The sequence below is a fragment of the Akebia trifoliata genome, chromosome 8, assembly GCF_017979445.1.
Source record: "Akebia trifoliata isolate Shusen 1 chromosome 8, ASM1797944v1, whole genome shotgun sequence".
Taxonomy (NCBI): domain Eukaryota; kingdom Viridiplantae; phylum Streptophyta; class Magnoliopsida; order Ranunculales; family Lardizabalaceae; genus Akebia; species Akebia trifoliata.
In genome coordinates, this window is record NC_141382.1 from 37,828,272 (window position 1) to 37,900,360 (window position 72,089).

Below are 72,089 nucleotides of genomic sequence, written 5' to 3' on the forward strand. Positions count from 1 at the left end.
CAATACAAACATAATAAATGCATTTATTAATGATATAAAAATATATTTATTGTGTAAAAGATTAAGTTGCTTTTGTATTTTCACTAAAAGACAAAATGAAAAAGAGTATTATTTGAAAAAAAAAGTATTGGACAATACTAACGTCTCCAATAATACGCCTTCTCATTTCGTCTTTTAGTGAAAAAATACATGTTAGTCTTTTGTACAATAAATGCTTGTTTACTTAATAGATGCTATGAGCATTTAAGTATTTTGAATTAAAAGTCTTTATTGTAGTAAATGCTTTGACAATCAATGCCAACATAATAAATGTATTTATTAATGACATAATAAGTGTACTTATTATTTAAAAGACCAATTATATTTTTCATTAAAAGACAAAATAAGGAAGGGTATAATTGACAATACTAACGTCCCCATGAGATATATATATATATATATATATATATATATATATATATATATATATATATATATATATATATAGGGTCCCTTTCAGCAACAAACATTTTGGCAAACATTTTGGCAAAACATTTTTCAAAACATGGGTTAGAGGTTTTGGAATGGGCTGATTTTTGGTGAGGATGATCTCTACGGTGAGGAGATCATCCTCACCAAAAATCAGCTCATTCCAAAACTTCTAGCCCCATGTTTACAAGTTGAAAAATCGTGGACCGTCCATTTTTTGTAAATCATTTTTGATGGGTTAGAAGTTTTGGAATGGGCTGATTTTTGGTGATGATGATCTCCTCACTGTAGAGATCATCCTCACCAAAAATCAGCTCATTCCAAAACCTCTAACCCATATTTTGAAAAATGTTTTGCCAAAATGTTTGTCAAAATGTTTGTTGCTGAACATTTCCCATATATATATATATATATTTTCGTAAGCAACATCTTGTCATATATGACAAATTTTTTTTGGAATGGGCTGATTTTTTGTGAGGATGATCTATACGATGAGTAGATCATCCTCACAAAAACTTAACTGATTCTAAAACTTTTAACTTATGAAAAGTGGTTACAAACTTACGGTTAAAATTAACAATCCACGATTATTTAACTTATAAACTGGGGCTACAATTTCAGAATGGGCTGATTTTTTTGCAAGGGTGATCCCCTCACCATAAAGCTTATCCTCACAAAAAATCAGTCCATTCCGAATTTTTTTGCCCACATAAGACAAAACACGTGTTTAGAACGTTGTCTATAATGTTGTCTACGTGACATGTGGCTTTAATTAACTTAAGGTTAATCATGGTTAACAAGATAAATTGTGGGAATTAACCATGTTATCATTCTACCTCATTGTAACTAATTCCTAAAAAATAGGGAGAGAGAAAGAGGTTGTTTTTGGGTACTTCCCAAGTGAGAATCGAAGTGTAAGTCTAGGCTTACTAATTTAGTAAGATTTTAAATCTTATGAATTTCGTTGAGATCACCTTGTAGAATCCAAAAACATGATCAAATGCAATGGGGATGTAGAAGTTAAAAATCTATGAGCTTAAAAAATAATTAAAAAAAAAGAAGTTACTTTTCAACAATTAAATTTAAATTTTAGGAGTTAGTAGCCATTCACAAAAAGTAATTTCTTAATTATTATTATTTTGGACTTAAGCTATTTCATGAAATCTAAAGGGCTGTGGTGTTGAATTTCCAATTTGATAACCCATTTGAGCTAAACGACCGTCACTAAGATTTGAAATCTTATTTAGTAAGGAAAGTGTTCCTAAAATTTAAACTATGCGAAACACACCGAAATACAAAAGGTAATATATTATATTTTGCAAACACATTTCTTACTAACATAGTAAGATTTTATACCTTACAAATGATCTATTTGCTCAAATGGATTACCACATCAGCAATCCGACATGTAGCCCTCTAAATTTCATTAAAAAACTTTTATCAAAAAAAAAAAAATTCAATAAAAATCTCTTTTGAGCTTCATCCACGGTTTTGAAAATGGATAACTACCAAACTTTCACTTAACTCCCAACTTACAAATTAAAATTCAACAGTGAAAAATAATTTTAATATTTAACTTTGAATATTGAATTTTAATTTTCAAAGTTCATAGAATATTTTCCTCTACAACTGGAAGCATTGGATCATGGGTTTGGATGCCACAAGATAAGCCAGGGACCCTAAGTAAAGGGGAAATCCTTACTAACTTAGTCAAACACTTATATTTTTTCTCATGAAATTCAGGATCCATGGATCACACGTCCCTTGTGTATTAAACATAATCCACAATTTACAATATTACCCTCATTAGACTTGACGTGGCACACACTAAGAATAATGTAACGTGAATTACTTATAGAAAAAATTATGAATCAAATCCTATCTATTCCGTAATTAACTGAAATCTGGTTCTACCTCAAGTTAACTCAATTATCCACGTAACACATTTTCATTGGTGTGGTCCAGGAAACCGTCTGATCCCTTGGTCCAAGTTACCGGGACTCATATATATATACATAGTCGTGCTAGAGTGACCTCAGCGGGAGACATCTTAACATGGTGCATGTGCATACCCGTAGATGCATTTTCTCCAAGATACGAGTAAAACCCATCTATGAACATGTGCGCACCACCACATCAAGATGTCCCCGTGTGTCCCCCACTAAGGTTACTCCAGCATTAATCTATATGTATATATACACATGGGTGTCATTGGGAGGCCCTAAAGTGAGCCAAACATTGTGCCGAACATTTTTTCAATGTATGGGTTAGAAGTTTCAGAATGGACTGATTTTTTGTGAGGACAATTTGTACGACGAGGAGATCATCCTCACAAAAAATCAGCCCATTTCGAAACTTCTAACCCCATCAAATGTGATTTACAAAAATCAGACGGTTCACGATTCTTCAACTTTTAAGCTAGGGTTAGAAGTTTTAGAATAATCTATACGGTGAAGAAATCATCCTCATCAAAAATCAGCTCATTCTGAAACTTCTAACCCCTATTTTGAAAAATATTTGAAACAATGTCTGATTACTTTAGGGCCTTCAAATCTGAAATTTCTAAATCCATCATAAGTGGTTTACAAATTATTGGTAAAATATCAACGGTCCACACAAAAAATCAGTTCAATCTGAAACTTCTAACCCATATTTTGAAAAATGATTGTTTTTTACATATGTCCCTTGAATGCTTCCCTATATATGTATATGACGGTCAAATGTGATGGTGGTGGTGGGGACGACGAGGGTATTGATTTGAGATTGGGACACCATTTCCAATGGCAAAACCAATTAAACACGTGAAAAATGATTTTTCACCCTATTCTTCATGTGCAGTCACATACACCCTCAGTTAAAAACACTGTAAAATAACATGTAAACATTTTCTTTTTTACCATGTTCCTGTGAACATAGTTCCATTCTTTTCCTAAGATAAAAACTTAATTTGATAATTTCTTCCCTTAAGAATGCATTTATTTTTCCGAAACAATCGTCTACTTTATTATTTCCCATTAATTTGTTGTTTCATACTCGCATTATCAATGTTATTTTACATTATCATGCGTAGCTCAAGAAACACCTTCCAAGTTAACTAAAACACTGCAAGTTGTTACCGCACCCTATGTTTCACATGTTAGATCCTTGAAACGTATGGTATAAAATTGGACTTGACTAAACTCCATTGCTAATTGGGTCAAGACAACTCAGTTGAGTCCAATAAATATATATTCAATCAGTAAATATTCAAAAAGAAAAATTAAGAATAATATTTATTTTTTTTACTTTCTTAAAAAAAATCTAATACAACAACATAACTTGGTTGGAGCTTCCGTCATGTCTCGATGCATTTCCAAGTTGAATCCAAGACTAGGAAAGATACAATTAGAAATTATCCTATTTGAAAAATATCGAAGCAGCTCTGAAGAGAATTGTTTGAATGGTTTGTATTAGCACGCTCAACGAATGCTGATTATAGCACCAATTATAAGGAATGTACAAGTTGAAGGTTGAACATTGATTAGGATAGTGAAAGCAGATATGAATGCACTTTCAATGACAAAATACATGAATTTGGATAGAATCGAATGGTGAAACAACATTCATTTTACTGATCGCAAAATCTTTGGGTAAGGCTTTGCAGATGATGATTTGCAATCACCGGTGCATCATTTAGGATTTAGTATTGTTTTCTTAATTTGGTTAGACGAGCATCACCATCTAATTGAGATAGTAGTCTTTCATTTTTGTAGGCATGGCTGCCATTTGAAATTGACACGGGAACACACACATATAACTTAATAAAGAGAAGTGAAATCAAGTATACACAACACGGAAGTTTGTTGTCGAATGATTTTATAACCTTTTTTTGAAAGAATTGCATTCACTGTAGTCTCAGGTACGGTGTGCGCATTAAATTGCAATGCCATGTAGCCTCCTCTCAGTTGGAAACCTAATAACAAAAGGGATCAAAAGAAAAAAAAAAAAAAAAAAAGAAAAAAGAAAAAAAAAACAGAAAGATAGAAAAAGATACACTTCAGGGTGAGAGATCTATTTAGCTTTACAAACAGAATGGAAAAAAAAGTGATAATGGCATGTAGAATGGTTAGAACCTTATGGGCTTGCAAGGAAAAATAAAAGAAAATTGTTCTCAGGTCTCTGATCTATATAATAGTTGAAGCCTGGCAGCGGTCATCGGCTTCCAAAGCGTATGTTCAACTTCTTAGGTTATGACAGTTGCATTCTCTTAACCAGCAAGAGTTTCTCCTCTGCAATGTACAAGTGTATTATTGGAATTATGGTTCTGTAAACCTCAAAGGACAACAAGAAAAATAAATAAACAAATTTACAACCCCAAAGAGGGAGTGGTCTAACTTTCCACACATTAACACATCTATTGGTTAGGCTCCTATTAAATGGAAGCAGAACCACCAAATCTTGAGTTCCTCTCTCAAAAGGGGAGACCTGGGGGACCTCGAAAGCATGGTTGTGTGTTACAACCCCAAAGAAGTAAAGGTTTAAACTTTCCACACCATTAACGTCCAGGTGCTTTTGATGTATTGGTTAGTTTCCTATCAGTCTGCTAAAGCCCATAACAAAAACAATCCCAATATCCAGAATTGCCTCTATCTCACACTAGTTAGGTGTTTTCAACTGCATTAAGGCAAATTTTTTTTTCTTCTTTTGTTTCATTCGACTACATTTAAACTTACACTTAAGCTGGCTTCTTTTAAGTTCTCCAGTGACTCTGCTAGCTCAACTTGTTTTGATGTCGTTGCCTGCAGTGCCTACAAAAGTAAATCAGATTTAAGTTCTGAAAGAACAAATTAACAGCAATTATTGATATCTCTGACCAATGTGTAAATCGTAAAACAAACTAATTGAAAACGGGGGAAATGCCATACTTCCTTTGTTTTCCGTAAGTCGTATTCCATGGATTTAATACGACTCAATGACTCAAGAAGCATGTTGTCTTTCTCTGGAGGAATTCTCATGGGCTTACTGGTCAGTTCAGCAACCAGTGCATCTAATCTCTGCAGCCTCTCCAAACATGGATTGACGAGGTCCTCTGCAGCCTCTGAAACAAGTTGGTTTTGAGAACTTGTATCTGCCAAATTTCGATTGCGTTGAGTTTCCACCGGTTGTTCCACATGATGCACTGTGGCCATTCTCCCCAACCCACGAAGAACAAGAAGTAAAACCGCCAATATTTGATGTGCAAAGAGAGCAAATAATTTTGTTAAGTGAGGAATAAGCTTCCTCGGCTGCCTTCTTTGGATAACGGTATCAATTGGACCATCTGTTACAAAAGTCAAAATCTTAGATACGTGTGATAAGGCTTTGCACAAGAAGCAAACATTTTGAACTCATAAGGAATGTGAGAATCATTTCCATTGAATATCCAAGAAAAAATGATAATTTATCTGGCAATATGTCTGGTTCAAAATAGATTTGAGTCTAAGCTTGAAAGACTGCTTTGGGGAAAATCTTAGACAAACGTCGAGATCAATCAGTACAGAAAGCCATATCTCAACTATTTTGGGTTGGCTCCATTACCCTAGATCGGAAAGCTTTGCCAATTCATAATCCGAAGATGTTCCAAGTCCCCATAATTTACTATGATTGCTCAAAAGAAAAAAACGTTTTCTTAAACCCATTAGTCCCAATAAGATGGATGAAAGTGTAATGCAATTTGGTCTGTCATAAAATTCTTTCAAGGAGAAACAATTCCAAGGCCATCAGCTCTCCAGTTGAAGCAGTATTCTCTTCTTTGTAATTTTCCTAGAATGAAATAGTTAGAATTGTAAATCTGTATATGTTTTACTTACACATATGTTACTTGCTAGTCCATGTCTTTGGGGAGATACATGATCAATTTGCAAAGGGAATCTACACTGCCACTTGTCGTAAATGTGCAGTTATGAAAAATTTATCCTTCTTTGGACCAGCAAATTATTTATTTTGTTGAAAATGTTTTTCAACATATTATTTTTTTCTGAATAGGGTGATGTTGAGTAACATTTAATTTATGCTTTGATACAATTCTCTTGTCACATATATTCATATCTGACCTATAAATATGTACAAGGATGCAAAATTTCATAGTGAAGATCTCTTGAGTGTAAAATATAGGGGAATAATTTATACACGGTGTATTATTCTTCTGTATACAAGGGCCAAAACAATATCCTCTCTAATATTTTCTTTCATCGGTGAACAGAAGTGGTAGTCAATACACCTAAGTGACAGGGGATCCATCAGGTGAGCCGACATGTGGTTGATAATTTATTTAGTTTTTTTATCCAACACCTAGTTAATAGATAGAATTAGCAACATATGTAACATTTTCAATTTAATGGTGTCTCCTCTTTTGACTAGGGTAAATATTGTTGACGAGAAACATCTGTGAATGTCAGTCAGTGAAATTTTCAAATTTCCATAAAAACATACAATTGAGGTGAGTTAGGAGGACCTATGTTCTAAACTTGCTAACAAATCCATCTTAAGAGGAAAGAATAATTTCTTGTTATGTGCACAACTTTCTAGTTTCATCCATAACGAGCTAATGATTCCAAATAATTTTATAACGGTAAAATAAGACTCACCAAATTTCAAACTCACCCAAATTAAGAGATTAAAAACACAGAGAAGTAAGTTGCAAAACTTGTGGGAGTTCAGCCTCTATTGTGACCTATGGGTTCCACTCATCCCCTTTCTACGAGGGTAAAGACATGGCAAAGCACTGTGCATCAACCCCCCCACCCACACACACACACACACAGTTTTAATAAAGACATGATATCCACATTGATCAAATTGAACCAAGTCTATGGCTTGACTAGTGCAACACCTAAACACTATTCCATGAGTAAATTTGAGGATCTATTTGTCGTTCTTATAAATTTATATGGCATGGCTTCATAATTCCGCAAAGTGAGAATCTTATCATGAAGGCAAAAAAAAGCTTGACTAAATGCCAGGTGATCACATACCTGTAGAATCAACATCTTCAGCTCTTGTGGCAACACCAGCTGGTTCAACCATGCTGCAAGAGGTTCCACAGTCCACCAAGATTTCCTGAGAAAGCTATAGCATAAAACAAGAACAAGTTGAATTTTTTTCTATTTTTTAGCAAATATTTTGCACGTCGTTATGCAGGAATAATTCACATACATGCAAAATGACACTGACAAATGCACCCACCATCCAAGGACAACTAAGTTTTGCCTACAACTTGAAGGTTCCAATTAGCTAAGAGGTAAAGGCTTGAGAAGAGTTGATCCATGACCTAGGTTCAAATCCCATTGAACCCATCTTCAACTCTATTAACCACTAATCAGTTGCTTGCTTAGCAGAAACAAAAAAAAGTTGTGCCTACAATTTTAGTTTTCACATGCCACCTCATGAGCCAGATACTAAATGTAATACAACAAGGTAAGGATGACACAACAGTTCTTTCAATCAATGAAACAACATCATGAATGTTTAGAAAAAATGTCAAACTATTCATAGTTCCAAGTTCCAACTCTATTTATCCAGAGATATTTTGGAACTATTATTTGACCAATTTAGCAAAACGCAGCACATCTGCGTATTTCATGATGAAATTGAGTGTTTAACCTATCACTTTTTTCTGGATCGATAAAGAAAACCTGTCTGCCACCATTTATGCATTTTATTACGCAAATAAAATCCAGTTATACATATTTATCCAACAATTTTAACAGTAAACATTTATTCAATGAGCTCAACTCACAACACAATCCAACAAAGACACTAATTGAAGGCTCTCAAGTGCGAGCCACAGGAAATAACAAGCGTCACATCACAAGTTGTCCCTTCGATTTTATATATCATCTTTCCTCTTCTCTTCATTTTACAATAATACCCCTCCAACAATATTGTCTTCCCCTCCCCCCCCCCCCCCCCCCCTTCCTTTTCCAATAATACCCCCTCCAACTGTATTGCCTTTCCTCTTCTATCCTCATCAACCCTAAAAAGGATGTTGTGCTGATAAGGACGGGCAAACTCTAGTATATATATATAACTTAAAACATAAACACAAGGTTTTTACTGAGAGGTGGCACACTTGACTTGTAATCATGAAGTTAAAACTTAATCTTGATCAGATAGTCCAGTGCCAATGCCAAGCTACCAAGGATGATCTTGATGATTTGGACCCAAGTCAACGGGTCAAAACCATAAACAAAATTTTCAAGTTAAGATTGAGTTAGGGTTGAAACAAGGATGAGTCAGAACAAAAGTTGATTCAAAGCCAAATTGGGATAGTGTCAAAGTCTAGGCAAATGGATCCCTAGTCACTTTATAATTATGACTTGGCTTTCGGCAATAACAAGTTGATTCAGGTGAGTCGACTCAATATTAGAGGAACTAATGGTTATTCTTGATCAGATAGTCCATGACCTATACAAACCTAGCGCTTTGATATCATGTTGACAACCATTTACCCCAAAAGACCGATCTGATAGGGAAGAAACAACTATGAATATAAGAGGGTCATGGGTTGAAATAGGGCACGATATGTGAGCACGTAACACCTGGGAGCAGAGGCGGATAACACAACACTCAACAAAAAGTTAATTCCTAGAGTGACTTATTTATCATTGGATTTTTCTAGCCTTAACCCATGGCTGAGGTTTTTCATCCAACAGATGCTTGAGATAAAAGAAAAAAAAACACAATTTTCTTAGAGACAAGTTCTTGCTTTCTAAGGATTAATGTATTTTTAAATAGATATATTTTTCTTCCAAACCTTAGCAGTTAGCATCTCAAACTTCTAATGGAGAGTCTCAACCCTGGGATGAGGCTAATGTTTTCCTGTATCATTGAGCCTCAAAATCCAGACTTGGCGAACCTACTAAGGCATATAAATGCAGCCCTACACTGGCCCACATAGGACTATGTCTAAAAGTCATCAGGTAGAATATCTCTACTTTATTGTTGTTATCTTGTTGGGTGTTGCATGCCTGCACTTGCCCAAATAGCTCGCCTAGGAACTTGACTGTAACCAAAACCATGGCAATACCATGAAATCATGAAAATCATTTGAGATCTAGGCACTGAGGGAGTGTTGATCTTAGTTGAGGAGCATAACCAACGCATGCAAGTGCTGGTGGGCCTACTAATGGACCGCAGATCTAGCAGTTACTCCCTCTCACAAGAATAAATTTAACAAAGTGAAACTAAACTTTGAAATAGTTGGATGGAGAAATAGGATTCATTTAGTTGTCCCCGATATCTGGGACATGGAGCAAACAATGGTGATGGTGATGAATCAAAACTAAACCTTTCAACTAGATTTCCTATTCAAGTAGATACTAACTCTTATCTATGAGAAAAAGCTTACTTTGAATAGCAATCTAGATTCCATACCCATGACAATCTAGATGTGAGAGAAAGCTTTACTTTTTTTGGCAAGTACTTCAACCCAATCAATAGAACACAAAAACGAATTAAAAAATATTAAAAATGACGATGATGATTATGGTAATACATTTAAAGAAAACCCAGAAATTAACATGAAGATAGATATCCATATTCTTCAAGAAAATTTGAATAACAACACTACTAGTTTGGAGAAAGTGAATGCCAGAAAACTCACTTCTTCATGGAGTGGAGTTAATTGAGTGAAGCCGGAAGTCCTTGGCTTAGTTGAAGAGTCAAAGTCTTCAACATCTGAACCTGACTCAGTAGAAGATGTTTCACTACTTACAACCTGCAATAACCAAGGAAAGTAAAAAACTAAACATAACAAATGGCTACAAAATCACCTAACAACTAACAAGTGCATAAAACTCCATGATTTGATCTACAACTCACCTTAGGAAAGCGTAATTTAACTTGAAAATTGATGTTCCCATCCTCTTCAGAAACACTAGCTGTTTCCCTCATATATTTTGCCTCTCCGGTAACCAGCTGCGAAGAGAGGGTCACGAATGCGATAAAGTATTTTTCAGCCGGAATAAACCTAAGAATAGTTCAGGCCTCAGTTGAAATGTTTAAGCATCATCACAAATGAATATAAAATGGATCATACTTTCATTATTTCTGGATCACTCCACGGTCCCTTTTCAGATCTTAGACATCCTTCATTTGAACATGTACAAGAGCCACCAAGAAAATCTGGCAATTGACTATTGAGAAAAAATAAGATAAAATTAGTTTTGGTGCAAGATTTCCACAACTTCTTCCCATAGGACAAAAATCCATGATATTGAAACATTATGCAAAGCACAAATTGGACCTTGAATCTATAATTTCCAGCAGCTTATTCTGATATTTATTCCCTACAACCTGTGAAAATCAGAAGAAGATTTTTTTAGTTCCATAAGACCTTAAAAGGTTTCATTTACATGTATCTTTGAAAGCACAAGTACTATATATGCCCATTCCCCTTACATGTATCTTTGAGGCAGTCTTTGGATCAAGAAAACCTTTTATTGTGTTCCATAGCAATTTGAAACCATTACCAGCATTAACAATGAACATCTGATGTAAAGTCTGCAGAAAAGGAGTTGATATTAGTAAAGAGTTGTGCTGAAGTGACCTCAAGATTGTACCTCATATCTCACTTTCCCGATGTGGAAGGAACCATAGATGTTTTTCATTGTATCTCGACGAAAAGCATTTATGGTTCCTACACACTTCCATGTTAGGAAAGTGAGATATGAGGTACAATCTTGGGGTCACTTCAGCATTAGCATTATTCATTAGTAAAAGATCATTGGACTGATAAATTTGGGGGTCCAACTCAAAACCAATTGGCAATGAGTGGAGAGGCCCAAGAGCTTATAAGGAGAGAGACAAAGCAATGAGTGTCCGATATGAAACTAAACTCAACATGCCCCTGCACGTGTGGACCGAACTGGGCCAAAACACATGGAGATATGAATTTGGTGACATGGAGGAGAGAAAGGCCTGCTCTGATACCATGATAAATTTGGGGGTCCAACTCAAAACCAATTGGCAATGAGTGGAGAGGCCCAAGAGCTTATAAGGAGAGAGACAAGGCAATGAGTGTCCAATGTGGGACTAAACTCAACAGCCCTCGCACGTGTGGGCTGGACTGGGCCAAAGCACGTGGAGATATGAATTGGGTGATGTAGGGGAGAGAAAGGCCTGTTCTAATACCATGATAAATTTGGGGGTCCAACTCAAAACCAATTGGCAATGAATAGAGAGGTCTAGGAGCTTATAAGGAGAGAGAAAGGCAATGAGCGTCCGATGTGGGACTCAAAACCAATTGGTTGGTTAGCATGGTATTAGAGCGTTGGTTTGTATAGGTTACAGGTTCGAATCTTTCCACCCTTATGAGTGAGGGGGAGTGTTGAGTGTATATTTTCCTCCACTCTCGGGTGAGTCATACCCCAATTAGGCCCCAGACCCCCTTATATTTATAGTTTTCCCCTTCTCCAACAGATTGGTCTTTTGGAGTAGTTGGTTGGTTAACATGGACTATATGTATAAAAATTCAAATTTCTCGTAACAAACTAAACATACCTCAGGATAGTAGTCTCCGCCAATTTTCTGCATGTGCATAACAAGATCACGTGCAACTTTACCGAAACTCATCCAATTCTGCACATGAACTAATTCATAAGAAGAAACTACCAAATAGGGCCAGCACAAAAAAAAAGAAAAAAAGAAAAAAAGAAATGCCACAATGCAAAATAAGGTCATCTTAGGCTAAGACCGTACCACGTCATGCACATCCAATATTGTAGTTGTAGAATCAATATGTCTCTTGGCTGCAATGGTACATGCAGGAAACTTCTCAAGAAAAGCCTTCTCAAACTCCTGAATGTGATATTTCAAATACCGGTCCACTGTGGTAACACTCATAAGCTTATTTGGATCAACTTTACCAAGTCTTTCAATATAAATAGGTCTTCCCTCTTTGTCCACTCCATGGTAACCATGAGGATAATAATGTTGAACTTCTTCCAATTCATCAAATGTGAAGTCCTAACCAAAGTTCATGGTATGACACATCTGTTAGCATGTTGAAAATATAGTCTGAATAGTGAAGATTACTTACTAACTATAAATTATGCTTTTTCTCAAATATGTTGTCGGTGAACTTAATTTATATTTGTCTCTGAACACCTTTCAAAAAATACAAAATATAATTGTATCTGAACTTCAAAAATTCTAATATAGCATTTAACAATAAAAGTTAAGAAAACATTGTGATTGCATAGTTTTACACGATTTTTCTACACTATGCACGTCAAAAAACGAAGTCATATGCATTGGTAATACAAGTAAATACAACTACTCCATATTAAGTGTAAAAATTAGTTCAGTGATTCCACAAGTATGAAACTGCAAACTGCTTAAAATGAGACATAAACCATTCTTAACATACAAAACAAGATTTTTTTATATTCAAAAACCCAAAAGATAGCGATTCAAGAATTAGGTATTGCTACCCAATTTGACCCAATAGCTCTTCTGAGTGGATAAGGACCTGTATTGTTGAGTGAAATGTCTAGGATTCAATGCCCCATTGGCATCTTTGAGTTAATGAACATGCTTAAAACAGACTTTACCTTATGCTAATACTCAACATCTCATGATTGCCCACCTATTAGAGTTAGAAAGTGGATGCAGGACAACCTAGTTTTGTTTGATTCTAAGGTTGTTCTACTTTGGGAAGGGTGGTGGAAAGGGCTAATTAGGTGGTGAAGAAGAAAAATTATGAAAATGATTTTATTTTTTGGAGAGGAAATCTAGTGGGTAATCTCATCTAAAACATCCCAGTAAATTAAAAGAGATAAAAAAAAATCACTCTAGACCCAAACAAACTGCAACCTAAATAATTCCAAAATTTCCATTGGAACCTATGACGACTAGCGTCCTACATCAAAAGGCCTATATTCTGTAGGTGTTTGGTTTAGAATCCATTTGCACCTACGAGTTACTAATAGAGGACTAAAAAATCTCACCCCATAAAAGCATCAAACATTGCGCAAATACATACTAGTTCGAGCTGGCATGTTCCCGTATTTTTGAGTGAAAGGTCTTGAGTTGAAAATCTATATTCACCTTTGAGTTGGTAATCTCATTACAAACAGGTTTTGCCCACTTGGCAACATCGGACACTTTAACTGGTGAAAACGCCAAAGATTTTAGTAAATGCCTGTTGGTTTTAGTTGGCATTGCTTGTCTTGTTGAGTGACAGGTCTTGGGTTCACAACTCATTTGCAGTTTTGAGTTCTTGGCATTCTTTAAGAAGATACAACAATGCTAAGTTAGTAGATTGTGAGTGTTGATACTATCAACCTTGTTCACAAGCCGCTTTTCACCCACAAACTACTAACCATTTGCTAGACTACTCCAAAAGAAGGGGGGGGAGCTATGACATCACTACAATTTCACTGTCCACAACATTTTCAGAAGAATCAACAACCATTGTTTTTTAAATTCATTGATAGACAGTTTGGATCAATGTTTTCAAAGCCATTAGTGGCTTACTTACTTGAGACTCACCTTAGGCTGAGACTCTCACAAAGGTCCTGAGGATTTAAGAGGAAGTTCTTTTCCCTCAAAGACTTCCACCTCACTCTACAGTGCATTGGAAATATTTACATCTTGGGGGAGGGGCACGCCATTTCATTAAGGTGCATTAGGGGTATTTATCTCTCTCTGAGTTTTTGTAGTATTATTACATAGTAGTCATTATAGTTATAAATTTGTCCCTAGAATAACATTTAATTTAGATAAAGGTGCACAACTATATATCTTTCATCATCCTTTCCTAATCCATGGTTGGTTTGTAACTATACCAATCTCAGGTTCTTCTTCCACTATTTTTCATCCCCCCTCCTCTTTTCTATGCCGAAACTACTCCATCAGTGTTAAGACTGATGGTATGTTTTTAAGATAGATTGGCTGAACGCTGCAAGTGTTGGCTTTGTTTGAGGGATTGTAACTTGAAAAGTTGGAGGTACAGATGTGGGGTAATTTTAATTTTATTTTGATGAGTTTGGAATTTGGAATTGTCAACGTAATGCACGCAAATAAACTAAGTAAAATGTAAGTGCTGTTTTGGAATTCTAGGGAACAAGAACTTTCCATTATTGGATGTCGTAATTATAAGGTTGAATACATTTATTTCCACAGTAATACATTTGTTTTCCTTGCTCTTCTTTGCTTTGTGTGCTTTTGAGGACTGCTTGTCCTCTCATCAAATAATTTTCATTTATCAAAAAACAAAAAAAAAAGTTGATTTACATGACTTGTATAATTTAGGAGAAACATTTCTAGTGCGAGTGGTGCAGGATTCACTTCCTATGCAAGTTGTCCAGAGCCATACATGTGGCGACTTGGTAGTCAATCTAGGCACAACTTGGATGGTCCATAACCCAAAATTCATATCTTTTAGCACAATTCTTAGCATCCAACTTATAGCATTCATTATCGACAGTCAAAGAGAAGCAATGTAGCTTCCATACACACCGGTCTTGTGTCCATTGATCCAAATTATTAAATGTAAGACTGACCCTTCGTTTGACCACATCCCCAGATTCACACTACTCTGGACAAGTCCAACAGGGACATCAAGAGAATTCTTTAGGCCAACCAAAAAATCTTGGGAATAATAATGTTGTCAAAACTTCATTGTTTCAATTTTCAACAATTTGAATCTACAAAAGACGTGCATTTCAGGCTATGTTACCACAACTGCATTAAAAAGTCCATCTAAGAGTTAAAGTTGATGTGAACAGTGTCAATTCCATGCCATCACCAATTTAAGTTGGGGCACATTGCCACATGTACTGCTTTGGACAATAACCATTTGAACAAATGAGACAATAGATTATAGATTGATATATTAGAACAAGTGCTACTCATCAAAAAGAAGATGAATGAGATTATGATTGAACACTTACCTGTAAAATAGAATCTACCCTGTTCTCTTTCCTCCACTGGAGCATTTCGGCCCACATGTGAACTGCTTTTTCAATGTTAAACTTTCTAGCTTTCAAAACTCTGCAGTAACATAAGGCCCTTCTTACATAAAAAGAAAAATCTAGTGCTGAAAATGATGCAGAAAAGGGAGTATACAACCTATATCATGCATTATAACTACAACTTGCTTAAGATATTAGTTTTGATGCGGGACAGTGATGCCTAAAATGATGAGTCTGAGACCAAGATTAAATCAAATAAACAATGCCCACATAAATCTTAGCTAACACAACCGCAAGTGATAAAGAAGTGTAACAGGCAATTGAAATCCAAATCCTAAAAGCAATCACAATCCCACAAAGAAAAATCCCTTGAGTGTTAGAATGAAGGGATGCTAATGGAAGATTGAACTTTCACTAACTTTGGGCTTTAATCCAATATTCACTTAAGAGTTTAGTCAAGTCCCAAGGATTTCAAGGGTAACAGATTTGTCTCAAAACTCAATGTCATAAATTTTTTCCAGCAACATATTGTTTCTAAAACATTAGAGAAAAGAGTGAGAAGAAGCTATATTTTAAAATAGTAACTTTCCAAAAATGGAAAAATTAATTAAAAAAAAAAAAAAACTCTCCTACCAATTTAAAATACCAAATAATAAACTTCTAAACAAATAGGACTAAAAAAAAGGCCCATAATTTAGTCCAATAACTAAAATAAAATAAAATCCTAAAACTAAAATATGGCCCAAATAGGGTAGGCCCATGATCTTTGATGTCCCCATCAAGTTTTGGCCTTAAACATCCCACAATCCCTATATCTTTTTTTTTTTTTAATCTATAAAAATGCTTTTATTAATGAGGGCGGTCGAAGAGACCTAAAACCCCAAAGGTAAACAAAGAGAACCAAATGGAATTAAACTTAAAAAATAAAAAAACCAACACCTCCACAAGGCTACAAGCTACCTATACGATTACAAACCCAATCCCACCTTTCCAAGAAGTCTTTCAAAATGAACCCCTCTCGCTTCAATGTACACCGAGCTCCAATGAAACAAGAGACCCAAGATTTCAATATTGACTTTGTGAACTACTACTCTCTCCTTATTTTCGAAAACTTTGCTATTTCTTTGATATTTTAGTAAGATTCTAAGTTGTTATGATGGAGTTATCTATAAAAAGAGCTACAAATCCCAAAATTCGATAATCAATGAATCATCAATTTAATTATTTTTTCTCTTTTAATTACTTTTTAGCTTTATGCTTTATTTTCTTTCAAGCTATTGCTTGTTTATCAATTGAATCTATTGATTCAAATTGATTTTGAGTGCTCCATTAAACACAACCTATCGCTTCCGCTACGTCATTGACTTACAACAAGAAATCTTCCATCAGTTGTAACCAAATCAGACTAGCCCAATATAGCTACATTGGCTTCAAAAGAAGCCACATTAGTTGGTTCGACCCAATCCAACTCATGCCTGCAACCCCCCCTGCTACATTCATGTACATCGCACCCACACTTACATCCAGATCCACGGAACAATCTACAAGTGACACATCATCCTCCTTTAGTTGATCTGACGGTTTCGCATGGTACCATCGAGAAGTCTCCATCGATTTCTCCTGAGCCTCTGGCCAGCTATGATCAAGAAAAGATTTTTCAGGATTCAAAAAATCCTCGACCATAGCGTTGTCAAAACCCATTTTCTGCGAAGCTAACTCCACATCTAAATTTGATACATCCAAGTCATCCTACCTACCAACCACCACCGCCGTCGAAGACGTAACCCACAGTGCAACTCTCGATCCACTAACACCATTTGACGAACTATGGGGCTTCTCACAATCATCTCCCCATACAGGTTCTTTCCCTTCTCTTTTCAACTGAACACCAGCCCCTTCAAACCCTGCTACCCTGTTAATATCCCTTGGCGAATCCTTCTGCAGTTCACTGATTTTGATGCTGACCCAGTAGTCGAAACTTCCATTTGACACTTTCAGAAAGTTAGCAAAGCTATCTCCTGTGTTTGCCACACGGATTCTAGCCACTGATAGATCTTTTAAGGAGCAAGTAAGACCATTTACTTCTAGCAGACCTCCAAACGATTCTCCTACGTTTGAAATACTCCTCTAACCAAAGATGAAATGGAAGCACCTCAATACTTGAGATTAACAAAATTTTCAACCTTACAAAGAAGTTGAACATCTTAAAGTTTGGTGCAAATAAGATCCTTCTGCGATGGTTGATTGGTATAAGAGAGAAGTCTGGACTTCCATACAAGTTTCTAATAGCCTGCTTGACCTCTACCCAATCTAACCCACTGATTGTAGTCTCGTAGATGATAGCCTTAATCCAAGGGCCAAACATAGCTGCACAATTCGTATCAGACCTCATAGTTATTGATAAAACTCCACTCAAGTGGGGGCCACTTCCAACGACATCTCTCATGGGCCCTGCACCTTTAACACCAACCTAGGGATCTACCTAGAGACTCCCTCACCCTTTCTATTGAATTTCTACATCCTTCACAGTCACAAGGTCTATTTTCCAAGGATCCTTTGCTATCGAGGGCCCTACGCCTTTTCTCGCCATGACAGGATTACCACGTGAGTCAATAGGGTTACGAAGTTCCTCAACAAGAATTCTCTATCCAAACCCTTCACAACCTTCTGGAATAAGCAAAAGAACGGACCACCCAAAGCTACAAAAATTTGAAATCCTGATGAATCTACCACAACTGTTAAAATCTCTTGCAACAATAAGACTCCTCTTGTCAACTGTCGACTTGAGTCGAAATGGTTTACCAGCTTCACAACAAGTAGCTTTTTCCAACGCCCAAGCAATCCATGAAGCTTCTACGCTAGAGCAGTGTAACTTAGCTTCCCTTTTCCCGCCTCTTTCCATGATACTAACCATTCTAAGATTCTTTACCCAGATTAATTTCAATTCAAAAACTTTTAGATCTACTTGAATCGGAACACCACCATTGCAAGATTCCACCATTAACTTCCGCCATCTACCTTCTCTCTGGTTCTTCACCACGGTTACATATTTTCTCTCCGGTTCTTCACCATCGGATCATGTTTTTGGAATAACCCAACTATATCCCTATACCTCATTAGAAATATGTGAACAGTTTCATTCATGTACTCGATCATCTTATTGCAGAAAGAACACATGCACACATGCATGAACACCATGGTTTTAAAACTTGCTTTGGCGTCTCGTCTCATCCGTGAACGAGAGCGAGTCATCTCAGACAAGTTTTCCAATATGTTTGAGACGTCTCGTTCAACAATGAGAAAAATGAACGTGGGTTTTAAATCTCGTTCGATACATTGACTTGTCCATCCGTCTCGTTGCTGGGCGATATTGAGATGACTCGAGCGATACGTCTCGGTCTCGAACGAGTTTTGAAACCATGATGCACACACACATACAAAACTTATGGATGAGCTATTTCTTGTATCAAGCATAGTCTCGGTTTGAGAGCCCACTGGTTGCAAAAGATAGACCACCATATCCTTGCATGCTAAAACACTGACAAGCCAAAATTTATTGTATATCAGAACCTAGCGTATAACATTAAGCATGAACCTCATAGACTCAGAACGTGTGATTGGGGATCATGCCAAGACAACGAGAAGGATTGCCTAGCGATGTGATGGCTTCAGTATGAAAAGTCAACATTGAACTTGTCTCTCCTAACTCATAAAGTGAACCTGAATAAAGGGTAAGATAGTATACTGCACACGTAACCTTCCTGTGACTATGCCATGAAACCATCCCTTCATTGTCATGCAAGTAAGAATACAAATCATAATTACATTGAAAAAAAAAAAAAATACAATTTATCTTAATCATCTAAGAAGGTCTAAGTTTTTGCTTGTGAACTACAAAGTATCTATCAATTAACTCCCCCCCCGTTTCCCCCTTTAAAAAAAGGTATTTGCAATTAGTGTATCTTGTTCATTAGTCAATACTACAGCTGAGGTGGGGAATTTAACAGAGACAAAGGCCTGGTCTTCTTTATATTGTAAGTTCTTTACAAAATACTAATCAAGGTTCGAGAAACCATATCAACTCAAGCCTTCAAAAATGCAATTATCTAGGAAGATTAATGTGATCCAAATATACTATGTCTCAGTTTCTATACCTTCGAAAGCTTGTAGCCTTCTAGGTGAAACCTTAACCTGCTTAACAATCAATTGCAAATTCAGTTGATCGAGATCATGGTCCACAAGGTATGCACCTTCGAACCATAATGGGAGCTTTGCTATAGTTCTCTAAGCTACTTTGAAATGTGTTCTTCAAAACTATTGGTTTTGGTTCAACAGTCTTTGTCTCATCCCCAATAAGCTCTGCCTTAACTTCTGTAACCCAATTCATTGAACATCACATTGATGGATCATTCTAGAAAACAAAGTAAACCCAATCATACTGAAGTATAGAACCCAAATCAGGAAAATGGTTGGATTCACATATGATTTTGCATGAATAGACCATTACACACCTCATCAATTCCCACCAAACAAATGAAAAACCCGCAATTGTCATGATGTAAAAGACACTAAATTAGTTTAATTTACCTCCGCATTACATGGTAATCGTCATGGCTAGCTGGAAGAAGATCCTGTGCAAGCAGGACCTGACGAAATGCATCAACAGCTTCCATCTCCTCTGCATTCCGAACATCTTCGATCGAAACCGACCTAAACCGACAATCACGAACCCTCTTGCCTCTTCTCCTGATATTTTGAGTTAATTTCGTGGAAGTCTGCATTGCCTTATTAAGAGATCCGATCTGAGTTCTTCTCCTCTCTTCCTTAGAGATATCCAGATCAAATCCACGTGCTCTCTCCTCTTCTTGAATTGGAAATTCTTTGCCTAGCCTCAAGCAATCACAGATTGGATCACAAAATTGGAACCAAAAAATCTAATCTTGAATCCGAATAACCTGGCATTCTGTCTTCTAAACATGCAATTCAAGTACGAATTCATAGATCTCATCAACCTGCATAATTCTCCATTAAGATCTGTATTTCGAATCAGACGAAAACGACAAGAATTTTCTTCCACAAACAGACAAAAATCGGAATTAACGCAAACCAAAACCCAAAGATCCACCAATTTCCAATCAGAAAAATGTATCAAATCAAGAAATTGAGATCAAGATTCAAGAATCAATAAAAACATCAATGATTTTCAAATCACCGAATTTTCCACTGTTATAAAAGAACAATAGATCGATCGTCTAACGAATATTTAATTTGTACAATTAAATTGGTTAGAATTGAAATATCGATTCAAATCTCTCTTTCTCTCGATCTCTCAACCTGAGAACTGTTGTATATAAGGAGGTTGAGTTGTGAAGTAGATCTCATTTTTTTTTAGAGTCGAAACGTCTATAAAATCTTTAGACTTTAGATTTTCTTTTCCCGTTATGACGTCATGTCACTTTCATAAAAAATTAAATAAACAAATAACGTGGCGTGGAACCGCCGCTTTCACCTCTTTCCAATGGAGCAGTCGGCGTTGGGGGCTTGGGAGCTTCGCAACTGTTATTTAAAAGACAAATGGTTTTAAAACTCGTTTGAGACCCAACTCGTACGAGTTCGATATGACTCGAACGAGTCATCCTTGTCTTTCGGTGACACAATCACTTGGTCAAATAGACCAAGCATCAATAGAACTGAGTCCACGTACCCTTTATCAACCATAACTTATCCATCTTAAATATGTCTATATTTATGAGGGAAAATGCTGGAATGACATAGGGTATTTATTGCGATTCTCACAAGTCTCATGTGAGATGTGCACATAATCATAGATGTGTTTCCTTGCGATACGAGTAAAAATCATTTACGGTTATGTATGCACGTCCATGTCAGAATTGTGAGAGTCATAATAAATCCTGTGTCACCCCAACACGACTCATTTATGAGACTAGGATTTATCTCGGCAATATTAACTCCTTATATACACGTAAGGGAATTCAATTATTTCGCCTATCTTATCATCAATGATGCACACCTCATTATTGAGAAAAGGCATAATCAAAGAAATCAAAGGTCTGGTATGCGCACCAAATCAACTTAGAAAAAGTCATGCACGATATGAGTCATAGAGGGATTCATTAAAAATGTAACATGTCATCTAGACAATCTGACAAAGCACGCTATAAGCATTTGTTCATTTCCTCTATGATACTAATAAAATATTAAAATATGAGTCCAATCATAGTGGACTTAGAAGAGGTCTAAGTTCGACACAAAAAAGGGTATCCAAGTTGTGATATGTATTTGAGATACACTTCTATTTTCAAACTGATGACAAGTCCTTTGATCTCAATCTACTCTAATAGATTAGTAAAAAATAGTGATCTCTTAATTAAATAAAATTTTTACCTTCATTTTCAATCTTAAAAATTCTATCTCCTTTAACCTTCAAATCTAATTAGTTAAAAAAGATTTTTGGTGAATTAGAAGACAATGGAATTTTGAGTTAAAAATTCCTGAATTTTCTCAAAGGGTGTGATGGGGTTGAATATACTAAAAATATTTTACCATAGTAGATGAACAACTTGAAAATGACATATTTTTTAGAGAAAAATCAAGGGTTTCGAGTTAGAGTGATATGAATCCAACAAGTACATGAAACATACCTAAGTGGTAGTGGTGTAGAAATTTAAGTTTGTATTTTATCTTGGATTGTAGCACACCATCGTGCTTTACAATTGATGTTTGAAATAGTCAACTCTATGACAACTTTCACTCTGGTACCCATATTTCTAGAAACCCAAGTAGTCCATTTCCCCAGTCACTCATTCCATTAATGTCCTTGATGCCACTTCGTGGTGGGCTTTCACTTTGTGGTACCCTTATTTATGTGCCCCAAACCCATTCCCCTCAAATAGCTATTTTTCCAAATCACTCCTTTCGAGGCTTCAAAATGAGAAGTGATGTTGGATTCATTGTTAGTTTTGATACCAAATGATGTGAATCCAGCCAATCCATAAAAAAAAAAATCTAAGTCTTAGTAGCTTGGAAAATTAATCTCTTAATTGTTTGGGGTTGCAACATAGAGGTTGATGATGAATGTATTTAGTAGGGTTGGCGATGGGTGAGTTCGGGCGGGGCTTGGTTGAGTCTTAACCCAACCTAACAGAGGTAGACTATTCCTTAGACCAGCCCTATACTCCTTCAGGTGTAAGTTGGCTACGTTCGCCCTAACGGCGATTAACTGGCTAACCAACTCAATGGACATTGAGGTCAGATTTTACAGTCCATAAGAAAGACTGAGGTCAAGGGGCATGTCACCAGTTTCAAAAGATTTGAGTGTATCTCAAATATTCAACATAGAGAATATTCTATGATCCGACCATAAAGTAGTATATTCCATGATCCAGAACTGGAAGCAAATATAAACACACGTGTACTGCCCTCAACACTCTTCATGCAAGCAAATCTCAGCTTCAGCACCAGCAACAATTGCAGTGAAGTTCTTCCCATCTCCAACTTAGTTTACAATGTCTTTGACCTCGGTTTTCCACAGACATGGCGTCTCCCTTCACTCACCACCAATATTACAACCACTACTGTATCGACCCTACATGCATTTTGGTGTCAGTTATAAACCGTTTCTAAAGCAGAGATACAAATCTGTTCCCTCTCTCTTCAACTATAGAATATCTCGGTAACTTCTTCACTATCTTCTTTACTTATGAATCTTAAATGCCATAAATAGTTTTTTTAAGGCAGAGAGACACAGATTGCCCATAATTATGCTTCAAAGAACTTAGAGCATCTCCAACTCACATCTTCAAAATTTTCCATCAAATTGTCAATCTTCTTCAAATTTGAAGATGGTGGTCCCCTCCAAATAAATGTTGTAAAAATTGAATCGATGTTGGGATTGAAAATTTATCAAATTGATTGGACTGGGATCAGACTCTAGTTCAATTTGATTGGATCTTTTTTTGTTTACTAAAAAAAATACAAATACATATACCATTTTCTAAATCACCTTCATTTATTACTTCAAAAAATTGGTTGTTCCATAGTCAAACTTATTTTATTACAAATTTTGGTCGGATTTGGTTGAACAACCGGTTTGGTCTGATTTTTAAAGCATTGAATGAAAGGAATTTAGAATAAGTTTGACCAAATTAAAAACATGTTGAGAATGCCAAAAATGGCATTTATGAAAAAAATGGGGACAAAATAGTATTTAGAAAAGGTGAATAGTGATTTAGAGAGGCCCTTCAAAATTTCTCTCCCCCTGCTCCCACTTTATGGATTTGAAGCTAGATGATGAAAATGGTCACTTTGGGTTTTTTTTCCCCCTCCTACTCATTCATCTTAACCAATGCATCATCCCTTTGCATGTGCTTACTCAATAGTAGGTTCCAAGATGTATGCTAGTTGCAAATGATGTATTGTTAGTTGATGGAACTTAGTTATGATGTGCATAAAGAAGAAGGGCTGGAAAAAATAGATGCTAAGAAATACCTTGAAGCAACCCTTTTTCTTACCTTGGTTCTATTATCCATACGAATGGATTGATTGAAGATATTGTTGTCCATGTATTAGAGTTGGATGGTTAAAGTGAGGTGCTTTGGGAGTCCAATTTAAAAGATGTACCTCAATCAAATTAAAAGAAAATTTTATAAATGTTGGGCAATAAAAAACAACATGTGCATAGATTGACCGTGGTAAGTAGCAACGATCTATGGGTGGAAGAACTAGGATAGATAAAATTAATATTGAACACATTAAGGAAATTGTAGGAGTAGCTCCAATAAATGATAACCTTGAGCATTCCCCTGGCCATTGTAGAGGGGAACGAATGGAAGGCGTATCCTTTAGGATACGACTTCTGTTGTATTTCACTTGGATACCACAGGCGTAACTTGTAGAAGCACTCTGGGCTTTCCTTTGTCAACGGCCTAGACAGCTCTGATGGATTCAATGTTGTTGCATGACTGGAGGTGGGGCATTTTCCATGAGTTCCTTGACGTTGCTCCATAGGACACAGTTTCGGTGTCGTTGAGGCAAATCCCTTGTGCGTTCCACCACCTGACCACTGGGGGAGGCAATTGTTGTATTTGTTGTAGCGTTGTCAGTATGTCCCTATTCGTTTGTGTGAACCAGCACACGATCTAGTTCTTGGCTTCAAGGGGATTCACCGAGTGCGTCTTTTTTGGGCCTTCTTCTGGTGTTTCCCTGGCAGATCTGGCAGCGACCTGTTTATTGTTACTCTAATGTTCGCTGAGTACGATGCTTGGGATCCAACTCCCCAACAGAGTCGCCAAAATGTTGACGAATCGAAAATGGATTAGGACTCAAAATGATCCATCCCTCTCTTTGTAACCTCCTACCCCTTTATACCCTTCTCAGCCCAATGCTTCATTGCCAAGTGACATTGTCCTACAAGTGCGTTTTAGCCTTCCCCACTCTATGCATACTTGCCACATGTAGCCTTTCCATTGGCTTCTCATGTACACATGCTTCGTGGCCATACGCGCTCAAACTCTTTTTGTTTGTCGGTGATGCCAGCCAGGCGGGTCCGTTCCTCCAATGGGGTCTCTACATGTGTCATCACATGGATGTCTTGTCTCCCTGGTTTTGACTAACAACAGCCAAGATCATAACCGCTTAAACACAGAGCCACTAATGGCAGGAGGCCACGTGGCCAAGGGAAGTCTGTCGCTGTTCACATTGAGCCCTTGGCTACGTCGAATCCCTTTTTTGCCTCAAGGCATCTTGAAGCCCATATGGTGCCACACACGTAGAAGGTGCTTGTGCGGCATTGCATGCGTGAAAAGCGCCTTTGTCCCTCATGCACACCTATAAATCTGGTGTAGTTCTAAATATGTTGCAAGAAGCCACCACTTTGGTCAGGTGTGAGTCAGTTTGAAAGGACCCAAGAGGGATCCTGGTTGCTATTAGCATTGGGTGTTCCATATCACACATTTGAAGTAATGTCTCTATTTTGTAAGACAAAGTTTTGGCACAATCTTGTGCTTACCTTTCAGGAAGAGAGAGTTCTTCTCAACACACACTATTTGTTTTGACAAATATATTACATGAATGAGTTAAACTAGTTCAGCAAGTCATTACTTTACCTGTTTTCTTTGTTTAGTGTATAGTTGGCAGTGGAAGTGGTGAACAGTGATTGCTGAATTTTTATCTTTGGAGCATCTTGAGGTTCAATCAAATTCATCGTGTCATTTTCATGCTTTTTTGATCGAGTCATCTTATGGTCTAGCCTATGACGTACTTACAAGTTACAACATAATTCACCAGTGTATTGCTAAATTATGGAGCATATAAGATGTGATATACTGATATGTCTCATTTGACATGAACAGGGTTAGGAGCTTTCATTCACAAAATGAAGGAAACTCCGAGCCTTCAACATCCGGAAATATTCTAAATGGACACGACAGTGTTGTTGAGGAGGTGCTTGGAGATGGAGAACTTGAAACCAGTAGTCAAGAGAGTTCATTCTTAGCAAAAATTGCAATTGCTCTGGGCATTGCTGCAACAATCACAATAATATCTATTGGCTTCAAATTGTCCACCCAAGGTTCAATTCTCAGTGTTCCAGTTGTTATCCATGGTACATCAGCTTCGGCTCCGTCTGCTCCTTCTGTTGGTTTCACTTTGAAAGCTTTCGGATACCAAGTTGTACTGCCAGAATATGCACCAGGGTATGCACTTCCAATCAGGAGTTGTTTGTTAGCCCTTTTTTATATACATCTCCTATGTAGAATTGTTCCAACTCTATTTGACACGCCATATAAACACACAGTTACTTTCAATTTTTTGAGTGTACTAGAGTTCGCCTGTGCCTACGGCAAGGGCATCCTCATTAAGGGCGTAAAAACGGGAAAATAATAAAGTTGGTGAATCCCACTCCACTGTAGTTGGATGGGACGTTTATACCCCATAACTATGGTTGGAGTGGGACCCACCATTATGTTTTATTATATTGATATTTCCACCTAAGGTTGTGCCATAAATTAGCTTGTATTGATTGTATGTTCATTCATAGTGGAATGTGTAAATTTTGATGGTTCATTAACTTGTTGTATAGCCAGCCATGGATCGCTATTTATGCACGTCTCTGCAGTTTAACATTACAGCTTGACGGACATTGCTGATTGCCTTACTTCTTCATATGGATTCTTCGGATGTGGATTTTGAGATTTCTTACAAAACATTTACTTGCAGATGGATCTACTTTTGGTTGCTGATGGCTGCTGGGTGTGGACTTTTTGTCAGTGAAGAAGCTCTAAATATTTGGGTCTGTCTTTTGTACTGGTACTTCTGTTTCACAAAACTCAAACTTGTTGATATCCTTTTACCCAAATTTCTTTGGATATTCTTTTCTCAGCCTTTTTTCAGTATTTGGGTTTAGCCCGTTTGATATCACAGAATAATCCATTTTCCAATAAATGATGCAGGTCGGCATATCTATAGCTCGTATGTTGTCTTTGGATGGCACCTGGAAGTCCTTCGCAGAATCTTTCTCAAGGAATGCCCCTTACATAATATCAACAGTTGTATGGGTGTATTGGTATGCTTATTCTACATTTTTATTTTTTATTTTACTTTTTTTGTTTTTTGTCTTTTACTGCTAGGCTTTTACATAATTAATTGTTTTTAAGAAATTGAAGAAGATAGATTGGGCTTTTCCTGCCATGGCTATATATAGTCAGAAGCATTTTCTTGCGTTATGATTTATTTTTACGCTTTGTTACTGTATCTTACATAGCAACATAAACTTTCAGGGGAGTGTGCATTAGTGACATGATACCATTTTACCTTGGGAAGCTTTTTAGGCAGACTCGAGCATCTGATGATGTTTGTTCTAAGGTTTGCTGCCACCCTTTTCACTTTTGATGTATTATCTATCTGTTTTCATCATTCGTTCATCGACATTATTTCATATATGAATGCAATATTTGCACTGCTTCATTAAGCTAAACAATTCAGTCATGTTTAGCTTTCCTACTGAGCTAGTAAGACAATCTCTGTCTTGTTATGTTAGCTTAAATTTTTAAGTCCTGATGTAATTGTAGCTAGGGATTGATAAAGAGAAGGCAGTAAGCATCACAAGGGCTGTGCAAAAATATGGCAATCTCATCGGTTTTGGTGAGTTTTGTGAGGTGGCTAACATTTAAATGCAGGAATTTTATTTCCATCTTTCTGTATGCATGTATTTACATTCGTTCCTCTGAGGGTGCTTAAAAGTGAAATAAACCTGCAGAAAAAAGAGTATACCATCTTGGATATTGATATGTGCCACTGGTCACTTGTATTGTATTCAAGTGTCTTCTTTTGATCCTTTGACTAGGGTGCATTAAATCCGACAAAATATTACATCTTGTGATAAAATATCTGTTAGGGATTTGGTAATTTCAGTCTTTGTCATCTGTGAATGCTGAAAGAATGTGACTTTCAGACGAAAGGTGGTGAGAGTATGAATTGGTTATACATGTGGATTTTTGTTCCCTAGCTTTCACAAGTACGATACATGATGCAGGAGCTCCGTGCACAAGTTTAGGGCTTAAATTCAGATTTTTCTAGGTTTTTCTGGACCTCATAATCATCTCCGAAATCCACATAAAATGTTAAAAAAAAATTTAGGTCATTGGTCTGGCCCACTTTCAGCCAATTCTAGGGTCTAATGCCACATTCTAACAAAGCCTAATCGTCAGCCTTTTGAAATGATCCTTTGAGTTTGTTGCTCAGTCCTAAAAGATAGGGATTATTGTACTGGAAAACCAACACTATTTCGGAGACATGCTATTCATACAGTCCAAGAAATGAGAATTTGTGTGGTTCAAACCATTCCCAAGTGAACCCCATAACTGTTCTAAAATTTAGGAGTTTTTTTTGTTGGCCAATTACTTAATAGAGGTGATGTTTTGGTATAAGGGCATCCTAACTAGACATTGGGAGTTCGTCTTAGTTTCTTGCTATATGTCTTGATTTGTTTAGCCTTTGTCTCATTTTTTCTTGGTCTTGAGGGATTCTAACAAGAAAAATTGGATTTTCAACAGACCCAAGACATATCTCAAGACAAGAGTCTTACTTTAAAACAAATTGGTACATGGTCTTAGGAGGAATCTCAACATCTTGGAGATGGACACTGCTGCCACCCTAATTGCATATATTTGATCTCATGAGGAATCTCAACATTTGGTACATTGATGCCAACCTTGTTGGTCATCTCAATGAGATTCCCATATTTCATTCTAATGAGGATAAGTGATTGTAGTCGAGAAACCGAGACTATTTCTTTACCATTAGATCCTTATATTCTGTCTTCAAAACTAAATCCAATTCTTCTCCCAAGTTACCATTTTCCCCACTTCTATCATTTAGGAATCCAAAGTCCCATCAGAAGGGTCATCTCGACCTCTTATTGATGTATTATTTATGTTCTTAAGAGAAATCTTTATTCATGAAGAAATTTTTTTAACTTAGTTTCCCTCCATTCCAACACTTTAGTCATATTAAGTCCTTTAGTTGTTTACCCCAAGGGGTTGGCTCAACGGTAAAACTAGCGACATGGGTTTGCTCCTTCAGGTTGTGTGTTCGAAACTAGGGGGCCTTCTTACTTACCTTGTTGCACATTGGGAAACTTTAGTGGGGTTGGGGCATGCAACCGTAAGGACTAGTCCCATCCCCAAAAGGGGTGTGGAATATCGTGCATTACCAAAAAATAAATAAAAATTCCTCTAGTTGCTTCTTGTTTAGTTTCATGTGCTTTTGGAAAACAACTTATGTCAATGTTTGACATAAATGTTTACAAGTGGCTAAAACACCTTTGCCAACTAATGAAATACAATTAGGTGCATGGTGAAGAATTATATTCCCTTTTTTTTGAATGCTCGTTGCTTCTTACTAGTCCATGGATCCTAAAACTTTAGGGACATTATTTAGTAGGTTAAGAGTTGAGTAAGAACTAAAAGGACCAATAATAGAATCTTATACCTCGTTCATACAAAGATATTTTGTTCTTTCTTTTTTTTTTCCCATCCATATATGTTTTATGCAGTATGATTGACTCTTTCAATATGTGTTTATCTCAATTATTCTTGAATAGTCATTATAATATTGTTCCCTGATAAATTTGTGTATCATGATTGTTACTGCAGTGGAACGATTTTCCCTTGGAGTAAGAAATCCAACATCTTTTTTAGCAGGGTCATTGGTTAGTGATTCTCAATTGGTTTATACACATTTCACTACTATTTACATGAATTGTTTTACTTAACCTGAACCAATGCTGTTTTATAACTATAGATGCAAAAACTTACACTATCTTGAGATTCCGACTGAGCTCTGATTCCTCCCTTTCCTGTACACCTAGTTGTGCTTGCAACAACACCTCTCCGACGCCAAAGTCAGATTCTTAGTACAAGAAAGAAAATAATATTTTAGAGTTTTTAGGGAGAAAATTGCATACCTCCGCAATGTCCTGTGTCTTTCTATTTATAAGGGCTTTTTTCATGATTTTCTCAATGATTTCCGTTCTTTCCGTTTGAATTGTTTCCAGCCTTTTGGGATTTCTCTTGATTTTCATGAATATGGTTAAGTTTTTTATTCTCAGAGATATGATGTTTTCGAACTTTCGTCTTAGACCCTCGGAATCTCAGTTGAAGATGCCAACCGACCCCCCTTCTTCCGATCTCCTTTGCTAAATCAGATATTCGGCAGAATCGTCTCGTAATTGCCACATGTCATTTTCCGAAAAATGTCCTCCACAGTAACTATGAAAATTCTCTGCCCATCGAGTGTGTCATTTGCGTCTTCTTAGTTTCAGTCTGTACTTTTAGACTTATTTTTATTACTATTTTTGCCATCTCTTCTTATTTTTGTGAGCATTAGGGTTACTTGAGTCGTGCTTTAATCTTTGACCTTGATTGTTTTGATGGATGAGATTAGATGAGGGTGTTGAGTCTTATATGAATAATTGTAAAAACACTATTCTAGGCTTATTAGATGAATAATATTACCGATTTTTTTATTTTTTATTTCTCCAGTGATTGGTGTTGGTGTGAAGCTATTTTCTTATTCTCTTGGTGTGATTCCAAGAAATTAGTATAAAGCCATGACTATCCTTTTTGGGGCGATTCCAAGATATCATCTCTTTCCTTTTTCTTTTATAATTCTTCTTCTTTGTTAACCTAATCCAGCCCCCAAACATCACAGCTGAATCATCCAATCTGCCCATCTTCTTGTCCATTACTTCTTCAACTTAAACCTTGTTGCATTTTAAAATTATGACAACCCTAGCCCAATCAAACTACCCTTTAGCCCTCACACTTGCTATTCCAAATCAAAATCTATACACTATCAAAATCTATACACTAAATTCTTACTAATTTAATTATATATCATTAATCTCTTCTCCAAATTTACATTATATCGTATTATCCATACCCAAATCAACCTAAACTTTTCACGATTAACCAATTTTATTTTCTTTCTTTCACGGGATTGAAAATAATACTGTTGGGTTTATTGTAAATACTTAAAACAAACCCTATTGCAAAACTTTGCGTATACCCTTTTAATACATAACCAATTGGCATTGTTGGAACTCATCACAATAGCCAATAAAACATTGATATCCGATTGAGATCCTAAGTAAGTTGGAATTCTATCTTCCTTAGAATCCCTTGATTTAATGTTTGGGAATAGCCCTTGACGTAGCGGAAGCATGTGAATCAATAGATTCGATAAGTTGTGTTCAATGGAACGCTCAAAATCAATTTGAATCAATAGATTCAATTCATAAACAAGCAATAACTTGGAAGAAAATAAAGCATAAAACTAAAAAAGTAATTAAGAGAGAAAAGATAATTAAATTGATTGTTTTAATTTTTGGATTTGGAGCTCTTTATATAGATAACTTCATCATAACAACTTACAATCTTACTAAAATACTAAAAATTAACATGCTTGACTTATCTATAACATAATACTAACTTTCTAATCCTATTAGAACTCGAATTGGACATTTCTAAGCACTTCTAATTATAGTCTAAATAATAAAAATGAATTTAAACAAAAATAGAAACTAACAGGAAATAATATTACTAAAGTAACTAAAAAATAGAAATCCTAATAGAACTATAAAATTGAAATCATACTAAAACTCTAAGTAGGATTGTAGATGTCCTACATCAGCCCTGTAGGATTGTGACAGCCTAGGATCATTTTTAATTGCTTATTAGTTTTTCTTATTTTTTATATTTATAATTAGATTATTTTATGATTTTTTTTTGTTCCTAGTTATTAACCTTGATTTTAGGTTCATCAATCTAGGTTGGTTTTTACCGTTCTACATCAATGATAGTAGGGGTTTTTGTGTTTTAGTATTCATTGGAAAAATTGACACTGGTTGGAGGATGTAAAAGCAGATAGCAAACAATAATATTTGGCACTTAGAATCCTACAACTCACTTGATTTTCATTTGAAGCTACATAGTTGGTCTTGAAATGGTTCTTATCTATTTTCTAGCTTCTTGAACTACAGGAACTTAATTCTACACTTACTGATATGGTCAAGGATGAGATGAATTTTCATTCAGACATGTTTACTTGAATAAATTTATTTTGCATCTTCTTATTTTTCAGTGTTGTTGTTATACTATGTAAACTATGATTATGCATGCAGTTGTATTGAGTTCAATGGGTGTATAGGTACCCAAAACACTTTCAAATATTCATTGGATTTGTAGAAATTAGGTTTTGATAGGAGTTTTCTTAAATGGCATTCAAGATGTTACTATGTTATTTTCCAAGTGTTTCTTTTTTGAGAAGAACAAAAAAAAAAAAAAAAAAAAGGATAAAAGAAGAAAATAGAAAAGAGAAAAATGGTCAAATGTTGGCTTCAAAACAATTCAATAGCTAGTTGGAAATGGAGGATTAACCACACACAGTGGCAATCACAAACAAAAGAAACACAAAAAAACTAATCACAAATAATCATAGTTTCCAACCAAAATCTATCTGTATTTCGCCAATCCGAAATGAACATTTAAGTTTGTTCCAAAAAGTTAGGAATGTTTTGGTGTTTTTCACGATACATCCTGTCTCTTGGAATGCATGTATATATTCCCTATACATGTATATATTAACATGATTCTTTTAGAAGGTTTTGAAATGCATGTATATATTCCCTATACATGAGTATGTTTTTTACTTTTTAATGATCAAAACACTAGAGCACTGATTTATGTGGTCCACCATTAAGGAAAACGTCCATAGGCGACAATAGATGATAGCTTCCACTATTGTTGGAATGAAAATACATGCTAAATAAGTCTAAATAGTGGGCTATATAAGCCCCCAAAAAGGAACAACCCCCCCCCCCCCCCCCCCCCCAATTAAATAAAATAAAAATAAAAAAGGAAAAGGAAATTGTGCAATTTTCTTATTATAAAAATACTCTTATAACCCCCAAGCACTAAGACTTATGGGTGTTGGCCCCCTCATTTGGTTAGATATTAGAACCTTTGACAACCCCAAGAGTGAAAAGCATAGAATAGGAGACATCCACACCACATATGACAAGGTATTTTTTTTTTCTTTTCCTATATATTTAAAAAAAATGAGGCTGGTTTAAGGGTTCATGATTCGAGGGGGTTTGAATGGGATTTTGGTTTCAGAAGAAAATTTAATGATTGGGAGATGGAATCTACTACAAACCTCACTTATCCCTCAAGCTCATCTCCATGATGGAGGAGGACCGATGGCTATGGCCCAAAAGGAAGGATTGGTCATTCTCTATTAAGTCTTTTAATCAGCCCTTTGTGCTAGTTCTTTTTCTTGCGTTATCGGAAATTGTTGTTTGGGGCCCAAAATCGCCTCTAAGGTTTTGTTAATAGAAAAAGGTTTTTTACGTGGTTCGGCAAACGTGCCTACGTCCACGGGCTCGGAGAGCCGTTTCATTATAGATCTCAAATTTACATAGCCTCCTCTCCCCCTCTCCATCTTTCCTCCTCCCCCTTTTACAATGGCCTCCAGGCCTTTAAATAGAGAAACCCTAATTAGAGTCTTAACCCTAATTAATTACAATTGACCACATTGTCCCTTATCCAAAATATCAATTACATAAAAGAAAAGGGAAGAATCATTTTAAATTAGGATTTTTCCTTAATAAACTAGAATACTCTTCAAATAATGCCACGTGTCTACCTCGGGATGTGTGTTTATAGTGTAGATGAACAATCCGGATGAAAAATGATTTTATCCCTCAACATTGTGCTTTTGTTGTGCCATGTGACTTGTGCATCTCATATAATCTAAAAGGAAAATTTTATAAGATCACAAGTGGAAGGAATGCGCAATTTGAAGGTTCTAAAAGAGTAAGAAAGATAAAAGAAGAACGAGGTTTGTAGTGAAAGCAGATTAAGACACTTTGATGAACAATATTAGTCAGCTTAATCCAAATTTTGGGAAATGGCTTTGATGATGGTGATGTTTAGGCTTTTCTTTTCCACTTCTCTTGTAATGTTTTAGACCCACAATCTTGTTTTGTGAGAGATTTTATGCATCTTATGTGTTAAGTTTCTATCAACTTGTCCAAGTCTTTGCAACTTCCGAGTTAATTTCACTTTTGAATCTGACCCAAACTCCTCTTTCTCTCTTATGACCAATTCTCTTGCCTTCACCTCTTTTGTTCCAGTTAAGGAAGAAGACACAGCTTTCTCAACCTCCCCTTTTTTATCTTTGCCTTAATACGTAATGAGATTCTAGTTGCTACTTATTATTGCGCACTTAAACTCAGAAAGGAGTTTCGTTGTACTGTTGCATAGTTGAGCTCACAAAAAGAGTTTTGTTGTACAAACTGCAAGGTCTTTTGATGGGACCAAAGACATAGTCACCCTTTTCTCCATCATGAGAGCTGGTAAAGCACTTTTGATTGTTTTCCTGAATAAACATATGGAACTATGCTCTGTTAAAATTACTCTCGTACCTTATCTAACTCTAATTTACTTTGGTATGTTTAATGTCATCTTGTGGATGAGGATGTTGGTCTCATTCATTTGACTGCTCGTAATTGTTTTTGCTCATTTCCAGACTATTTTCATTGTTCAATCCATTGTTTGAGCAGAATTTTACAAAGAAAGCATTGGAATGTGATTCTTGTGATGGGAACTCGTATTGTATCATTCAGATCATATTTTAGTTTGTTTGATACATTGTAAAGCAACTTTGAGGTCATGGATTCAAGTCCAGCTTACCCATCCAAAAAAAAAACCCCTCGTATTGTACTATTCAGATCATGTGTTAGTTTATCTGCATGTAGCCATTGAGCATAATTATTAAAACTAGGTCAGCTTGTGCATGGAGGATGGATGACATCACTAAATTCTGCGAATCATGTATGAATGATTTATTACATTACCGAAATCACATCAAGAAGATTTACCTTCTTTGCATTCCATTTCTCCAATAGTTCATCCTATGTTTTGCTTTAATCACTTTCATATTCTATTGAAACTATAATCTATATGTAGTAAATATTTATCCTATCAATCGTCTTAGTTAACACAGGTGGATTTGTAAGTGCAGGGGATATCTTCTGGGTGCTTTTTCGCTGGTGTTTGTTTTGGTGGTTTGATCACTCTTCCAATTCAGGTTAGTTCAATTTCATAGCTCCAAAAGTAACAAAATCTGTTCTGACTTTATATCCTATTCAATGCTATAATCCAAAATCAAAATTTGTGGTTGAAGAATACTTGATCATAGATCCTTTGTATGTTTGGACTGCATTGAATGCCAATTCTTTTTATCCATGGCATGATTGCTTTACCACTTCCTTCCTATTAACTATTTCCAACTATTTTCTATAGTTTTGAAGAAAATATGAACAATATGCACATACATACAAAAATATGGAGCTCGGTGTGCATTCCCTCACACACTAGGCCTGCTGGTAGTCCGGATTTAAATCCATGTGAAGAGATTAGATACGATTCTTATAGTGTCTATGAGCTTGACACAACCCTTCTTCATCTAAGCTTGAGACTGGCAATGCAACCCGAAAATCAAGGATCTGTAAGGGGCATTTGCGAAATTTCACTAAGTAGCGGTTGTGGGATGGTGCTTAATGAATCACATGAAATTATGGGTGAGAATGATGGAGAAAGGTTAAGAAACTGCAACACTAGAAAGCCAACTTGGTTTCATGGTAGGGTGTTAAACCGTACTCAAGAAATTTCATGAAAGTAAACAAAATCTGCAAATTGCTTTCTTGATTAAGAGAAAATATATGATAGGGTTCCTAGAGAGTTAGTTTGATGGGCATTAAGAAACAAGAAGTTTCAAGCAAATATATTGACATGTATGTTGGAGAAGTAACCAATGTAACAATAGTTTACATTAAGAAACATTAAGTTTCGAGCAACTATATCGACATGTATTTTGGAGAAGTAACTAATATAACAACAGGTTATGGCTGTCAAGGGAATTTTCAGTTATAATGGGATTGCATGTGGGGTCTACCCTATTTCATACCTTATTGGACTAGTTGTGGATGGATAAAATGCTCAATTTAAGGAGATTTTTCTTGGTATATGTTTTTCTTAAATATAGTGTTGGTCAATGAAACTAAATAGTGAATAAATGCAAAATTAGAACCATTAACGCGAAATGTCAAAAACTTAGGGTTTTAAGATAGGTAGAACCAAGATAGAATATATGTGCTGCAACTTTAGTAAGGGCATTCATAGGGGTGAGGAGTAACCTCACATTCAAAGTTTAAAATCTCATCTTTGAGGCAATGCCTCAGTCAGGAGGAAAAACCGAGACCGAGACTGTTGATCTAGAGATTCCAAAACATTTTGAGACAATCCAATATATTCCCGAAGTTTCAAGGTCAATGTTTTGTTTGTTATGGTCTGACTCAAAACTCAAATGTCTCGGCTTAAAAATTTGAAGATAATATTAAACTTTTCATGAACAAATTTACTTTATTTTTCTGTTTTGTACCTACTTTTCAACTTAGTTACTAAATTTATATGTTCATTGTGGTTTCTGAGGTCAGTTGGGGATTGGATTCTTGCTGAGAGAGCACCCAGTGGTGGCCCTTGCTAGTGTTGCAACAGTAGTGGTACACATCATATATCCATTTTCTTCAAGAAATTCCACTTTTGTGTAGTAGTATACTAAGGAATCCAACTTGTACAAACATACAGGGTATCTGGACTGTGTTTCCATATGCCATGGCAACTTTGACGGCATTGTTTCTATTCCTACATCAACGTTACACAAGTTAGTTCTGCTCCGATTTTGCTCATCAATTAAGGAGTTTGCATTGCTACGATGAACTCTCAAGGTACAAGTGGTTTCTCCCCTCAAGGGCCATTCCAGATGGACTCCATTCGATGTGTTTTCCGATGGTAATTGCAACTTTTCGTTGAAGTACCCATCTCCTTTTGTAATTTTCCATTTATTTTTTTATAAATATTTTATTGATCATTGGTGATTCATATGGAAAAATAAAATAAAAAATAAAAATAAAGCCGAAGGTAAATTCTCTTTTTCAATGTCACATCATTCGAGCTTTTTTATCACTTTGAAATCAATCTCATCCCTATGGTGGTTGAGAAAAACTGAACTTTTTTAACTCACGACGATATTTAGTAGTTTTTAAGATGTGTTTGGATACAGAATTGGCTATTATGGCGTTCAAACGTACTGTTTTTTCGGAGCAGCTGATGGTAGCAATTTACCAAGTCCCACAGTGAAAGTAGATATAAACACACTTTCAATAACAAAAGACGTGGCTCTGGATAGAATTGAATCGATGTACATGAGTTGTTTAGTCAACCCCAAATCTTTGTGATCAGGTTTCGATGCTGATTTAGAGGGCTGGATCAACAAGTTCTTTTTTCTTTTTTAAATGAAAAATAAATCGACGATTATAAAAATGATGTTTTTAAAACAATAAAATAAGTGTATCACATAGTTGGGGTTTCAAGAGATGGAGAGTGGCGGATGTTAGGGCTGGTTTGGTTTGTCAGAAAAAAAAAATCATTTTTTCAATTTAACAATTCGCTGATTTATTTGAAGAATTGGTGATTAATTCCAAGAATGGTGAATAAATCAAACAAAAACCATTGTTCGCTATGTTTGTCCAAGCTTTTGAACAAATTGGAAGAATTTTGTGATAATGGTTATAATGCCTCAATAGGGTGTAATCATTGTCATTTTCATTTTTCACCAACATTTTCCATTTTCAACCATGGTTTTAAAACTTGTTTTCTCGTCCATGAATGAGACCGGGTCGTCTAGGACGAGAAACCCGATTTATTTTAGTCATCTCGGACGAGATTTAAAAAAATGCCTTAGAATTAAAAGAGCCATGTTTTTGAGACTACTTGTCAACTCATCTCATTGGTGGATGATACCAAGATCATTCGGACGAAATTTAAAATCATATTTTCAACTCGTGATGGCTTGAGCATTCTCCAAAGTCCTAACAATTATTTTATTTTGGAAAAATTACTTAAAGGACCTTGGTACTGTGACTTTTTTCTAAATAGTCCCTAAGTTTTGAGCTGTCTCTAAACAGTCCTATTATTTTTCTTCTCTTTTCTTAATAGTCCCTCACATTTATAATGTCTTTGAAATACCCAAACTATTATTTTCTCATTTTCTTCACTTAGGTTTTTCAATGGCAATTTCAATCATTTCCGACAATCTTTGATCATGAATGACAAGTGGAGAATGATATTCTCTTAATTTTGAACCTTTAGATGTATTTTTTTTTTCAATGTTTCATTAAAAAACATGAAGAAGGAAGTGAAGATTCTAATTTTTTTTATTTATTTTATGATTATACCGTAACTTTTGATTTGCAATTATGATATATGCATTTTGGGTATTTCAAGGAGATTTACCAGGTATTGAAGACAGAAAAACAAAAACAAAAAATCTGATTCACATTAAAGTGTCGGACTCATCACTTTTTATTGTTTAGTTCAACATTTTTATCATCGAACTTACCACTTAAAGTCAAGTTCGCCATTTTTTATTGTTCAGTTCAACATTTAATTACTTAGTGTCAAGTTCACCGGTTTTATTGTCTACTTTAACATGTAATTACTATCGAATTTGACAATATTTTCATAAAAATAAAAATAAATAATCGTTGAACTCGATAATAATTAAATGTTGAACAGACAATAGAAAGTGGTAAACTCGACATTAAGTGGCGAGTTCGACAATAAAAATATTGGAATATCACAGAAGAAGATAGGATGGAGTGGACCTGTACCAAAAAAGCAAACTTCAATATTAATTCATTCGCACGTGTACTTACAAAGCTGAATAATCTTCCTAACCAGTTTCTTCGACTACTATTTGAGGTTCTAAAGCCCCTTATAAGGTTTGTTCTTTCATTTGGTTAGCCACTTTGAATCAATTACCCACGCTTGATCTTCTTATTTCTCCAGATTTTATGACGTCCAATTGTTGTGCTCTTTGTTTAGTCAGTGGCGAATCAGTTGATCACATTTTACTCTACTGTGAGGTGTCCTTTGCCATCTGGAGGCATCTCTTTGGTCTTTTTATGATTTCTTGGGTTCTTCTGAATACAACTTTATATCATTTTCAGAATTGAGACTTATCTTGTTTTTCAAGGAGATTGAACATTTTATGGAGGTTTCTTTATTTTTCCATCTGTTAGGGAATTTGGTTAGAAAGAAATGAGAGAATTTTTAGAAGGTTGTCCTCAAACTTTCATGAGATTACCCTAAACATTTTAAGGATTTTATTTTTCTAGTGCAAATTATACCTGGACTTTAAAGTGGTTTTCTATGACGACTTTGTATTCAAGTGGGAAGCTTTGGAAGATTGTTAGGAACTATTTGGTTTGGTCACCTGTCTGTATTGTATTCTTTACCTTCATGAATGAAATTATACTTATCAAAAAAAAAATTGTTAAAATAGACACTAAAAAGTGAACTCAACACTGTAAATGTGATTGAGATTTTAACTTTTTTACTTTTAGTTATTTTGAATTCAATATTGGGTAAATCTCTCTGAAATACCCAAAATGCATAAATCATTTTTTTCCCTCATTGAAATAAATAAATAACACGTCTAAATGTTCAAAATTGAGAGAATTTTATTATTCATTTGTCATTCATGATCAAAGAGTGTTTGAAATGACCAGATCGTCAAAAATGATCGCAATGGAAAAACCTAATTAAGTGAAGAAGATTAGAAAAGGATAGTTTGAGTATTTCAAAAATATTATACACATGAGATGAGTTACAAGGAGACAAGGACTATTAAGAAAAGAAAATATTACCAAATTGACTATTAAGAGATCGTCCAAAGACTTAGTCGATTATATTGATGAATCAACAAATTAAATAATGATTTATCAATTAATCGTAAAATATGATAATAGTTTTATCCTTTGCTCTCAAAATTTGATTTTCCTCAACATTCAAATCTCAATAACAATATTTAAGGAGGTTGAAAAAGATGGATATTGGTAAGAAACCCAAACAATATCATTGATATATTATAATGGAAAATTACTTAAAGGACCCTCGTGGAGGGACTTCTTTTTAAATAATCCCTAAGTTTTAGGAGGTTGCTTGGTAGGACATTTAGTGAGTTTTTTTCTTTCTAAATAACCCTTGGACCTCATATCTCACATTTCTCATGATTGAATGTCCTAACCATTTGAACTAATCGTTTTCATTTAAAAATAAATTTTTAACATTTCAGTTGAGTTTCAAAAACTCCATTTCGTTAGAAAGGATATTAAGAAAAAAAAGAAGTCATTATCTAAATTGAAAATGTCAATGTATGTATAAAAAAAAAAAAGAAGGATTTTTTCATTTTTTTTCTTAATTTTTGAATGAAAATCGGTCAATAATGATTCTTTTGAATTGAAATCATTTAAACAAGTAATTAGTTCAAGTTTTTAGTAGATCTTTTAATGTATTTTAGTCGAAAAACCTCAAAAGTAAAAAATTGGTGGATTTTACCAGTGTTCAATTTACCACTTCTTATTTTAAAAAAAATGGTGAACTCGACAGTAAATAAAAAGTGATGAACTCGACACTAAATAAAAAAATGTTGAGTTTGACAGTAAAAGTTATGAACTCAACAATACAAGGGACCATTAAAAAAGAAAAAAAAATTTACTAAGGCAGTGTTTGTTTGCGTTATTTTTCAGTGCTTATTGCTGAAAAAAATTAAATTCAGCACTTTTATCAAAATAGCGCGTTTGTTTACTCGTGCTTATTGCTGAAAATAAGTGAAAAAAATTCAGCACTATTTTGATGCTGAAAATAAGTGTTGAAGCGGTAAGCACTTCGCTTTTTTCAACACGGACAAGTATGCCCTTATTCTTAAAAGGATATTACCTCTTATATCCCATGGATAAGTATATAAACACCCCACAAATTAATAAACCCACACCATAGCTAAATTATTTTGTCTTATATGGGTTAAAAGTTTTGGAATGAGTTGATTTTTGGTGAGGATGATCTCTACAATGAGGAGATCATCCTCACAAAAAATTAGCACATCTTGAAACTTTTAACCCTATCAAAACAAGTTCAAGAACCGTAAATTGTCCATTTTTTTTTTAAAACTATTTTTTAACGAGTTAGAAGTTTCAAAATAAGCTGATTTTTGGTGAGGATGATCTCTAGACCATATAAACCATCCTCACTAAAAATTTGCTCATTCCAAAAACTTTAATCCATATAAAACAAAACAAAAAATGACTATAGTGTGGGTTGCCCTTATTAATTCATAGGGTGCTTTTATAATTACACATCCTTCATTTCCATCGAAAATTAGTCATCCAAAATTAAGTTCTTTTTAAAGTTGATTTCAAATTTTGGTGACTTGTATGACATTATTATTTTTAATTTGAAATTTGTGGGCTTTTATAAATAGAAATTATTATTTATAAATTGAAGATTTGAGTATTATTTATTATTTAAAAATAAATTGTATTTTAATTTTATAAGAAATAATATATTTCATTGTGTTTGATAATAAATAAGTATTTAAAACATACAAACAATATATAATATGATTGTAAGGGTAACAAAGACAATTTATCAGTTCAAGTAATGTGTAACAAACATGATTCAGCATCTAAACAAACAACTTTTTCAGTACTTAAATTCAGCGCTTATAAGTTTCAGCGCTTAATGCTATTCAGCACTTATTTTTTTCAGTTTAACAAACACCACCTAAATGTTTTGTCAAGTTATCATGCAAAACTTAAGGACTATTTAAAAAGAAACTCTTCTACGAGTGTTCTTTAAGTAATTTTTCTTATTATATTCCTCGAATTTAACCAAATTTACCAAATCGAAGAGACTTCGTATAATTTGCCAAATCCCAATTTTGTCATCATGGTTGAAATTAAAACTGATGACATGGTATCTTATGAAATAATAATAGAAAGTGACTGAATTACCCTCGATGGGACCCACCAAAAGAAAACCCACTCACTCAACTACTACACCCATCTATAAACAAGATTGCCGTGCATGGGACCCACATGTCCATCTCACCATTGGATGAGGATTATCTTATGGTTGGTAATGGTAGGAATACTAGTCACTCTCAATTAACAACTCTCCTTTATTGGTTAGGTGAAATCCTGGTTGAGGATTTAGTTGGTGATCACTATATATTTGGTGGTGGCTGTTGATAACATCTTTTTATTTAATTTAATTTTTCTTTTTTAATTATTATCTACTTTTTTATACTTAAATGGGTACCTCATTTTAAACATACAAGTGGCTTTAAAAAAAAAAATCGAAAACTTCGGATATGGATCGAGGATTTGGGTTTGAATAAAGATCCAATTTGATAAAAAGAGAATAAATAATTCGATAACCTTGGATAAATTCAATGGGAGATGGCCTATAATAATCTCATAAGAATAAGTTATTTAATTTTGAATAATTTATTTTAGAACAAGTATGTATTTCATGCCCCGACCCCCACCCCCACCCCCACCCCCACCCCCACCCCCTTCCATCAGAGAATTGTAGATCATTTGCCTCGGGATATGCATAATCATAAATCTTTTTCTTGTGTATCCTGAGACAAATGATCTATGGTTCTGTAATGAGGCATGTGTGAGAGTGGGCGTCGTGTCATAATATAATGACTATTTTAATATTTTTGAAAATGATTATATACCCTGATTTTGTAATTATATTCTTTTTTTAGAAACAATTATACATTATTCAATGAATTTACCTCTATGCCATTGAGTTTAATATAAGCTCAAAGGGTAAATAAGTAAATAGTAAATGTGATTGTATAAATATAAAACCGTTTTGGTAAAAATAAATATTTTTTTTCTGTAGCGGAGTGAACTCTTTCTATAAATTAGAGGAGGTTTGGTTACCTTCTTCTCCAACTAGAAGTGATTTGAAGAAAAAGTCTAGCCATTTTCGTAAATCATTCAAATAAAAAAGTCTTGAATCATTGAAACTGGGGTCCATGATTAGTCATTAGAATTACTGGAGCATATCATATGGTTACATTTATCTGATTGAGTCAACTTTTTTTCACCTCAAGAGACCTTGAAGAAAGGAGTCAAACATGTAGTTCATCACAACCGTCCAATTTAATTATGGGATCCACTATACAGTTATCAGAATTCCAATGAATTGTTGATTGATGAAGTATAAAAATAGAAAATTTTGAAAAAACCCTTGTTGTTACAAGACATGTGGCATTTTGAATTTATTTCAGGCCCCAACATTTCAGTCAAAGTTTTTTTTCTAAATTACAAGTGGTGAAAAGTAGGATCATAAAATTTGGGATGATGGAGGGTCCCCATTGTTAACGCCTGTGATGTTAGATTACAGACGATAAACATAAAATATTGTGAAATAAAATAATAAAATATATTCTAAATACTATAAAATATATTTTCTTAATGTTGAAATGAGTGAGGTTTGTATTGGACACAATAGTCTTAAGACAAATTTTGCCCCTGTGATGTGCGATAATCTTTAGACGTCTGTTTCTCATAATACAACGTTTCACACATGTATAAGACAACACTCTAAATATACACATACAAATGAACTTATACTATGAATTATACTTTGAAATATACACGAAAAAATATCTTGAAAATAGAAGGAAACTATGCAAGTAATATCTTGAAAATTGAATGAATGAAAAGAGAATTTATAGAATTAAAAGTGTTTCTCTAGATAATCATCAAGACTATTGAAAAGAGTTATAGAATTTGGATTGTGACTATTTGAACATACACACATGTCTATAGAGTTAAGACATAGCGTATCGTATGTACACACATGTACTAAGATTTTTTGGATTAATGGGTCCAAATCTCTTTTAAAACTCATAGGCCCTCATGTGCACGAGGGCTTGATTCATATTTTTCTCACACTTACATTATGTGATAATTTCTATATAAGATTTATATTTTTTAGTTATTTTTATTCGATGCGGGACTAAAAATTTTACACCATAATTTACAAATAAACCTCTTAACTTTTACTTTCATTTTTTTTTTACTTTTCATTTTTTCATTTTTTTTTATTATTTTCCTCCACTTCCATTCAATCAATAAGATAAATCTCACATTAATCCACCACTCTGACACCATGTGTCCCAATTGACCTTATGAACCAAGGGTACATCTATGCATTTATAAGGTACGGAATGACATGTTACAATAAAGTACAAAATGAAAACAGAGGAACGCAACATTATGCTCTAAAACGTGTTTCATCTAATTGTGGTTGACTTGTTTATTATTTGCTACGCTATATTTCGTACAGTGTAACAACGTTCAAGGAGAAAGTATTGAATGAGAAAAAAAGAAGAGTGGGTCAATATTGGGATGCAAATCCACAAAATCTTTAAAACTACAAAAATATTCATGAATCACATTAACTTTATTATTATTAAATTTTTTAGCCAACCGAGTGTCCGGCCCAATTTGTGCCCACCATGAGTAATCTCGAGGAGGACTATCACATCAACCCACCACCGTGGTCCTCCAAGTAAATTATAAGAAAAATCCAAGAGGGAAATCGAGCCTAAAATGTGTGCCTAACCCACAATGAACGTGCTCATCCTCATCACTTAATCAACCCATGGGTGAGTCACATTAGCTTTATTATTATTATTATTTGATGACAGGGATTCCAAACCCATACCCTGACTAGTAAGGGCGAGGCAATCGACCTTTTAAAGCAACATATCTCATTTAAATCCCCCTGATACATACAATACCCCACATAACAGGGATAAATCCTTATCGATAACCAAGAGGGGGCTTGTACTCAATATCTCTTCCTTTTTTTAGGGATGCCTTGGTCTCCTATTATAATGTGAGAGGGGAATATTATTTATAGAAATTCACATTATTATATTTTTAAATTTTAAAATATCCTTTTATCATATAAAATTGCACATGGTCTAAAGTTAATCAATCAATTTTAAATTTCTAAAAATATCTCAGATTAACTAACCGTTTGTATGATTGCAAGGAATTTGAATTCCATCATTTAATTGCACGACTTTATCTATGGATTTTAGCATAATTTGAAAATTCATACATTTGATTTCGAGATGGTTTGGGCCCAAAACTCAACTCTACAAATCATCGTCACATTGTCAACTTGACCAAATCAACTAAAAAATGCATTGAATTAGATTAGAAACTTTGGTTCAATTCAACTCATGAGTAGTCAACTTAGGCATCCAAGCCGAGTTTTGTGGGTGGGAAAAATCACGAGAGAATAACATTAGAAGTGGGAAATCATTTTCCCATGGGTGATAGGAAAAAACATTTTAGATCAAAAAATCGATTTTTATTAGAAAAAATGAATTCCAATGAAAATATGTCATCATTTATCTAAAAATTATATTTTTAGGTTTATTTTCCATTGGAATCATACAAACCCTAAAAGACAATTCTAAGATTATAAATACTACCTTTTGTAACTCATGCAATCACACGTGCCACTCACTAGTTTTATTTAAAAAAAAAAAAAAAAAAAATCATCATCACAATCTATGAAGTACAATATTGATTCCAATTATTACCAAACTGCCCTTACCTAAAGATAAAATCGAATATAAAAAATTATTATATATTTTATATTATATTAATGATATAATGTGGGAAAGGTGTCATCATCATTAGATGGTAAAGTCTTTGTGAGGTAATATTTCACTCAGATGAAAACCCCACTTTCACATTAACATCTAAAAAAAATTTGTTTTTCCCTATAAAATTTCAACTAGTTGTAGGGAAAATTCAAAATCTATGACTTTAGAGTCCCAAATGAATTACACATGTCCCATCACACATTCCAATAAAATGAAAATGAAGAGGGAGGGGAGATAGGTTGTAGGCAACCAACCACCGAAAGAAGATACCTTCATGAGATGACAGGTGTAGGTACGATGACATCGACTATTATACGGCGGAGACACATCAAATAGTTTCTCCATGATGTCCGGCATGATTAGCTGTCCACAATTGCCTGATTTAAAGTGGGCCCTCATTTCTGATTTCCTTTTATTTAAAGTTATCAAAAAACGATAAATTGGGTCCCATGTCTTAAATGGGCAAAAGGAACCTTCTCTTATAAAGGACTGTGTTCACACGTGCACAACAAATCAAAGGATTGTGTTTTTTCTAGAACTTAGAAATCACCCAAAATTCAAAAATTTCTTCTGTGCTGATGTCAATAGAAGTAGTAGGTTATTGTTGGCCGGTTCATACCTTTAAGTCAAAATGCAAACATAAGGAAGAGTTGAATAAAAACCACAGAAAAGGTATAACAAAACCACACAACATAACACATAACAAACACCTTCCTTCCTTCCTTCATCCCTCCATCTTCTTCAACTGATCCCATGCAGCTTAATCACCTTTGCTTCATATTACCGGATGATCTCGATGAAATCGAGCCATCCGGTTGTTATCGGAAGCGGGTTTCGAGCAAAAAACATATAGAACAACATTGCTACCATGGGCGGATTCTTTCCTTCATTCACCAATTACTTTATCGTCTCTATGATCGGAGATGGTTCGCGTTTTGTACCAAAAAACAGTTTTCGGGCAATTTCGAGGATATGGTAGGTGTGGAACTATCAGAAAAGGCTTGCAGTAATAACCCAAGGATATTCAGCTACACCGAGCTTTATATTGGTTCGAATGGATTTAGTGAGGACGAGATTCTTGGTAGTGGAGGCTTCGGCCGTGTGTATAGAGCGGTGTTACCGAGTGATGGGACCGTGGTGGCGGTAAAGTGTGTAGCGGAGAAAGGAGAGAGGTTCGAGAAGACATTTGTGGCTGAGTTAATGGCTGTGGCTCAGCTTCGCCATCGTAATCTTGTCCGCTTGAGGGGATGGTGTATTCATGAAGACCAATTATTGCTTGTTTATGATTACATGCCTCACCGCAGTCTTGACCAAATACTTTTTCGAAGACCGGATATGCCCAGGATGGAACCTCTCAGTTGGGAACGTCGTTCAAGAATTGTGTCTGGTCTTGCAGCAGCACTGTTCTATCTCCATGAGCAGCTCGAAACGCAAATCATCCATCGTGACGTGAAGACAAGTAACGTGATGCTTGACTCTCAGTACAATGCCCGGCTTGGGGACTTCGGCTTGGCTAGGTGGCTAGAGCATGAGCTTCAATTCCCCACCAGCACCGCACCATTACTACCTTCATCATCATCCGCCAACAGCAGTCGCCAGTTTCGATTGGCAGAGACAACTAGAATTGGTGGAACAATTGGGTATTTACCACCCGAGAGCTTCCAGAGACGTGGCATGGCGACAGCAAAATCCGATGTGTTCAGCTTTGGGATTGTAACGTTGGAGGTGGCGTCGGGTAGACGAGCTGTCGATCTTACATACCCAGATGAGCAAATTGTGCTTCTTGACTGGGTCCGGCGGCTGGCTGATGAGGGAAAGTGTTCACAAGCCGGCGATAGTCGGCTAAGAGAAGGATCATACAGATTTTTGGACATGAAACGTCTAATCCATCTTGGCTTACTTTGCTCGCTTAATGACCCACAATTACGGCCCACCATGAAATGGGTGGTGGAAGCACTTTCGGGTAATTTTAGTGGTGAATTGCCCGCTCTCCCATTGTTCCACTCACACCCTTTTTACATTTCTTTATCGTCATCATCAAACACCAACACCACCACCACCAAAACCATATCTGCTACATCTACTACCACATCTAGTTATGCAACAGCGACAGGTGGAACAATGTTTGTGACTGCTGACAATGGGGATGATGACATTGGAAGCTCTTGCAGTGACAGTAGCCGACACCGTCGAATCACTTTCCCCTCGGTTGACACACCGCAAGAAATATCCTATAAGGAAATCGTAACTGCAACGAACAATTTTTCAGAAGACCGGAGAGTTGCAGAGTTGGACTTCGGTACTGCCTACCATGGGTACCTCGAAAACCATCACCATGTCTTAGTGAAGCGTCTTGGGATGAAGACATGTCCTGCACTAAGAGCCCGTTTTTCAGATGAGCTTCGAAACCTTAAAAGACTTCGTCACCGAAACCTCGTACTTCTCCGTGGTTGGTGCACTGAGCAAGGTGAGATGCTTGTTGTCTATGATTACTCAGCACGTTATCAGCTCAGTCATCTCCTCTTTCATCATGAGAGTGGACACCCAATCTTACAGTGGCGTCATCGGTACAGCATAATAAAATCACTTGCATCAGCTATACTTTATCTACATGAGGAATGGGATGAGCAAGTAATTCATAGAAACATAACCTCTTCTGCCATCATTCTTGATCCCGACATGAACCCTCGTCTTAGTAGCTTCGCCCTCGCTGAATTCCTGACACGAAATGAGCACGGCCATCATATTGTTGCCAATCCAGAAGGGTCCGTTCGTGGGATATTTGGCTACATGTCACCAGAATATGTAGACTCTGGTGAGGCAACTCCCTTGGCCGACGTTTATAGCTTTGGTGTCGTGATGCTTGAGGTGGTGAGTGGTAGAATGGCAGTTGACTTCCGGAAGCCCGAGGTGTTACTAGTAAAAAAGGTTCGTGAATTTGAGGTCCGGAGGCGGGCATTGGTGGAATTAGCAGACTGGAGGTTGGATGGAGACTATGATGATAGGGAACTAGTGAGGTTGGTGAGATTGGGCATGGCGTGCACACGTTCTGACCCAGATTTGCGGCCGAGTATGAGGCAGATTGTCAGCACACTTGACGGGAATGATAAGTGGTTGAAAGAAGCGCAGAGAAAGGAGAGAAGGGAAGAATGGCAGCGTAGAAATGCTACTTCTTTATCATTGATCAGAAGAATTCAAGCTCTTGGCATACATTAAACTAATACAACATATATAATAGGTTTTTCTCCTATAGCAGATAACAATCTTGAAGACTAGGGAAAAAATATAGATCTCTTTTTTTTTTTCATTTGTATACTACTATAGTTATTCAGTGTAAATAGAACAGAGAATTGTCTCTTTTTTTTTTTTTTTTTGATAAATAGAGAGAGTTGTCTTTGGATGTACCATTATGATGATTTAGTGATGAAGTAGTGTGTTATATATCAACTCCATAATTCCTTCCATTTCTTGGTTATAAACAGGGTTACTCTACTTCTTGTTGGAATAAGGAGGGAATTTCGGTCTCAATGACAAAAAAAATGGTTTTGTTTAACTAACAAAGAAATTAAGAACTAAAGAAGAGAGACTACTTTTATTCGAAACATAAAGATGAAGAAATCTTCCTCAAAACTAATCCAGGAATGGTAGACATAATCTTGAATCTATAAAAATAAAGTAGATTAACTTATTGATTTGGGTCGACTAAGACATGGACCTCCCATATTCAACAGTGACAATCTTGGAAAGGCTGCACTTACAGTTTCAAGATTTCAGTCAAATGTTACGTAATAGTTGTTAGAGAACTCTCACTTTCACAAAATGAAGAACAGAGCAAAAAAGATGAAAAGGAGAGAGTTTATGCCACCCACAATTGCAGGCCTGCATATGTCCTCTCACTCTATCTCCTCTGAGTGGGTGTTTGCCAAGAGAAAGGTGAAGAAATAACATACATATATACCTCCCACCATTCTTATCCCTATCCAATGTGGGACTAAGAGTGCCCTTAAGATAGAAGAGAAGAAAACATCTAAAACTAATGCAAAGATCATATTGGGGTCATCATTTACATTCACTCTAGTTTTGTAAGGTTCACCTTAACTTATGGAAATCATATCCACACACACAAGATATGGGACCACTAAGAAATATTAAAATAAATGTTCTTTTTCCACCTAAAAGTAGGCCCAAAGAAGGCCAACAAGTCACGAAAGAGTACAAGAACCTTACAACATACAATTATTCCTCACATGTGAAAATCACAATGAAAGGAGAATTTGAGATGGAAATTTCTTCTGTGGGTAAAAGGTGTATTTTGGACTTATTCCTTCACGTATAAAGTCTAAGTCTATTGGGTAGAAGTTGTCCAGTGAATGCAATGTCTTGAGCTATCTGAACTCTGAAGTGTTGATATAAACCAAGACAACATACTAGTCAATGCACCTAAAACTTTCCTTAATTGTAGTTGATTTCTAGGAGTGTGCTCATTTTGGCCATGAGCAAATCCCAACATTCGTGAACGCTTAAGAGAATCAGCTTGAATTTTCACAAGTGGCCCCATTTCTACACTCAAATAGGTGAAATATTTAGAGAATCCTACTACACCATAGTTATTAAGCAAGATATATAAGAGTTAATACTCACACTTTCATAATGCAAGTAGCACTATATGCAAGCATAGGGGATGGAAAGGAGATAGATTTCTCAGAGTATAATGTGATGCACTAATTATTCACAAGTAGTTTTCCAGTTGAACCTAGATCTTGGGATCTCCAGCCACATATGTTAAGTTCCCATTGAGATTATTTATTTTGTATTACTCATATGCTCATCTCTTGATTTTGAACACCACATTTAATTCTCTAAATAACGGTTGAAAATAAGAGAACAGTAAAAAGTGATTAATTACTAAGCCCTAATTACGCTTTAGGGTGATTACATAGTCTAATAAGTGAAAAGACTAAAAAGGACAAAAGACCTATAAAACTAATAAAATAAGAGTTATTCAACACTCCCCCTCAAGTTGGTGCGTGGATGTAGCAACACCCAACTTGGACAAGACACCTTCAAAGGCGGCTTTGCTAACACCTTTAGTAAGAATATCAGCAAGTTGCTGAGATGTAGAAATAAAGGGAGTACAGATCTGCCCAGAAACAATCTTTTCTCTAATGAAATGTCGATAAACTTCAATATGCTTCGTTTTGTTATGCTGAACGGATTTGCCGCTATTTTAATAGCTGATTTATTATCACAATATAGTGAAAAATGGGTTGTCATTGGAAGACACAAATCAGCTAGTAAGGTCTTGAGCCACAACAACTCACACACTCCAAATGCCATAACTCTGTACTTTGACTCAGCACTGGACCGAGAAACCACATCCTGTTTCTTACTGGGCCAAGTTACCAAGTTGCCACCAACTTTAGTACAGTACCCAAAAGTGGACCGTCTATCAGTCACTGAACCAACATAATTTGCATCTGTCTATGCTTCAACGTAAAGATGACCATGATTAGTGAACAAAATACCTCGACTAGGATATCCCTTAAGATATCTAAAAATACGATAGACAACAGTAAGATGAAGAATGCGAGGAGAGTGCATAAACTGACTTACAACACTAATAGCATAGGCAATGCTGGGATGAGTCATAGACAAGTAGATCAATTTTCCCACAAAACGCTAATACTGGCCAATATTTATCAAACATTCCCCCTCAACCAGCCTGTGATTCTGCTCAATAAGAGTATCGGCAGGACGAGAACTAAGCTGACTAGAGTCACTTAGTAAATCAAGGACATATTTACGCTGAGAGATAAAGATACTAGAATGGGATCGCGCAATCTAAATGCCAAAAAAATAGCGAAGATGCCTAAGGTCCTTAATCTCAAATTGACGTCCTGAGTAGAATTTTACCTCGGCAATGCCATCACAATCATCTCTAAAAAGGACAATATCATCCACATACAATCAAAGCAACAATTTTACCCTAAGAGTGACACAGGAAAAGGGTATGATTAATAGAACTCTGATGGAAACTAAATTGATGCATTGCCTTGGTAAAACGCTCAAACCACGCATGAGGAGACTGCTTTAGTCCATAGAGAGAACAACGAAAACGACAAACATGTCTAGAAGAAGCAGAAGTCAGAAAATCAGGAGGTTGGACCATATAGACTTCTTCTTAAAGATCACTATTAAGAAATGCATTCTTGATATCTAACTGGAAAAGGAGCCACCCTCTGATAGCAGCAACAGAAAAAAAAAACTCGAATGGTGGTCATCTTGGCAACATGAGCAAAAGTCTCCTAGTAATCAATCCCATAAGTCTGAATATAACCTTTAGCCACTAGACGGGCCTTATAACGAGCAATAGAACCATTGGGATTATGCTTAATGGTGAACACCCAGCGGCATCTTACAACCTTCTTCCCAGGCGGAAGAGAACTAAATCCCAATTCTGAGTTTTTTCAAGAGCATTCAATTCATCAATCATAGCGGCTCACCACTCAGGATGGGAAATAGCATCTGCAACAATATTAAGAAGAGAAACAACGAAAATAAAGACAAGAAAACTCTGATAGGAGGTGAGAGAGCGGAATCAGATACATAATTAAAAATTAGATATGTACAAATGCGTTTACCCTTGCGAGTGGCAATAGGACGATTATCACAAAGGACGGTAGGAGGCGGAGCTGGAGGCGAGGAAGTGAGCTGGTCTGGCATTGAAGTGATGGTAGGATTGTGTGACCGCCGAGAGTAAACCTGCAATTGAGGAGGGGACAAACTGACAGGGGATGAAAACAGAGGAATAAGCATGGGAAGAGAAAATAATAAGGGAGAAAGATCATCATCAGGGGAATCTAGAAGGAACCACTCAAACTGAATGCCAACTGACTCAGGGTATAGTATGGATATGCTCAAAAAAGGAAACATCCCAAAAAATGAAATGCCTTCGAGAAGAAGGATGGTAATAATGGTATCCCTTTTAGGTAGAGGAATAACCCAAAAAGATACATTTTACGGCCTTAGGGTTAAGTTTAGTACAAGTTTGGTCAAGAATTTGAATAAAGCAAATGCACCTAAACACACACGGAGGAAGTAGAAACAAGGGACAATCAAGATAGAGCTTAGAGAAGGGCGTGACAAACTGAAGAACCCGAGAGGGGGTCCAATTAATAAGATAGACAGCAGTAAGAACTGCTTCGGCCCAAAAAGATTGTGGCACGTTCTTACCAATAGAGAAAGCACGAGCTAACTCTAAAATATGACGATTTTTCTTTTCTAATTGACCATTCTGCTGAGGAGTCTTAACATTGGATATTTGATGCTCAATGCTAGACTCTAAACAAATCTTCAATACCTCATTATAGGTGTACTCAGTACAATGATTAGAACGGAAAGTCTTGACTGTAGGACCAAATTGGGTATGAACCATAGCAAGAAATTGCTTGAATGTTTCATAAGATAGACCCAAGTGGTACGACTGTGGTCATCGATGAACAAGAAAAAATAGCAAAAACTGAGTGGAGATGACGGGAGAAGGACCCCATACATCAAGTGAATTAAGTCAAACATAGCAGATGCAGTAGTATTCAAACTAATAAGATAATGAGAACACACTATTTAGCTAATTGACAAATTTCACAAGAAAAATCAAGCAAATTATTATTATTAAATAAAACAGGGAACATGTGTTTCAAATATCCAAAGGAAATATGGCCTATGCATAAGTGCCAACGCATTTCAAATGCCTTATTAAACTAACTACTACTACTATTAGGTTGAGAAATAGAATGTGTCTTAGGTGAAACGGGTGCGTCCAAGATATACAAGCCATTTACTTCACGTCCAGTGCCAATCATCCTCTTCAACCCCATATCATGAGAGACACAATGAAAGGGATAAAAAATTACATTGCAATTCAAATTTTTGGTAATGCTACTAATAGATATAAGATTAGTAGTAAGTTGAGGAACATGCAATGTATTAGTTAAGGATAAAAAAGGTGTAATAAAAAAATTACCTTGACCAACTATAAAAGACAGAGAACCATCAATAAGACGGATCTTGCAATGACCAGAACAAACACTATATGTTGTGAACAGGAAGGACGTACCAGTTATATCATTTGAGGCGCTAGAATCAATGATCCATAGTGAGGAAGTGGTGGAAACACTGTGTGTAGATATAAAGGTACCTGAGTGAGCGAAAGTAGAAATCGACTGAGATGAAGTCTCCATCTGATTGAAGAATTGCCTGAACTTGTTAGGCTCAGCCTGGGACATAGATACCGACTTCGAAGAGGATGTAGTAGCTGAAGAGAAGCTTGATCAGAAGTCGACTGAGAGATTACTTGAGCTGAGGATCGGTCAAACAGTTGACGGTGCTAATAAGGACGACCATGAAGAGCATATCAACGGGCCTTCACGTGACCCAAGTTTCCACAATGATCACACTTATGTCACTGACGTTTAGGCAGAGATCTGCTGGGACACTGTGGAAAAAATATACGAGCAAGCATAGCAGAGTGGTCTCTAGAAAAGTAAGGTAGAACAGCTGTACAATGACTCTCATCAGCTAAGACATAAGACTACACAGTCTAGAGGGACGTACAGGGATCTATACCCAATAAATGAACTCTCACATACTCAAACTCATCCCGAAGATCGGCTAGAAATTAAAAAACTCAATTCTTATCGAGAATCGACGCATCTTCTATGCATAGGACGAGGAATAGAAATTCAACTCTTCTCATTGAGCACATAGCTGTGATATATAGATGGTGACGGAAGAGTCACCTTACGAAAGTCATGAGATCTCACGCTCTAAGTTAAAGATCCAAACATTGTTTTGACGTTGCAAGTAGATGCTTTTTGCGAAATCTCATATCTGTTTTACTATCGTGGAAAACATAAAATCAACAGCAATGTGTGGTTTCATAAATGTAACTAGCCAAGAACGAACCATACAATCATTAGCAAACCAATGGGAGTAACTAGTGTTGGTCGGTGTAGGTTGTTTGTCCGCCCCTGTGAGGTAATCGATCTTTCATTTTCCACCAATGAACATTTCAATCGATCGTGCCCAAAGAAGATAATTAGGACCATCTAATTTCACAGGGGTAATTTGGATGCCCGGAAAGTCAGTCAAATGAGAGGGAAGACCACTCGATCCATCATTATTACCGGTGATTGAGGAAGAGGACGTCTAGGAAGCCATCAAAGAGTCGGGGTGCTTTGATTTGAAGAGAGTTCAAATAAGAAGAGGGGACTACTCACAAAGAAAAACTGGTCGCAACACCCTAGAAGTGACAATACACGATTGTAAAAGACATGGAAAGTGATCAAACACGATTGTGGGTGACTCGAGCAATCATTAATTCAATCGTAAGGCACCAAGAAGCAGTTATGTCATTGTCGTAAGCTTCAAACAACCACTTGTGAGTATAGCCCCAAAAAACAACACCGTTGGGATCACAGCCCCCAAATAACACCCTTGCTGTGGTCGGAGGCTCCAAACAACACCGTTGTTGTGGTCGTAGGCTCCAACAAGCGCCTTTGCTGTGGTTGTAGGCCCTAAACAATGCCCATGTTGTGGTTGCAGGCCCTAAACAATGCCCTTGTTGTGTCGTAGGCCTCAAACAAGCAACCCTATTACGAGTTTCTGTAGCAAACAACATAGAAATTGTTGCCGCAAGCCTCTAGGGCCATCGGTTAGCCTAAGAATAGCAACCCTGTTGTTGCCGTAAAGCTTCAATGAAGTCTAACGACCTTATCGCATGTTGTGATTAGGGATGGAGTAAAAAAACCCCGTAGGGGTGATGATTTAAACTAAAACGAGAGGTTTTGAGGTGGATTTAAGAGAAGGGAAGTGCGATAAGGTTATAGCAAGGAGGATGGAAAGGCGATGGAGGTAGGCTCTAATACTAAGTTGAAAATAATAGAACAGTAAAAAGTGATTAATTACTAAGCCCTAATTAGGTTTTAAGGTGATTACATTGTCTAATAAGTGAAAAGACTAAAAAGGACAAAAGACCTTTAAAACTAATAAAATAAGAGTTATTCAACAATAACCCTTTATTTAGTTGATCCAATAAATTCTCATTTGTTCTCAAAAAGTCAATAGAGATAATTTCATTAAAGCCTAGTAATTTTATTGAGTTGTGCCTCCAATGTAAGGATATGTCATTTTTTATGTATTGTTCCTAAACTTAGCTATCACAACCTAGCAAGCACAATGAATAGAAATGGAAAGCACCAACCTAGGACACCAAGGTATGTCCACCAATAAGTTTCTCAGCCATTCTACTTCTATACTAATCTCGTCAAAAGAAATGTATTCAACTTCCATTGTGGTTCGAGCAATGCAAGTCCACTATGTGAATTTCTAGGAAACAATACCACCTTCTAAATGAGGACATATCCATTCGTGGACTTTGACTCCTCTCCAGGTTTGAAAAACAGATGTGATATACTAAAAATATCTCAACACCCTATTAATGCATCCAATGATCATATCTTGGGTGGTTGGTGTATCTAATCAGTTGACAACATAAGTTATATAAGGTCTTGTACAACAAATTATGTATATTAGATTGCTAGTATCTTGGAATATTCTACTGTGACACACCTCCCTATACTTTGATAGTGATATGATAGACCCCTATTGGATGGAGCTCAGTTTGAAAGCATAAGTTAGAGCAAGGAAGGTGGATGGACAAGCCTTCTGAGGAGAAGAGGTTTGGGAGGTAATAAAAAACATGGCTCTAGGGACTGACAAGTTTACAATGGTTCATCAAGGCATATTAGGAGGTAATAAAAAATGATTTCACGACGATGACCAAGGAATACTAAGCAGGAGCTTACCTAGATTATAGGTCCAACTATTTATATGGTTCTGATTCCCAAGAAGTAGAGGGGAAGATAAATCAGATTTCAGACACATAAGTCAGGTCTTTGGTTTCTGTTAGGGGAAGAGATGGGGAATGCTTTGGGAAATATTAAAAGCGCCAAAGGAAAAAATAAAAGTGTGGAACAAGGAGAAATTTGGGAGTGGATCCTAGACCAAAGAAGGAAGTCTTGGAAGATATCAAGAAAGTTGGAAGGTGAATAGGAATCAATGGGTCTTTCTATGGAAGAAAAAACTTAGGCCTGAGAATGCGAAATAGAGTTATTGAGGGTCTCAAAGTTGGAAGAAATTAGTTGGAGAAAAAATGCAAAGGTCAAGTGGCTGAGGGAAGGGGATAATAATACCAAGTTTTTCCTCTTTATCAATCAAAAAAAAAAAATATACCAAGCTTTTCCACAAGGTGGTTAACGCTGTCAAACAAGCAAACCTAATATCTAAACTTAAGATTAATGAAAATATCATGAAAGGCGAGAAGTGTTAAAAATGAGATTGTGGATTTCTACGGTAAGTTCTTGGACGATATTCAATTTGAGGTCATTTGTGTTGATCAAGCTAGATGAATTAGGAGATCTTGTGAGAAAGGTGAGGTTTGGAAGGCCATTAAAGGCACAATTGAAGATAAAATGTCAGAGCCAAATAGGTTCATTATTGATTTTTTTAAGAGCTATCAAGAGGTAATAAAAATGACTTCATAAGAATGATTAGAGAATCGAGGAATGAGCATTCCTAGACTAGGGAGAATTGTATTTTTTTTTTTTTTTGTTGGGTGATTACTCCCAATAAGCAGGATGCGGTAGATATTTCTAATTTGCAAAAGTACTAGCTTCAAGACAAAACAATTTCCCCCAAATTATAGCTTTGGAACAAGGAGCTTTTGTGCAAGATGGGCAAATTCTTGAAGGTGTCCTTAGCTAAGACAGCACAACTTCTGGATCAACTTCAGGATCAAGGAAGGTATTGTTGGAGATTTTTGGATTATATGATGGAATAATGAGCTTCGGTGTTAGATGGAGAATATGGTTTATGAAGTGTGTGCCCAATACATCTTTCTCCATTTTGGTGAATAGCATTCTAGCAGGCTTTCTTAGGAGTTATCAGTGGTTAATACAAGGAGATCCTTTATCTATATTCTTATTCTTGTTGGTGTTGGAAGTCCTGGGGAAAATGCTATATAAAGTGGTTGAGAGAGGAAGGTTAGAGGTATTTATAGTCAAACAAGGAAGGGCTACAGTTTTATACTTATTATTTGCAGATGATAATCTTGTTTTTGTGGATGGATCTATTGGGTAGCTTAGATATTTGAGGGGTCTGATTTCCTACTTTGAAGGTGAAGTAGTTTACTGGTTTTGTTCATGACCCTGGTATCAAAGCGGTGATCCTGTGTTTCTAATTTACAAATCTTTCTTTCTTTATCTTTTTCCGTTAATTTTCTTCTTCTATACTTTAAGACAACAAAACCCAAAGATTATGATTTTCTTATAAATCTTTAGGGGCCATTTGTTTCTGTGTTGTGCAGAAACCATTATAGTTGCGTGCAGCTGGTATTACTGCTGAGGAAGATGTAACGGTGATGTGACTAATGTATGAATTCAAACTGAGCCGTGGGTGCTGTTATAAAAGATTTCATCCAACTCTTTAAGTGTCTGTTGATTTGACATGGTGCCATTGATAATGAGACTTCTATCTCAGTTACTACTGATGGGGGTGAAGATGCAGATAAGTACTATGAAGTTAAATGGTACAAACTATCTTCTTTGAGCATGGTAGGTGAAGGTTTTCCTTGGCACCAAGGGAAAGTTTTCTGAAAGATACATGAAGTAATTTTGAGGAATGGATAAGAGAACTATTTGATACCCACATGGTTATGGAATAGTATGGAGCCTGCTGTGTCTGTGAGTGCAAATGTCCCTCTTTTGGTTTCAAGAGGTGCACACACAATTTCTTAGAGCACAAGCAATAAATATAACAAAGTAAGATGCACCGCCAAAAGCCTTCACACTCAATAGATCACATACAAAGGACGTTAATCAAGAATTTTCTGATTGCTTCCTTTTCTATTCTATTCGAATGTCTCTCCTATGTTTACCCACAATAAAATGTTCACAATGATCAACACTTTTGTACTTTACTCCAAGTATTAGTCCTAAAAAAATAGTTCCTCCAAACTATTCTCACTCATATGGCCAAGCCTTATATGCCATAGTTCAAAGAATAAGTCTTCAAGACTGGAGACCAAGTCTTCCTAATTGGTTTGGCTTTTGAATAATAAAAATTGTTTCCTTTAACAACGTCTTAAGTTACTAGGAACCCTTAGAAATTTTACATTGCTAAACCAAGGCATGTCATGTAACCTTGCCTAGCTAGGGTTCCTGAGGAAGTCAGATTTATCCACACATACAAGATGTGCTTCACATCTCTTAGTACCAACCTACCACCATCATTCACTTCCAACTAAATGTCTCAACGCCAACTATATTAGCAACATTTGTGTTACCCATGTATATTTTACCTTAAGTCACCCGAAGTATAAGAAGTGATGTACTTTCTACAAGAACGTATGAATATCTATTGTAAGTTCTTTTTCATCATTAGAGGTCACAAGACATTCCTCTGCTCCTAAAAGGAAGAGATCATAATTCCTGTAGACCCTTTTCTTTATCGTTCTCAAAACCACTCTTTCTATGCAAAAATATTCTCCCAGATATTCAAGCTTCTTCACCACTTCAATTTGTGTACCCATGGTAAAGTATGACAAAAGAATAAAGCAAATTTTTTTTTTTTTATGTCTCATAAAATTTAATAGCTCATATAAAGGCAGAAGGATCCTCTTTTTACAGAAAAAAGGAGAATGGACAAAAAGAGGTCGAACGAGTTTAATGCATTGGACCGTTGAGCTCATTCTCTCAATAGTCACAAAGTCTTTTAAAAATCAAATTTAAATTAAAACAATAAAGTAAAAGAAAAGGAATCTGAATCTAACATCCAACACAGAATAAAGTTTAAAAAATATATGGAATAACAATAAAAAATGGGACCAAATAGATCTAGCTAAAGGGAGTGAATGGGAAGATGGCCGACATTTTCAGCATTTTCCTTGCACCCAACACACAAATTCACGATGATTTTTCCACTAGATAAAATGATAAAGGGATTGACTAGTTGCACACCAATAGTTGTTGGTTGCATTCTAACATTTAAAAACTGTTTTTTTTTTAGCCTCAAATTTAGCCTACTAATTGCACTTCATTATGGCAATATTACGATTTAGGGGCTTATTCATCTTCCCATTACTTCTTCTATGTTTGTCCTCTATTTTCCTTGAGATTGATTTTGCTCATGCTCTCTTCGGTACTAATTAAAGGTATTGGTTTTCCACTTTCGCTTTAGGCTTTGTTTAGAAATTGATAAAAGTCTATGTTTGGATCTTATCTCTTGAAATTCTATGATCGCAAATCAGTCCGAAGTGTCGACATGGATTCCAACGAGTTTCTTAAGCCTCACAATGACTTTAAAATCATCAAAACCAACCCTTGGTTTATCAATTCGAACACATGATGATTACAAGGGATTTGTAATGTTTGTAAGTAGATTAGACTGTACAAAATGATTGAACCAACAATAATTTATGTGGACATGGTTGGGGAAGAAGGAAAAACAAAGGACTGCAAAATATTTTTTATTTTTGGATGCAATCATTCAAATTTTTTTGATAAGGCAATCATCCAAATGGAGCGCAAAGGGGAATTTTTAAGTGATAGAGTGCAATTGGTAATGGGTGGTGTGCAACTAGTTGGTCCCAATGATAAATGATTAGGATTCTACTGAGTGTGGCTGACAAGAATAAGGACACATTAAGAAACGAGTGTTCAAAGTTGCCTAAGGTAACACAATAATAGTAGATCAATTTAAGATATTTATACACGGGAGCTTTTATTGCCACACCAACTTTTGCTAACGCCACCCTAAGAAGTGTCAGCTAATTCTTTGTGATTTACATATGAATTGGGGTGGCATTAGCAAAAGTTAGTGTGGGAATAGAATCTCTTTTTTATATATACAGATAAGATAAGCATTACTGATCAACAGTGTTGCCCTAGATTGGCATTCCACACCCCAATAGCATCAACCAACTAAGCAATTAAAAGAGAAAATAACATTTTGGATCAATACTAAGTGAAACTTGAGACTTAACAAGTGTTTTAATTAATGTTTATAACTAAGTAGAGAAGGAATCAAAATAAAACTATGTTTTCTGAAAAGTGATTAATCTTCTCCTGGTAAAAGAGATGAAGTTACAAATGAAATTATATTTGAAAATAAAAAAAAAAAAAAGAAAGAAAGAAAAACTGACCTCCTGGTGATTCTCTCATGGGGTTTTGGTATCAGAGATTTTACAGCAGCAAGTGAAGAGATGAGAAAGAAATACCAAAAACAGATTTTTCAAAAACAGAAATATTTTTGTTCCTATTTCCAGACTACAAAACCAATCTGTGCTTATTGCCACCTTTCCAAAAATCGAAATATAACTATTTATTTTTTGGGTGATTTAGCCATGCACCCCCATATTTTGGTGAATATTAGAGATTTCCCCTTGTGTTTTGAAGCTGATGAAATGCCTAACTTGACCTCAGACATTAATACACTAATGAAAAATGACCCAAATACCCTCACCTAAAGACTATCTATCTCAACCTTTAAACGTTAAGGTAAAGATAGGATTTGTTGAAGTGTTTTTGTAAAATGGTTGAAGGTAAGGTAAAAAAGATGCATCGGCGTAGAATAGTAATAGATGACTGACTTTTGATTAGAGAAATGGAAGGATTTTTAGAGTAGAATAAGATACTTAGAAGAAAAATCTAGGATTTTCTACAAAGGGGCAATGAATTAAAGATAAGGTTGAGTTGATTAAAACAATGTGCCACTATCACAGAGGTTGAAGATCATGAAGAAGAGTGATCTTACGAAAAAAAATCAAAGGTTTTCTGGTAGAGATTGAATATGTGAGCATTTAGGTCATTTTCTATTAATCGATTAAAATACATTTATATTGTAATAACACACTAGCTTAAGAGCATAAGGTTGCGAATGTAAAACCCTAAGTTCGGATTGAGAAAAAAGAAAAATAGAAAATCGGAGAGTATAAATAATTAACATGCCTCAAGGAAATTATATTTATATTAGGTTAACATGGGAGTGACAGACATACCCATATACAAAATAGAAAAATATTAATAAATCTATAATAGAAAGTAAATAACTATTCTACCCCTACAACACATCATTGGTCAGCACTGTTGACTAAGGTCAAGGAGAGACGCGGAAAGGTTGAAAAATAATAATCTAACAGATCATAAAATATTGACTATTATAATGAAAGATGGGCAAGTATTGTTAATGCAAAATCCATATTAATTTTTTAAAAAAATGCACTTACATTACATTAGATGGCAACACGCTAGAAAGCTGAACTATATATTTGAAAATTTTATAACAAACTCTTAAATAAATTATAAAGAAAATTTTAGTCTTACATAAATACATACATACATACTAATTTTGGTAACTCTTGCCCCTCGGCCCTCATTAGTTTAATTTAATAACTAATATTCATTTACATGTCCCATAGAAGCCAGGAATGAAAGCTGAATACTGTAGGCTTCTTTGACCTCTGCCAATACCTCAGCTATTGTTGGCCTCTGACTTGCATCTCTCTCTACAGACCTTGTAGCAATTGAGGATGCCTTTCGCATGCTCTCCAAATCAAAACTTCCTCTCAGGCACTCGTCCACTATCTCAAAAGCACCGGCCTGCAAGTAAGGCTTGGCCTGCATTTATCGAATCGAATTCCACAATTCTAAAGTTAAAATGAGGTCGTAATGGATTCCAACAAAAAATGAACAAAATGCATAAACAAAAATTACTGAAGAATTAAAATTATAGAATGGCTTCCAAGGAAAATTTTAATTCCATAAGCTTTTAAGGCCCTAGTTGGCAGGTCTGCAAAATGCAGTACATTTCAGAAAGTTATGTGCTGCAGCAACACTTGTATTTGCAGTGTTTTTTTTTCTTTCTTTGTGTGTGTGTGTGTGTGTGGGGGGGGGGGGGGGGGGGGGATTGGGAAAGTTTTGCACCATTTCTTAAGGAAATCGTGTGGTAATGAAAATTTTTACAGCAATTTGCAATCGAGGAGAGCGCAATTGCTTTCTTTTCCCACATTTTCAATGAGAAAACATAGCTCAAAAAGACTGGCTGAGGAATTCAACCTTAATATTTCAGGTTTATACCCAGCCTACCTACCAAAGAAAAAGGAACTGTGGCAATGGCAAGGCAGAAGAGAAGACTATCTCAGTGAACAGTATTATTACTTACGTAATGGAGGTAGACAATTGTCCAACTACCAAGAACCCATCGAACCCAAGATTGTGAGAGTACAAGTCTTAGAAAATCATAGAATAATTGTTTGGATAAATCGAATGGAAAGGACATTAATGCAGTATCACAGCTCCCACAGAAGGAAAAAAGAACACTTTTTGATGAGCCTGACACGTGATTTTAGAGTCTACTAATGATAATGGCTGCAAAGGTGACATTCCAGATCTAGTGATGATGACAATGAGGAGAAGGCTATTCCCAAGTGTGGTGTAGATGGTTCTCAGGATGATGATGATTTAGGAGTCCATTTCCACCCCTATGAAGATCTATGGAATTTCTATAAAATATAGATAATAAGAATATCCACTAACTATCGATTGGCTTAAAAGATGAGTTTTGAGAATACCCATAACACCAAATTGTATGTATCTGGAGGACCAACATGACTCAATGGTTCTCGCCCACAAATAAGCTCCAGAAGTACAACGCCAAAACTATAAACATCACTTTTCTCAGTTAACTGATGGGTGGAATAATATCTGCACATAAAAGTGAGAGTAAGAACGAGTGATATCTAGAATAAATTAAAATATGATTTCAGAGACTTACTCAGGGTCAAGATAACCAGCAGTGCCCTTGACAACAGTTGTCACATGAGTCGCATCTGCCTGGAGTACTTGTTTAGAGAGGCCAAAGTCGCAGACTTTGGCATTCATCTCCGAGTCCAAGAGGATGTTGCTGCACTTCACATCACGGTGTATGATACGTGGATTGCTTCCGTTGTGTAAATAGTCCAAACCTTCCAAAGAAACAAGATTCAGAGAGAGAAGTATATATTGTGAGCGTAATATAGATGATGCTATGTTGAGAGTGCATAGGCCATTGACAATTGTGATACAAAGGAAATATCCAAGGAGCAGAACAAAACCTACTAAATTGATAAGTAGGATCTTCTAGTTTTACTAAGATGTGCTAAAAGCTACTCTTCACTAAATCACTGAGTCCTCGGTACACTGAGATTGATATGCATGCATATTGGCTGATACCCATGAAATCAACCCAAATTTTTTGATGAAAATACTAAAAGTTGTCATCATCATCGCCATGCCTTGATAGAAGATTGGGCTCTAGATAAAGTTGTGGTGAAATAGGATACATCTTTGTGAATCAAAATGTTGGGACAAGAGTTGTGATGATGATAAAATGATCACGAAAAACCTTATACCAACTAAATGGGTCAACTGCAAAAAACAAAGTGAACTAAATTTTATTTAAAAACATAAACGGAACACATGGCTTAACTGAATTGATGAAGGAATAGAGTTCATTCAATCGACCCCAAATTTTGGGGATAAGGCTTTGATTATGATGATGATCCTTTAGATCTTTCATGCAGTGTGATGTATCAACCATTCTAGTAAATCGATCAAGGTCTATGGCTTAACAACCATTTTGCTGTATCTACTATGTTCTATACCATTTATTTTCAAAAAAACAAATAGAAACTAAAACTGACCTTCTAATTGCCAATGAAGATCCTTCAATTGATGTGGAATGGATGAGTTCCAGACCAACATACTACAAAAAAGTTGTGATTTTTGCTTGGAAAATAGGCTATGATGTGAAAGGAAACAAAAGTGGAGGGAAATGTTAAAGATAGTTGAAAGGATCTTAAAGGAGAGTTGCATACCCCACTAGACGAACCTTGATATGGTTTTGAACTATTTGATTCTGACAGGGACCAAACAAATGGCTCAGGATAGAGTTGAATGATGGAGGACTCATGTTGCAGGCCCAATACCAGGGATAAGATGATGACGATGTTGAGGATTTTAAGGTCTTGGGTTCAATATGTATCACTCATCACTCAAAAAGCAATCAATTGCCCCTGGAGACGGCATCACTCATATAGAGCTATCAATTTTATACCCCTAGACACGGGAATAAGCCACACTGTATAGACACATGCTAATGGAACTTCAAACCTTTTCACATATTAACTCAACACATTGTAGTACAGGGTTACACTAGATAATATCCTATAGCTATTTACAGGATCCATGTTCTATTTACCATAGAGTATCTTTCAGGATCATTAAATTGTATGCAGTGAAGCTAATTATTGACGCATGGAAAACATAAAGTTCCCTTTATTTATGTTTTCTAAAAACATCTGTGCTTTAAAAAGTTACATATAGCATAGAAATTTTACCTTTTGCAGCATCAACAGCAATTTTGAGTCTGCGACCCCAGCTTAATGTTGACTTTTTACTATTTGGACCTGAAACAGTGACTTATTTCAAATTTTAATAACAAATAGAGATGCTCCAAGTACACTACAAGAGTGGGAGATTTAAAAAAGGAGAGAGAAATATCGAATTGTTCATTACGGCATACCGTAAAGATTATCAAACAATGATCCACCAGGTAAATACTCATAAACTAGCATTTGTTGCTTCGATTCATAACAAAATCCTTCCAAGGATACAAGATTCTGATGGCGCACTTGTGACAAAAGATAGACCTGCAAACTCACATAATGGAAATAAATGAATAAATCTAAAACCAATTGCTAGTTTTAAGTGCAGATTAACAGTAAGCACACATGAAACCTTCTGTTAAAAGCTGAATTTCCATTAATAATATTATGAAGAAATACTGATATAATTTAACAAGAACATAACTAAATAGAGATAAGAGTAATGATTTCTCAGAAGAAGTGATTCTAAGAAACTTGTATGTGTGAAGCCCAAAATAAAAACCCCACATTGCAAAACCAGTTCCATCCTCGGAACCATGTGATGATTATTTAGATAAATCTTTTGGTGAAAAAACCAAATGATTCCCTTCAAACACATCCCCCCTGTAAGCAAGAACTGAAAACCATTTACAGGATTTGGCATGTATATAACAGGAATTGATTTCAAAGAGGTCTTTTAGGCCAATTGTATCGCAAATGTCAGTATGATTCAAACAAATCCTGATGGTTGGGTGATGGATCGGACGACTCGCTAGTGTGGCTTGGCTCAACTTCTTCACAAAATCTGAATCTTTGCACGGTCCTTGGAAGATATGTACGGCCTGTCTCTTACTTGGTGGAATATTGCCTCATTCTTAAAGAAGGCACAAAACCTGTCAAGCAGAAGTTATAACTCCATTCTGATATTCAAAAAAAGGGCAAAGAGGAAGTAACCAAGCATTCGCAAACTAGTTTCATTCGTCCTTACCTTAGAAGTGATTACTCGAACTGGATTTCCAATACAGTCCACTTGAGGCAAAGATGATCAATAGCCGGTCAACGATTGTTGTTAGCTTTTTGGGGACCATTCCCTGTGTCTGCTAGTTCACCAGCATCTTAATGAACCCCTCAGGTTATTTCCTATTAGTTCCCTACTTGAATTTTTCCATTTAGAATTCATCCAAGGGAAAAGAAACGGGTAGCTAACCTTATGCTAAATTGTAAGCAGGCCAGCAAGACTTAGGCTATGTTCATTTGAGTTTCAGGAGCCAGTTTTTTTTGCTTTTAAGCCAAAAAAGTTAGATAATGATGCTCGTTTCAGCTTTTTTGGCTCCCGCGAATTTCAATTGAAGCCCAAAAGTAACTCCTAAAAGAAGTCGTCCAAGAGGAGCTTCTCCAAATGGCTTATGCGGGAAGCCAAAAACGTAAAATGGTTCAAGTGTAGTTACCAAAATACCCTTCATCTTTAATCAAATTTTCAACCAAACTTAACCTTAAAAAATAAAATGAGATTACCAAAATACACTTCATTTTTAGCAAAATACCCTTCATCTTTAATCAAATTTTCAACCAAACTTAACCTTAAAAAACAAAAGGGTAATACCATTCATCTTTACCAATTACCAAAATACCCTTCATCTTCCAAAATACCCTTCATCTTTACCAAAATAACATTCATCTTTAATCAAATTTTCAACCAAACTTAACCTTAAAAAATAAAAGGGAATTACCAAAATATCCTTCATCTTTACCAAAATACCCTTCATCTTTAATCAAATTTTCAACCAAACTTAATCTTAAAAAACAAAAGGGAATTACCAAATACCCTTCATCTTTAATCAAATTTTCAACCAAACCTAACCTTAGAAAACAAAAGGGGAGTACCAAAATACCCTTCATCTTTATTACCAAGACCAAAAGCAATTCATCTTCACTACTTTATTACCAAAACACCCTTCATCTTTATGTGGATGTTGAATTGTGTATTATGTAGGTATTTTCTTTATCATATGTTCATTTTTAAGAGGAGATGTTGTTGAAATTTCGATAGAATTATAAATTTTATTTAAATTAAAAATAATTTTTTTTTATAATTTTATAATATAAATTTATTATATATATATATATATATTTAGTATAATTATATATTTATGAAGGTATTTTGCTCATTTTTTGTGCATTATAGGTGCATTATCAATATTAAGGGTATTCTGGTCATTTTACCAGAATCCAGTAATAAAGAACTGTTAAACGAACATCAATTTCTAGCTTAAGTGCTTCTGTAACGAGCAAGCTTCTGCTGGATGTGGATTTTTAGGCTCTGGGTTTCTACTTCTTCGAACAGCTAGCTTTTGGAACTGGAGCTGACTTCTGTAAAGAACAGACCCTAATATTTCCAGGAGACTGAATATCTCTAGAGATGTATTGATTTTCACTGTATCCAGGCTCCGTTAGAATGATGTTGAGCTAGTTTGGATGGGCTAGGAGGAAACTCAGCCTCAGGCCTCGTGATGGGCAGAGACCGACAATAGGTTGGCCCTAGTTCGGAGACTTGACTCAAGTCTAAAGCTAAATTGAGCTTTGGCCAAACTATTTTGTAGAGACCTGTTGCGGATCTTCTTCCATTGTCTTTGACAAAATTCAGTGTCTAAGAATGAACTCTAGCCTCAAACAAATCAGTTGTGGCTATGACCGAAATTCATACGATAGCTGAAGGCAAAAGGAGTGAATTCCCAGTTGAATTCTGGCTATGAACTACAAACTTAATGGTGATCAAACCCAATACACATCTCTTTCATGAATTTTTAGGACAGAAATGATGTCATTAATCCTTGTTGATTTGGGGGTTTTTTCCTTAGGCTACAAACATCCAAAAAGTAGGGAAAGATCTCTAGTCCTTTTTGCTCACAATTTTGGGGACTTTCTAGGCTCCCAGAAAAACATATATCAAGTAAAGGATTTGATCTTGATGACAAGAACCCTAGCTCTTCCGTGAAGGGAGGCCAGTGTTACCTAGACATGTGGCACATATACCAAATGCCAAGTTGTTAACAAGTCTTTGGCATGCCCACTCCGAAAATTCAAATACACAAAGATGACCTTATAAAAATAAAAGTCTAATGAATACAATCCAAAACTATTTTAGAGATCATGCTTACAAGAGCACCTACTACTTTCATAAAAATAGAGAAACAATAATGAAAGAAGACAAAAAGAACAAGATACGCAAATTCTTTAATATAATATATAGGATATGATGCATGTGTTAATGAAACAAAAACTACAGGAGATCTTAAAGAGCTAATTGGAAACACTACTTTAAAGAAAGATGAAAAGTTAAATTATGTATGTCATCACCAAACTTAAATTATTTGACATAACAACTAAGGAAGCAATTTTGGTTGTATACTATAATACTTTTGATGATATTTGATACAATTTTTCCTAAAAGAACACTAGATCTTTGACGGTCCTAAAGTGGATCAAGCCTCTTTTCGTCCAACCTTGAATGAGTCCCCTCTAGATGCCCCCTCTTCTTTGCCCTGTATTGAATACCAGGGAGGATCACTCACAAGCCCATTTTTCTTGATTTGGAAGATGGGAGTAGCGTTCGGTTCGAAAGACATGGTTTTCTACGGTCAGGCCCCATGCTCCACTAGAATTTCTCTGAACTATATCACCAAGTTCGGTTGCACCCGGGCCTGATTTATGCTTGTTCCCCTTAGAATAGAATAGGAAACTACTTGAAACTGTGGAACATGAACTTGTGCTTCCACAGTTTTCGCGACCCCCCTCCTTCTGAATCTCTGGTTGCTTCTTCCATAGAAGAGGGGTTATCGTCACCTGAGGAAGAGAAAGATCTCAATGGACCTGGTTCTGCAGGCTCCATCCTTAAATTAGAAGGGGCATTCCGCCTAAGGAACGGTTTCCCGAATAGACGTAAACTCATTAGCAACCGAGTGTAGGGATAATTGTCCAGGTCTTACTGTGAAACAAAAAATCCGCCCCACCAAAGTAGGTGGGTTGGTTACTCCATCATTGCCAGGGAGCTCCTGGCAAGGAAACCGACAGATAAGTTGTTAAAACAAACAGGAGGGGAGGCTCTTAAGTAGAATTCCAAAGAAAGACTATTGGCAGCAAGTAAAGACATTTTGTTTTACTATAACAAAATGAGACACTTTGACGAAATCACGTCATTTTGTTGTACATGTCCAGAAATGGCGTGCCATGTTAACAAGTGCCAACAAATGTCAGTATGACCATTGTTTAAAATTTCATTTCGTCTCGATGTTTCGGTTGTTTAAAAAATCAAAACATTCCCGAAACATTACGAATCATTCCTGAAACATTCGAAACACCAATAATTATTAAAAATCAAAGTCTCTCCCAAGAGATTGTGGTCAAGGGTTATGTCACCAGTTTTAAAACACATGGCTATACCAAAAATTTATCAAAAGATGAGAGGTTTGGTCTAAATGACCAAGTCTTCCACAAGAGACCATGATCAAGGGCATCTCATGCTTTTGAAATCTTATGGAGATGAAGACACAACTACAGTTTCTTTTCAGAATGTTGAAGAGAAGAAGGAAGGCGATAAGCAGATTTGCCACCCAGGTACCCCCCCCCCCCTTCTCTCTGATCTCACAGATCTCAGATCTCTCTTTCTCCCTCAGTTTTCACTCTCTTAGATCTCTATTTCTTCCCCCCAAATCTCTATTTTAGATCTGCGAATCATGAAAATCATATAGAAAATGACTGAAACTTCAAAAATTATGATTTTAAGATGTTCCGTCTCGTTAATTGAAAAATCGAAATGCTTCGTACGAAACATTACAAAACAAAACGGGTCTTTAAACCATGGGTATGGCCAAGTAAAAGTGCCAAGGTAACACTGAGAAAGGCACAAACTAAACCTTACCACTATGTTCCAGTGTCTATAGATGATAATAAGACCATATAATGGTTGACCAAAGAACTAGAAACACGTGTTGCTTATAACAACAACTACAAGCCAAACAATGATGAATAGGTTTTCAATGATGCCAAATATCAAAACTAAAGAAATTATAATTGGCAACAAGAATGATTCTCTCTGACATTAAATGATTAAAAGATCAATAGGCCCTTGATATCAAGATTTGAATAGGGGAGGGGCCATATGATCATGAAAAATATGGAAAATGGTCTTGAGAAAGGCCAGAGTTCAAATGGTTACAATCATCTTTTTTTTAGTCCTACTATGACCTGTAAAGGGCATTTCAGTTCCATTATAAATAATGATTACACTGTAAGCTATATCATAGTGTAATACTTACAGCTTTCACACATTTATCTTCCTTCACTTTTATATCCAATTTTTCTTCCAGTAATAGGTAACAAGAAAGAGATCAAAGAGAAGGAAGTAGGGAGGAAGACCTAGGGTGACCTTTTGTTTGATTGGTTGACCATTGCAAGTGCTACTAACAATTTCTCATCTTCAAATAAGATTGGAGAGGGGTTTATCTACTGAACTTTGGATCTTAGGATCAAAATTGCCATTTGATCTCTTCACAAAAATATCTTGGATTTACATCTGAAAGAAAATTTTAAAAAATAACAAAATACCCTGAACGAATAAACAAGAAAATCTAAAATTGAATATCCTCAATAATAAGTTCCAACCAAAATTGTTAGCGTAGTAGTTAGGATGTAATCTTTTATGGTACATTGAGATGTACCGGACCATCTTTTGGATTAGTTCAAGTTGTTAGGGTGGTTAGTCAGTTGTCAACTACATGTGGTTGCCTTCTCTACTTAATAGGAATTGAGAGTCTTTTTCATGGTATCAAAGCCCTGGCCAATTTTGATCTTGTCATATGGTCGGCCATGATTCTATACTTGGTAAAAGCCCATGACTTCTGAAACTTTGTTTCTCATATAAAGTCCTTGAGATCATACAACAAACATTTTCTATGTACTCCTCTAGTGTACTAAATTCTTCCACCACCCTCATCAAAATCACCAAAAAAAAAAAAGGAAAGAGAAGAGATATCACGTACATCTCTATTCCACCATTCGAAGCCTTTATTATCTTTTTTCTTTTCACCTTACATCATCTCTTATCACTTTACATTCAGCCACCACCTGCACATCCATTTCATGCTCTCTTCATATGATATCTCTAGAGAAGGCATACAACAAATGAAGAAGGCTATCTAGACTGTGGACTGATGCCCTACCAAGTTCTAGGGTGGAATCAATCATCAACTTCAAACAGCCTTGATAGTGTTGTCTTAGGGCCATCACCATTGTTCCCTAGCCACTAAAACAATTGTAGAAAGGAGATTGAAGAGAAGGAAGACACTATTCTCAAACAATGTTTGAGGATCTCCATCCAACAAACAATGAGACGGGAGAACACATTTTACCCGTCTCTTTAATAAAGGACTCCTCATATTTCATGTTGCCCAAACATCCCACTTACTCAAGCACACCCTTTCTTTATGGTTTTCTACGGTAATGTTATCTTGTGGTCTAAGTTATTTTAAAAAAAATGCCTAAAGCCCACAACTCTATTTTGTTAAAGGCCTATCAATCAATGTCTTGCCTAATTATCGATGTCTAACTCATTCATTTTGGTCCAAACCCCCTCTTTTGGCACTATTTGAGTTACTTCAGTATGTTATAAGTCACTAGCTTCATAACTAGATGGTCCACTGCCCAAGTCATCCCTATCTTTATTTATGTATAAAAACAAAATGGAAAGATTTAGACCACTATTGCTAGGAATCACAAATAAGCCCAAAGCCCAATTGACTCGTGATGAGTCCAATAGTTTTTAAAGGCCCATGGAGGTCATCACCAATGATCGAACCCACGTAAGAGTCGACATTGAGCATGTTTCTTGGTCCATTAGAGACCATTTGATCATCAGATATTTCAGATTAACATCCGCCTGGTTTCAGTCAAGCCTAAATTGATCTTGGCCCAATTGA

General features: G+C 35.8%; 4 protein-coding genes across 5 annotated transcripts in view; 2 read left to right on the forward strand and 2 right to left on the reverse strand.

Annotated features, from left to right (window-relative positions):
* Positions 1-4,024: 4,024 nt before the first annotated feature.
* On the reverse strand, positions 4,025-20,926 carry LOC147396700 (phosphatidylinositol/phosphatidylcholine transfer protein SFH9-like). Of its 2 annotated transcripts, none has more exons than XM_086451752.1 (14): positions 19,992-20,926; positions 15,384-15,483; positions 12,187-12,453; positions 11,989-12,066; positions 10,888-10,989; positions 10,733-10,782; positions 10,526-10,622; positions 10,309-10,404; positions 10,091-10,204; positions 7,461-7,545; positions 5,373-5,767; positions 5,181-5,255; positions 4,581-4,736; positions 4,025-4,420 (listed from the first exon to the last, which is right to left on the reverse strand). In XM_086451752.1, exons 1-13 carry the CDS (start codon positions 20,183-20,185, stop codon positions 4,683-4,685), a joined length of 1,707 nt encoding a protein of 568 aa, XP_086307878.1. In that variant the 5' UTR covers positions 20,186-20,926; the 3' UTR covers positions 4,025-4,420; positions 4,581-4,682. The 2 variants fall into 2 exon arrangements, with proteins under 2 accessions (XP_086307878.1, XP_086307877.1); XM_086451751.1 differs by having other exon boundaries at positions 7,461-7,554; positions 19,992-20,924.
* Positions 20,927-22,815: 1,889 nt separating this feature from the next.
* LOC147396701 (uncharacterized) lies at positions 22,816-37,006 on the forward strand. Its single transcript, XM_086451753.1, has 10 exons — positions 22,816-23,097; positions 25,775-26,116; positions 26,640-26,712; positions 26,873-26,985; positions 27,200-27,284; positions 27,491-27,563; positions 29,576-29,631; positions 35,007-35,072; positions 36,481-36,546; positions 36,632-37,006. Exons 1-10 carry the CDS (start codon positions 22,931-22,933, stop codon positions 36,710-36,712), a joined length of 1,122 nt encoding a protein of 373 aa, XP_086307879.1. The 5' UTR covers positions 22,816-22,930; the 3' UTR covers positions 36,713-37,006.
* Positions 37,007-46,215: 9,209 nt separating this feature from the next.
* On the forward strand, positions 46,216-49,071 carry AP4.3A (protein kinase family protein). Its single transcript, XM_086451754.1, has one exon. The coding sequence runs from the start codon at positions 46,350-46,352 to the stop codon at positions 48,810-48,812; it is 2,463 nt and encodes an 820-aa protein (XP_086307880.1). The 5' UTR covers positions 46,216-46,349; the 3' UTR covers positions 48,813-49,071.
* Positions 49,072-61,951: 12,880 nt separating this feature from the next.
* Positions 61,952-72,089, reverse strand: part of LOC147396703 (Leucine-rich repeat protein kinase family protein) — a 16,325-nt gene continuing 6,187 nt past the window's right edge. Inside the window, 5 exon segments of the mRNA XM_086451755.1 lie at positions 61,952-62,329; positions 63,283-63,415; positions 63,486-63,675; positions 65,089-65,157; positions 65,274-65,400. Coding sequence (XP_086307881.1) covers positions 62,105-62,329; positions 63,283-63,415; positions 63,486-63,675; positions 65,089-65,157; positions 65,274-65,400 — 744 coding nt within the window. The 3' untranslated portion in view covers positions 61,952-62,104.

Bases quoted from the DNA above. Each gene is read 5' to 3' on its own strand.
- LOC147396700 (XM_086451751.1), bottom strand. From the start codon at position 20,185: ATGCAGACTTCCACGAAATTAACTCAAAATATCAGGAGAAGAGGCAAG. The intron at 10,623-10,732 runs GTCCAATTTGTG...TTTTCTCAATAG, and splicing joins CTGGAAATTATAGATTCAAG to TCAATTGCCAGATTTTCTTG. The intron at 5,768-7,460 runs GTATGTGATCAC...CTTTTGTAACAG, and splicing joins TGAAGATGTTGATTCTACAG to ATGGTCCAATTGATACCGTT.
- LOC147396701 (XM_086451753.1), top strand. From the start codon at position 22,931: ATGTCTTTGACCTCGGTTTTCCACAGACATGGCGTCTCCCTTCACTCA. The intron at 26,713-26,872 runs GTCTGTCTTTTG...TAAATGATGCAG, and splicing joins AAGAAGCTCTAAATATTTGG to GTCGGCATATCTATAGCTCG. The intron at 27,285-27,490 runs GTTTGCTGCCAC...ATGTAATTGTAG, and splicing joins CTGATGATGTTTGTTCTAAG to CTAGGGATTGATAAAGAGAA.
- AP4.3A (XM_086451754.1), top strand. From the start codon at position 46,350: ATGCAGCTTAATCACCTTTGCTTCATATTACCGGATGATCTCGATGAA.